Raw genomic sequence first — 72,089 nt, 5'->3', positions numbered from 1 at the left:
AGTCACAATTTATATCTCTACAAGTATAGGCAAAACATAAATTTATATATATTGAGATAGGATTTTTTGCTAGACTCTATAACCAGGCTTTGGCATTAGGAAGCTATACTAGACTTAATACCTATCTTCAAAACAGCTTCAACCTACTGGGAGGAAAAGATATACATAAATTGAAATAAATAATGATACTCCCGTAAGGGAACTTGATCATTTGGTATTTTTTCCAGATATAAGTATCACCAAATCCAAACCAAATAATTGAATAATCAAGTATATTTAAGCATATTTGTGAAGACATTCAGAGATGTACAGGCTTCAAGGGAAGTGAAAAAAATGATTTGACGTTTCTTCAGAATGCTAGGTTCCTTAGAGCTTTTTACTCTTAGAGTGGCTATTTAATTATTTGGCTGGTCTTCTCTCATGTTTATAACATGGTTATTAATAATAATAGGAGCCATGAGTTTCCCTGTACATGTGTGGTGCACACAGCAAGCCTGGATCCTAATGAATATTTTATTTATTTCAAAAGAGTCAGGAAGTTATTTTCCCTGCTCAGAAACTCCAGCATCTCTTATTTACTCATTTATCTGACTTGGCTTAACCCTGTCATCCTCAGAACCAATCTATAGAAAGATGTGAAGAGAGAGAGAAGTTATGAGGTTTGGACTCATCAACTGAAATAGAAGAAATAATTGGAAAGAAAAGCACAAGGCAATCACTTGAGCTGGGAGATAACAGAAAGGCATATCAAATTTAGACTGGAGGGATATCAGAAGACTTCTCAGAATGTAGGACTGCAGATAATAAGTGAAAAACATGAGTCAGCTAGTCGCAAAGTGGGATGGGATCACAAACTGCTTGCATGCTAGCACCAGAAGAATAAGGTTTAACAATAACTTATAAAGCATTTTGGAAGTAAAATAAAAAATACTTTGAATACGTGTAATTTTATTTAGCATGTAAAGTTCTCCTATCCATTTGAATAAAATAATCTTGAAATAGGGTGAATTCAGACAAGTAAAAATAATCTAAAGATGCATGCCACAATTCTTGGAGCATCAGCAGCAGCAACAGCAACAACAGTGGCAAGAGCAACAACAGTGGCACCAGCAACAACAGTGGCACAACACCAGATCTCTCATGATCATGGAGAACTTGCAAACTTTCAAGTAACCTGAAGATATAAACCCAGAAAGCACAGTTTTCTCAGGCATCCTCCCTATTTAGGACTCTCAGGAAATGAGGAGTCTTGTTTTCAATAAAACAGGTTTAAAGTGATGTGGATATAATATTCTAGTGAGAAAATTCTAGATGCCAAAACTGAGATTAATGTCTATAAAGATTAAGAGAATAGAATAAAGACTAGGAGGAGAGGAATAAACAGTCTCAGAGAAATATGGGACACCAAGTTAGAGTAGGTAGTTAGACATGAGCAGGGCAGGAGAGGACCCCCAGAAATGGCAGGCAGTCATAGGGTGATGGTCAGATCATAAAACTGTCCCTCTGAAATGACAAGCAGTCACAACTGGCTCCAAGACGAAGAGGTAGAAAACAAGTTCCCCAACAGGTGGAAAACATCTGGAGCCAGCAAACCTCAAGTCCCTGATAAGGTCTTAAGCATGCTCAGTAGGCAGCCAAGTGGCATAGTTTAACTCATATATAACCTTCCTCTCTGCCAGCGCTGGAACAGAAGGAAAAAATCGCCCCAAGTGAGCATGTGCAGAGCTTCAGTAAACACACTGTGCATGCGGCCCCTCCCAAGTGCTGGCTGACCATTGCCATGTGGCAACTGAGCAACAGCCCGGCCCAAGGCCCAAGGGAGGGAGCAAGTGAAGAGAAGCAAACCCCCATAAGAAAGCCAATGTATAAAAATCCCAAGCGGCTAAGGACAGTGACTCATGCCTGTAGTCCCAGCATTGCGGGAGGCCAAGGTTGATAGATCTCTTGAGCCCAGGAGTTTGAGACCAGGCAGGGCAACATGGCAAACCCCCAACCCCAACCCCCTTGCCCCGCCTCCCCTCTTCTGGTCCTGTCTCTACTAAAAATACAAAAATTTAACTGGGCCTGATGGGTCGTGCCTGTGGTCCCAGCTACCTAGGAGGCTGAGGTGGGAGTATGGGAGTATTGCTTGAGCACAGGAAATTGAGGCTGCAATGAGCTGTGATGGCACCGCTGCACTCCAGCCTGGGTGACTGAGCCAGACCCTGTGTCAGAAAAACCAACCAACCAACCAACCAAACAAGCAAAAAAAACATTCCAAACTATAAGCAGTGCACTCTCAAGTCCCCCACTTGGGCCTCTTCCAATTGCACTTCACTTCTTTTAAAAACTCTTTGCCTCTGATTTTAAAACTTGCCTAGGTCTGTCGGTCGAAATCTTTCTTGTGAGAAGACAAGGAAGAGGCTCGCTGGGACTTGCCGCTGTTTCTCCACTTGCCACCAGTAACAACCATAATGAAAATACTAGAAGGAGAGAAGATATAGAAAAAGGAAGAAAAATAGTCGAAGGAATATTGGCAGAAACGTCACAAATTTGATTTTTAAAAACATTAAAGTACATATCCTAGAAGCTCAACAAATTCTAGGTAGGATAGAGTGAAAGAGACCCACATGGGGAGACATCATATTCAATTAGTGAAGCTATAAAGACAAAGATAAAATCTTGAAAGCGGGAAAAACAAACAAACAATAAAAAACGTATCACGTACAAGGGGAACTCTATAAGATCATCAAAAACAATGGAGAGCAGAAAGTAGTGGGACAACATGTTCAAAGGGCTGAGAGTTAAAAAATAATCAACTAATAATCTTACATTGAGCAATAGAATTTGTCAAAAATGAATCAAAGCGTTATGGTTTCAGCTCCATATAAAGCCATTTCTATCATCCTTGCAAGGATACAAAAGCAGAATAAACTAACTCATCAAATAATTGAGTTAGGGCAAGCCACCCTCAGGAAATCTGGAGTGATAGGAAAATAGATATAATCACAACAAAGATATTCTTACCTTGTGCAGAAGCTACTGGAGCCATGAAATAATAAAAATATTTAAATGGTAATTTTCTAAAAACTTCCTGAAAGCTGAATGCAGACTAGCATAAGAATTACCAGCTCTTTAGGACCACAGTGGTCGAGGTCTCCACACTTTTTGTGCAGTGTATATCCCGAAAACACCATAGTTTCTCACAGCAAAGAGCCAAACAATGTCCGCTCATGGTTGTATCAGGGAGAGGTAAAAATATCCATTTTGAAATACCATGATATTCTCTGCAATAAAGTCTTAGTACCCAGAATAAAAGAATTTTCCAGATTCTTATCTTAACTAGAGTGAAAGGACATGTACCCAGCTTCAGTTCCCTCTAGCTTTCCTATGTCACCTAAGAGGCGAGGGAAAAGATGCTTATGAAGTGCGTTGCCAAGACACATGCCCACCAAAGACTGAGATTTAATTAAAGGCTATAGAATTCATCCCCTCTCTAAATCTTAGCACTGTATCATCAGGGATCCAGTATTATAATGGTGGATTATAGCTAGAAGGACTGAGAGGTCCTGAATCTGATTAAGAAGGAGGTAAAATTAAAAACACCAAACAAATTTGAAGCAATTGGTACCTACACCTACAGAAATCATTAAACATAGCTCAACCACAGCCAGATTAAAATGTAAAGGCCTTCATCTGTGTTCTTATTACCCTATAGATTACACCAGGTTTTCAACCAAACAGTTAAGACGATGAAAAGACAAGAAGAAATACAGTATAAAGAGACAAAGTGAATATCAATGTCACATTTAGAAATGATACAGATGTTGAAATAGCCTGTGGATAATATATTAAAGGCCATAAGGGAAATTAGGAAACATGTAAGAGCAGATGGGTAATGTGAACAAAGATCTGAAAAGTTTAAGAAAGGTCAAAAAGAAAGACTTCAAATTATACTGCAAGTTTATAGTAACCCAAATAACATGATACTGGTATAAAAATAGACAAATAGATAAATGGAACAGGATATATAACCAAGAAATAAAGCCACATATTTATAGTCAACTGATCTTTGACAAAGTTAACAAGAACATAGACTGGAGAAAGGACACCCTATTCAATAAATTATGCTGTAAAAATTTGATTGCCATATACAGAAGAATGAAACTGGACCCCTATTTCTCATTAAATAAAAAAAAACTACTTCAGATGTATGAAAAACTTAAAAATAACATGAAACTCTCAAAACGCTGGAAGAAAAGCTATGGAAAACTCTTCTGAATATTGGTCTAGGAAAATAATACTTGACTAAGATTTCAAAAGCACAGACAACAAAACCAAAAATAGACAAATAGGACTTAGTTAAACTAAAAAGCTTCTGCACAGCAAAATAAATTATCAGCAGAGTGAACAGACAACCTGCAAAATGGGAGAAAATACTTTCAAACTATGTATCCAACAGAGGACTAATAGCCTGAATTACAAGGAACTCATACAACTCAACAACAAAAAACACAAAAAAATCCCACTAAAAATGAGCAAATTATATGAATAGACATTTCTCATAAGAATACGTACAATTGGTCAATAAGCACATGAAAACATTCACAAGATCACTAACCATCAGAGAAATACAAATTAAAACCGCAATGAGATATTACCTTACACCAGTCAGAACAGCTATTATTAATATTAAAAAGTCAAAAAATAACAGATGTTGCCAAGAATGTGAGGAAAAGGGAACTCTTGGGAATATAAACCAATACCTCTGGAAAACAGTGGGGAGATTTCATGGAGAACCCAAAATAAAACTACCATCTGATCCAGTAATCCCAGTATTGAGTATATACCCAAAGGAAAGTAAACCATTATATATGTGTGTGTATATATACACACACACACACACACACACACATAAAATGGTTTGTATGTTTATGTGTATATATGTATATGTGTATATATGTATATATAATGGTTTGTATGTGTATATATATACACACATATATATACACACATAACACCTGTACCTGGATATTTATCACAGCACTATTCACAAAAGCAAAGCAAAGGTAAGGAATCAGCTTGTGTCTATTAACAAATGAATGGATTAAAAATTGGTAAATATTCACTATGGAATATTATTTAACTATAAAACAAATAAAGTTATGTGTTTTGCAGTGATGTGAATAGAACTGGAGGTCACCGTCTTAAGGGAAACAACTCAGACACAGAATAACAAATGCACGTTCTTATGTACAAGTGGGAGCTAAATAATATGTACCCATGGACACAGCGTGTGGAATGATAGACCATGAAGACAGGAGGATGGCGAGTAGGAAGGGCTGGATTATGAAAACTTAATAGAGGCTGGGTGCAGTGGCTCATGCCTGTAATCCCAGCACTTTGGGAGGTCGAGGCGGGCGGACCACCAGAGGTCAGGAGTTCGAGACCAGCCAGGCCAACATGGTGAAACCCCATCTCTACTAAAAATACAAAACTTAGCCAGGCATGGTGGCATGTGCCTGTAATTCCGGGAGGCATAGGCAGGAGAACCGCTGGAACCCGGGAGGCTACAGCTGCAGTGAACCAAGATGGCGCCATTACACTCCAGCCTGGGTGACAAAGCAAGACTCTGTCTCAAAAAAAAAAAAAAAAAAAAGAACTTGATAGGTACACTGAATGCTGTTTGAGTGACGACGAGTAATCTGAAAGCCCTGAATTCATCACTATGTAATTTATACATATAACAAAATTATATTGTACCCCATAACTTAAAGAAATAAAAAAGTAACCAAACTTTGAGAACACGTTATTAAAACATGTTTCTTTTTGCATCGGTCCATATTCAACCCGTTTGCATACCAAGTTTTAACAAGGAAAAAAATATTTGAAATAAAAAACACTGTAACAGAAACAAAAAATGGCTTTGAGCTCATCAGTAGACTGGACATAGCCAAGAAGAGAATCAGTATGCTTGAAGATATGTCAATAGAAACTTCCCAAATTGAAAAGCAAAAATAAAAAATAAATAAATAAATAAAATATCCAATAAGTGAAACAATTTCAAATGGTATTACACATACATAATTGAAACACCAGGAAAGAAAAGGAAAAAGCAAACAGAGCAGAACAAATATTTGAAGTAATAAGGGCTGCGAATTTTCCAAAATTAATGACAGACTGCAAACAACAGATTCAGGAAGCTTACAGAATACCAAGCATGTATGTATATATATACAAGCGTAAATATGTATGTGTGTGAGTGTATATATATATAAAATACATATTTGTATATATAATACAAATATGCATAAATACATATATGTATATATACATTTATATATAAGCATATATGTTATATAAAAAATCCTAGGCATATATATATTCATAAATGACTTATATGCATATAATTTTCAAACTGCAAAAATCTTAAAAACAAAAGGAAATTTTGAAAGATGCCAGAAAGAAAACACCATGTCTATTATAAAATGATGATTAAAAAATCACAGGATTTTCCTCATCAGAAACTATGTGAGCAGGAAAAGAGTGAAGTAAAACCTTTAAAGAATTGAAACAGAAAAACACTCTAAAATTCTGTGCCCAGTGAAATTATCCTTCACATGTGAAATGGAAATAAAGGCTTTTTCAAAAACTTAAAAGCATAGGCAATTCAACACCATTAGATCTTTCTTGCAAGGAATAGTAAAATAAATTCTTCAGGTAGAGGAAAAATGGTGTTCTACCCATTTAAATATTCATAAGATAAGAAGAGCAGCACTGGATAAGAAATAAAGACAAAATTAAATGTTTTATTTTTATTCTTCTTAACTGATCTAAAAGATAACCGTTTTTAAAACTAATAATAACAATGTAATGAATGATTATAGCTTATGGATAAGTTACATAAATGACAGCAGTGTCATAAGGAATGGGAAGGAAGGATATGGAATACTCTGTTAAAAGGCTACTGTCTTATGAGTAGAGTGTATAGTAGTATTTGAGGAAGACATAGATTACTTGAAAATGTATATTGCAAACACCGGTACAAAACCAAAATAAAAGAAATGAAAATAAACTATAACAAATTGCAACTGGAAAACATTTTTAAAAACCCTAAAAAAAAAGGGTCAGTTAAAATCAGACAAGACAAAAAAAGGAAAACAAGACAAAAGAACTGGTGTGGCAAAATAGAATATAGCTACACACATGGTATATATTAATCCAGAAACCGCAGTGCTAACTTTAAAAATGAGTAGTTGAAATATACCAATTGAAAGAGAAACATTGTCTCACATAGAGCATTCACTCAGACCGATCACAATGAGAACTATAAAATGCACCTTAACACATATTATGAAATACATGCAAGACAACATTTCTCAGACTAAAATAATGAAAATAAACTAAAATTTAAAAAACCTGGAAAAATCCCAAAGCATTTGGTGATGATCAACACAGTTCTAAGTAATGTATGGGTCAAAGTAGAAGACTAAAAAGAAATTAAAAACTACTTGGAACTAAAAGAAATAAAAACAGAACTTATCAAAATAAGTGGAGTACACTAAAAACTACTTAAAAATTATAGTATTAAATACCAATAATAGACAAAAAGAAGTATCTAAAATCAAAAATTCATTTTTCCCTATTAGGAAATTAGAAAAAAAAACATAAATATAAGGCTAAACAAATTGAATAAAAGGTATATTAAGACTCAAAACAAGAATCAATGATATCAATAATCCAGCTATAAAATTAAAAATTTTAAAAACAAAAGGCCTAGAATAGCTAACATAATACTGAAGAAGGAGGAAGAGGAGGGGAAGGAAAAGAAGAAGAGAAGGAGGAGGAGGAGGAGAAGAAGAGAGTTGGAGGATTCCCTTTTATGATTTCCAGGCTTACGATAAAGTGACTTTAATTAAGATAGCATGGTTTTGGTGAAATAATAGACCCATAAAATGACAGAATACATCAGGAGGCCAAGAAATAAACCCACAAAATTATAGTCAATTGATCTTTGACAATGAAGGAAAAGCAATTCAATGGACAAAGAATAGTCTTTCTAACAAATGGTGCTGGGACAATTGGATGTCATTCATATGCAGGTAAAGGAGGCTGGACCTCTACCTCACACCATACACAGATAGTAACTAGAAATGAATTGTACATCTAAATGTAAGAGTCAGAAGTATGAAACTCAAAGAAGGAAATATTGTAGTAAATCTTTGTGACTTTGGATTTAGCAAATTTTTTTTGAGATATGACACTAAATACAAACTACAAAATAAAAATTAGGTTACTTGAACTACATCAAAATTTACAAAATCTGCACTGTAAATGATACAATCAGAAAAGTAAAAAAAAAACAAATCCAAGAATAGAAGGAAATGTTTGCAAGTCATATTATGTATGATCAAAGACTTGTCATTCATTCATTGCTGTTGGGAATGTAAAATGTTGTAGACACTTTGGAAAAGAATTTGGCAGTTCCACAGATTGTTAAACACAGAGATATCACATGACTCAGCAATTGCTCTCCTTGTCATATATTTGAGAAGGTGAAAACATATTTCCAGACAAAAAAATTATACAGAAATGATCGCAGCAGCATTATTCACAAGAATCAACAAGTGGGAACAATTCAAATCCCCATCGATTAATGAATAGATAAACAAAATATTCTATTCAATGGAGTTTCCTGCCATAAAAAGGAAGGAAGTACTGATACAAGCTAACGTGTATGAACCCTGAATTCATTATGCTAAATGAAAGAAAACAAAAGGGTACATATTATACAATTCTATGTATATAAGTGTCTAGAATAGGAAAATTCATAGAGACAAAACATAGTTTTGTGTTTGACTAAGGCGTAGAGGGTCCAGGCATGATGGCTGATGGTATGGGATTTCTTTCTGAGGTGATGAAAATGTTCTAAATTTCGATTGTGATGATGGCACAATTCTGTGAATATACTAAATATATATTAATTTATGCACTTTGTACAGGGGAAGTGTATGATATATAAATAATATCTGAATAAAGATGTAAAAATAGGCCAGGCGTGGTATTTCATGCCTGTAATTACAGCACTTTGAGAGTCTCAGGCAGTCGGATCACCTGAGGTCAGGAGTTTGAGACCAGTCTGGCCAACTTGGTGAAACCCCGTCTCTACTGAAAATACAAAAATTAGCCGGGTGTGGTGGCACATGCCTGTAATCCCAGCTACTCGGGAGGCTGAGGCATGGGCATGAGAATCCCTTGTTCCCTGGAGGTAGAGGTTGCAGTGAGCTGAGATCACACCACTGCACTCCGGCCTGGGGACAGAGTAAGACTCTGCCTCAAAAAAAAAAAAAAAAAATGAGGTGTGAAAATAAGTATTCTTGATGAAAAATGCGATGAAAATCGAGCCCTGTTTATGAGGAGATATACCTAATGCTAAATGACGAGTTAATGGGTGCAGTACACCAACATGGCACATGGATACATATGTAACAAACCTGCACATTGTGCACATGTACCCTAAAACTCAAAGTATAATAATAATAGAAAAAGAAAAAAAAGACCATAATGACTAACATACTATGAGTTATTGCTGTTTACCAATGACTCAAATTAGCATTTTAAACATGTTACTGTATTAAATACTGCATTGGTATGATATCAGTTTAGCAATAAGAAGATGCCACCTTGGTATCATACCAGTGTATCAATAAGAAGCCTCAAAAGTGTAATGGTAAAAAATAAAAAAAAAAAAAAACCTAGTCAAATTTTTCACAAAACTAGGAAGTTAATGGTAGGCCACAATTCCTACCGGTATTTGAAACCTGCACCCTGGAACCACTGGGCTCTTCTGCCTGTATCTTTGGAACAGTACTAAGAGAAGACACCCTGATTAAACTTACCAAAAAACAAAAAGAATAATAAAGTAACAGTGAGTGACTCTAAGCAATAATAGCTGGGGAGAGGCAAGTCTCTGTGCAAGTCGACATAGAAAACGACAGGAAAAAGTGTGTTCTCTTAAATAGGTGTTTTCTGTTTCTTTCCCCACATGATAGGCACATTCTGGTCTAGCTGCCCTTATTGATATAGGAGCAAAACTTCTCATCTACCTTTATATTCCCTAATTTTTTTTTTCCTTCCACTCTTAGTTAACCCTAAGAGTCATCAAAGTGGTTCCATGCATGTGACATTCAACAAACCTGTCAAGTATATTGAAGATGGTGTTAATTCTATCTTTTAAAAATTACTTCTCTGTTTGCCAGTTGCCTACATTTGCTGGCTATAAAACCACTTGAGGAGCAATAACTGCTGATTGTGAGAGTGGCTCTGATCGGATCCGAATGAGATCTCTAGATGCTCCAAAATTTTGATAACCCTGGGAACTAGAAAGAAAAGAACTCCTCCCACTTCCATCCCACTGAGCCATATATTGAAAGTTGAGTTCCTCAACAATTTTTCTGCCAAAATCTTCAACATCCATGTTGATCAATTTAATATGCTTTGCCTCAAGACTCACTTCAACATATAAATCTAAATAAAACTTTCAGCTCTAAATTCTGATTCCTTTTTTCTAAGGTTCCTCTTCACTACAATTATTTTTCTCATCTTATTTAGAGCAAGCTAGGTAACAAGCAAAGTGATAACATGAATGAAGACAAAAACATATTGGTATTTGTTAGCGGAAAAGAGATGATGTTTGTGCTGGCAACAGGAAGCCAACAATAAATATATTTTAGTATAAGAATAAAATTTCATGAGTGTATATACATTAAGCTATTATTCTAAACTAGTCTTATGGTAGTTAACAAAATTAATAAGAGAGAATCTGGTTATAGAATATTGAAGATGCAATTATTAGGCAGTAAAACCTTGACCTGTTTTATTCTGGAATATTTCATGCTATAAACCAGTAAGTTGCCCTGTAATTCTTATTTTTGCATGTACTCATTAACTATTCTGGCATTAAAGCTATTCCAATGTTTTACTCTAGGAGTTTTATGGTTTCAGGACTTACGTTTAGGTCCTGATTCTATTTTGAGTTTATTTTGTGTATGGTGCAAATCAGAGGCCCAATTTTCTTTCTTTCTTCCTTTGCTTTCCTTTCCTTTCCTTTCCTTTCCTTTCCTTTCCTTTCCTTTCCTTTCCTTTCCTTTCCTTTCCTTTCCTTTCCTTCCTTTCTCTCTCTTTCTCATTCCTTCCTTCCTTCCTTCCATTCCATGCAGATATTCATTTTTTTAAACACATGAAGAAGAGATTAACCTTTCCCCATTGTCACCCTTTTTGGAGATCTGCTGACCATAGATGTGTAGATTTGTTTCTGGGGTCTATATTTTGTTTCAGTGACCTATATGTCTGTCTTTATGTTAGTGCCATACTATTTTAAACCAGTAATCTTTTGATTACTATAGCTTTGCAGTATATTTTAAAATCAGGAATGCTGTGCCTCAAGCTTTGTTCTCTTTCAAGATTGCTTCAACTATTCTAGGTCTTTTGGGATGCCATATAAATGTTAAGTTTTTTTTTATGTTGTAAAACAAAATCCATTGGGATTTTAAAGGAGATAGCATTGAATTTTTAGATTGTTTTGGTTGAAGTGGACATTTGAAAAATGCTAAATGTTTTAATTTATGAACCTAGGATATCTTTCCATGTGTCTTTAATTTATTTCATCAATGTTTTGTAGTTTTAACAGGACAATTTTTTTACCTTATTTGTTAAGTTTATTCCTAAATATTTCAGGGTTTTATTGATGCTCTTGTCATGGGATTGTTTTCTAAATTTTATTTTTAGATGGGCGTTGTTAGTGTATAAAATCATATTGGCAATTATTTATTGGATGTGACACCAAAAGCACAGGCAACAAAAGCAAAAGTAGACAAGTGGGAGTACATCAAACTAGAAAGCTTCTGAACAGCAGAGGAAACAATTAACAAAATGAAAAGGCAACCTGTGGAGTGGAAGAAAATATTTGCACGCCATGTGTTCGATAAGGGGTTAATTTTCAAAATACATAAGAAACTTCTGCAATTTCAGAACAAAGAAAAAAAAAGGTACAACATAAAATTCAATAGTGATTGCCAGGTGCTGAGGGCTGGGGACAAGGAAGGGTTTTTCAATGGATGTAAACTTTCAGTTATACTAGATGAATATGTTCTATAGATTTGTCATACACCATAGTTCTTAAATTTAACAATACAATATGCTGTGTTTAAAAATGGAGTAAGTGGGTACCTATTTTGTAAGTTTTCTGATCACAAATAATGGTGGGAAAGAGACCTGAGGAAACTTTGGAAGGTCTATTATGGCTTTGCTGGGGTTTGACTTGCTTATTTATCCTGTGTTGGAACCACTCTTGGGATGACTGGGATGGCTGCAGCCTGTCTTTGCATGATTTCTTCTCCGGCAGCAAGTCAGCCTGGGCTTGTGAACACAGTTGCAGAGAATTTCCATACAAAAGCCAGAGAGAGGAGAAGTTCCAATAAACAAACATTTTGGAAGTTTTTGCTTGCATTTTATTTGTAAATATTCCATTGGCCAGTGTAAGTCACACAGCAAAGAACAAATTCAGAAGTTAGAGAAATAGATTCCAACTCCACATGAAAGGAACAGCAGTGCTGCAAGGGACAGGAAGAAATATTTGGCCATTTGTTAAAAAACAATCTTTCACAGTGCTCCCATTGATAAAATCCCTTGTCACTTTAGATTACAATTTGAAAATATCTTCTCATTCTAAAAAGTCACAATCCAACACAAAACCATGGACCCTAAATAGAGGATTCTGGGTGCAACAAGTATTCAACCCAATGTGAGTTTTCAAAATTCTGTATTGATAGCTTTTTGTTATTGTTGTTCTCTAAACATGCTGATTTGTTTCCCCGTATTTCTGGATCAGCAGAAGAGGATAGATGCTCATATTGTTTATGTACAGGTATAATATCTTAATTATTCATCACAATATTTAAGATAAGACTATATTTTCCAAAATGTATTTAGCAAAGTGAATGGTTACATTCTTGTGGTTGTATAAGTATGTGGATTACTGAGTTAAAATTATGTAGGCTTCTTTATTGTAGAAATGCTTAAGAGATTTTAATATGCTGATGAGCATTATACTTTTCCAATGAGGAAATATAATATGCATTGTTTTCTAAACATGATTTCCATTTTGCAGATGAAGAAAATAAGGGCTAATAACTATCATTTGAAAAAGACTTTTGTTTTAGGGATGCAAGCAAAGGAAGCAGGGTACCTTAGACACTGAGATAATGTTTTCTGTATGTTCTGTTGTGCCTAGTACACTGTAAATGCTCAGTAAATATTGATGATGGGAGGCAGTAAGTCTTGATGATAAGGGTGAGAAACTGAAATCCCAAACACTGTTTTGTTGCTTGTTTTGTTATGACCTCAGATTAACTTGGGAAATATTGGCCCTTTTGAATAATTGTCCCAAATATGACATTCAAATAAAAGTGCAATGGAGAAAAAAAAAAAAGAAAAAGACTTTTGTTTTAGGTATTTGCATGTTCACAAACTAATTCAATATTTACAATTGAAACAGGTGTTATTATAGTCATTAGAAAACTGATGAAATGAAAGATAAGAAAAGCTAGTTAACCAACATGACACATGTATACATATGTAATAAACCTGCATGTTGTGCACATGTACCCTAGAACTTAAAGTGTAATAAAAAATTAAATTAAATTAAAAAAAAAAGAAAATGATAGATTTGGGTAAAAAAAAATGGTCTGACTCAGAACACAACTGAATCAAAGTATCTTGATTTCAGATGATGCTTCATCTAACTCCCATCTCTAGCAGCCAAGGGGGCCTTTGTTTGCTTCTCCCAAGTCTATAATTCTGTTCTGGCCCCAAGTAGGGCACTCATAGTGTGCATACTCGTGTGATGCTTTCTTGCCACGATGACTTGGAAGCATCACATCAAGCATACACTCTTCCCTCCAAGTCCAATTCCCAACATTGCCCTCTAAGAACACTCTACACAGCTAGGCAGCAAGGCTTCATATTAATCATGTTTTCTAATTATGTATTTATTAGGACAAGGGAGCTGAACACCTGGCAACATTTACATTTGCAATTAGGGAGGCAGCCTCACTTTAGAAGAAGTCTGATTTTATTACGTGCCTTTTCTTTGTAACAGCAAGTTGGCTTAGTGGTGGAAAATGTTATATTGACATAAACATAATTCATTAATTATGAAATACTGAGAATAGCCTTTTTCTTCTCTGAAATTGGTATATTTTGGACAAATTTTATATTTGAAACTTATGAGGCAATTATTAGTGAGAAATAAACAGTATACTATTATATTAATCCCATTCTTTCATGATTAAATACATTTTAGTTAATCACCTACTGTATCCAGGTGATTATGACTGGCACTGTGACATAATATTCAGATCATGTTAGGTTTGGGCCCTGTGTAAATATTAAGACTTGTATATCTGTATTCCTTAAAATAAACATGTAATAAACTACTTTCCAAAGGAGTGGGTTATCTGTAATCAATTTCTGACCCTCACTAAACACTCAGAGACTCCATGTTCTTACTATAAAATAGAGCTAGTAACTACATCATAGGTGTTTTTGAGACCTAAAATCTAATTCATATGTGAGTCATACCCAAAATCAGTCAGCTGCTTGCCCTCTACTAGTGTATGGTAATCATGGAGATGAAGAGAGATAACCCATGGCCACAGGCTTTGATGTGAGAGGGGAAGACAAGCTACAATTAAAATTTGAGAAATGTAAAGTATAAACTGATTAATATAACCAAAGCATGAAGTATCTATGAGTAAAAAGGTAATTTTGGATATGGACATAGGAGCGAACATAGTCAAATTTTCTAAATATACAGTATTTAGGAAAATAACAGAGGTAGGATTAGAAATTTAGATAATGAATGGCTTTAAAATGAGCCTTAGGTGGCTGAAATTTATACTGTAGCCAAAATTATTCTATCAAGAGCCAAGACTCATGCTTTACCAGATTTAATTTAGCCATTGTGTACCTCGTGGGAGGGCCATTGAGATGAGATGAGAAAGCCAATTGGAAGGTTGTACGAATGTAATTTCTTAGATAATGCCAGGTCCTTCAACTTCCTGGATTCACTCTAAGACACAAACTCCCCAAAACAGCATTTCTTTCCTTTGGAAGAAAATGTTAGACTTCTTAGAACCAGCAGTTCTCACTCCATCAGATGTTAAAATTAGAATATTTCTGTCCTGCTAGAAGGACTTCAGGGTAGAGATAATGAGAATCCAAACAAGGACAATGAAAATAAAATTAAAAAAAAAAATATGAAGACCCCATCTCCTATACAAGCTCTAGATACAGTCCTGTGTACAATTTAAGACCTGTACATCTGAAATCCTTAAAACAAACATCTGGTGAACTACCTTCCAAAGGAACAAATAACATTTAGGCTTATTTCTGAAACTACTCACAGATATATTGAGTAGAGGGCACATTGAAACAAAAAAGGACAATGACAAATCAGCTGTGTTACTTTGGACAAGCTGATTTACCCTTCATTTCTATGAGAAAAATGTTAACCTATGGACATTATATATCAATAAATATATGAGGTCATGAACATTGTATTAGACAGACAATACATTTTCTATAAAACTGTGTTCTTATGAAATGATATTGAATCTATGATTATATTAAATATATTTTATGGACCTCTGTTGACCAGAAAAATTTCAATAAAGTTTTTTCCACCATATAAAGAAAAAAATCAATGAAATAATGATGCGGAAATACTACATATTTATTAATCCATGTTATGCCTGAAAAATAAAAGACATAAATCCTACCTGTAGGGAATGGAAAACAAGCAAATTTATTTTTACAGCTCAAGATTTTAATAAAGATGCACTTAAGAGAGATACCAGACAGCTGAGTTGTTCACTTGGTGGGGATCCAATTGCCCTACATGGGAAGTGCTAGCTACCTGCATGGAGAACAGATGTTACCACTTCTACTTAATGTGGTAGCAGGAAGTTGGTAAAGATAAAAAGTCTATGCTATCTCTAATGGTGTAATTTCTGTGGTTTAGTACCTTCTCAAATCTGTGTATACCTGGAGGAGACAAGAACATTTATTCATTTCTTTCTTTGCTGTATCCGCATACCACATCAACTAGTAAACTCTGAGTATTCATTTGCATCAATACGTGAATGCCAGCAAAATATTGTCCTCCTTTAAAGCACTGACTGAATTTCTGTAGACCTGACCTTCTTTTGGCGAGGTTATTCTACCCAAAGCCAACACACCTGAAAACCTTCCCCAATGCTGCGTAGCTTCTATATGGACAAGTTCTATGACTGCCTTTAACTTTATCTAGAATAATAGATAGTACCTCTGTATTATCTAATTTTAACCTCTATTATGATCTCTAAGAACATTACTTCCTCTTTTACAATGATTGGAAAGACTCTCAGTTCTAAAATCCCTCCTAATAAAGTCAGACTGGTTATACATCAGCTTTATTATTTCCAAACTATCTTATCACAATAACAATAATAAAAGTAATAATAATGATTGTTATCATTTCTCAAGCACTTTATTTGTGCTAGGACATGTACTAAGTCTTTTACCTATATGATCTGCTGTAATGGTAACTGTTATTGTCTAAATTTAAAGGTGAGGAAACTGAAGAAAAAAGTAATCTGGTAAATACATCACATCCAGAAGGAGACTGGATTGCATCTAAAAGAGAAAAGACACAGAAGTGTTTCCAAGCAATATATAACCTGTCTCTCAGGAAGTAGCAAGCCTCAACCCTGAAGCCAGATTGCCTGTGTTTAAATTCTGGCTTCAAAAATAGAACCTCTCTAATACGTACCTGTCATACTTTTAAAAAATTTATAATAAGAGTTCCTACCTCATAGGGCACACCTTCGAGGATGAAATAACAAACATATGTAAAGTACTGAGAGCAAGTAGTAAGGGGTAAGTGTATTGGTTATTATTAATAATAATATCATAATTAGGAATCATAGCTAAGGTTCTTTGATTTCATAAGTTAATAGTATCGAAGAACCAATAAGCTGTGAAGCATGAGGCTTTCTTTTACTTTTTTAGCTTAAACTGTAGACTAGAGTGAAACAATTTTTCTTTCTTTTTTTTTTTTTTTGAGATGGAGTCTTGCCCTGTCGCCTAGGCTGGAGTGCAGTGGCATGATCTCGGCTCACTGCAACCTCCGCCTCCTGGGTTCATGCCATTCTCCTGCCTCAGCCTCCCTAGTAGCTGGGACTACAGGCCCCCGCCACCGTGCCCGGCTAATTTTTTTTTTATATCTTTAGTAGAGACAGGGTTTCTCCGTGTTAGCCAGGATGGTCTCGATCTTCTGACCTTGTGATCCGCCCGCCTCGGCCTCCCAAAGTGCTGGGATTACAGGCTTGAGCCACCGCGCCCGGCCGAGTGAAACAGTTTTTCATACAGTAGTCCCCCCTCATCTGCAGTTTTGCTTTGAGCAGTATCAGTTACCTGCATTCAACCATAGACTGAAAATGTTAAACTGAAATTTCAGAATAAATAATTTATGTTTTACATTGCATACCACGTACTATGTACATGTGCATCAATACATGTATGCACACCATGGTTTTACTCTTGGTTAAGCTAAGATAATCTCTTATTATCATTAAATCATGGCTTAAGCAGCTTCACTTTGACATTGGTTTAAATGAGGATAATTAATTCTAGCTGCCACTTATCTCAGTTGCTTAACACAGTGTGATTATTTCTCATTCAAAGTCCACGCAGTTACAAGGGAGGTGGGGAAACAGTTTCACATAGTTTTTTGGTGGGCGGTAACTTTTCTCTGCCACAACTGTCATCTTCCCTGCTTAGTTCTGAAACCTCCTCACTCTTTGTAAACCAACAGAAAATATGTTGCATTTGCAAACCTTTTTGGAAGCAATTCACAAAGGAAATGAGATAAATCACCAATGAGTACACGAAAGATATTTATTCTTGCACCTAATAAAATCATGTCGAGATGTATTTGAAATTATTGTCAATATCCAGTGGTTACTAGAATGCGGGAAATAGTTTTCAGATATGGTTGGTGAGAATGCAAATGAATACATCTTTTAGAAAAATAAATGGCTATATGAAACACAGTGTAAAGTTACAAATTTTGGAGTGAGCAAATCCAGTTTTAACCATTTCTCCTAAAGTAGTTATTAGATAGATACACCAGGATATGTGAGCATGCGTGTGTGAGAAAATGTTCACTCTAACAATGTTTAAAAAAAACCGAAAACCTAATTGATTAATTGAAAATTGACATTAATTATGGTGCATACATAAAATTTAACCGTTTTAAGTAACAATGGAATTTTACAGATAGGTATGTAGGTAGATACAGATCGGTAGGTAGATAGGTAGACAGGTTAGATAGATACACAGATTGATACATAGATAGATGATAGATATGTCTGAGATATATTATTAACAAACGTGGTGATTATAAAATGGCTTGCTCCAATCATTCAGCTTAACATTGGTTAAGAACGTAGTGGATCAGCTACTATTTACTGATCATCTATTATACACTAGGGACATATTTAGTCTATATAGCAACTCTATAATATGAATGTTAAAATCTACGATTTAGAGTTGAGGCAAAGAGTTCAATTCACAGAGCCTGAAAGTGGCAAATTTGGGATTTCAACCCAGGTCGGTCTGATTCCCAGTCTGATGCTCTTTCTACTGAATCAAGCTGCTTCCACAGCAGTTGGGACTTGTCTGCATCTGTTCTATACTTGTTTGCATTTTCCCATTTTGAAGCAGCAGCCACCCCCTGTCCCACCATGCTCAGCAACACTTTGATTCCCATTCTCATGGCTGAGGCAGATCTGCTCACCTCCCTGGCATTCATGAGCAGCTCTGCAGAGTGCTGGAGCATCTGGCAACCCACCCAGCCAGAGTGACTGGGAAGTGCAGAAAATTCCTCTGAGAGCAGGCAACATCTGTTTGATAGGCAATGAAAAATAAACCCGTAATAAACTCATTTTAGGAGCAAAAAATGGCTTCTCAAAGTGCTGATTATTCATTTTATGCAAGCGTAGTAATGTCGGTCTACTTGACAAGCAGAAAAACAGCATGTCCAGAAGCAAATGATCACAGCCAGAGGGTGAGACTGCTCACACCAGGAGCAAGCACAGGCGATGGCAGATAAGGAAGCATTTAGAAAGGTGATACAAGAAAGCCAGCACCACCTGTGGCTGGCTCTTGGCACAGAGATGTGACCCAGGTGGTTGGATAGGGTGCATACGTGTCAGGAATGAGTTTCGATTCAGCAGCAGTGACTTCCTCAGTATTTCTGACTGCCAAGTAAGCTGCTATTCATTCATTTAGACATCAATGCATTCTTTCCTTTATTCATTGTTCCTTTATTCATTTCCATTCATTGTTCCTTTATTCCAATATTTATTACTTGCTCTAATGAAAACATTGTTTTTATTACTTGATGATTTTCCTGGATGTTGTAGTTACTATTAGCTGGGTGTCTAATAGAAAGTTTGTGGTAAGAGATTTTCCATTGATTTATTGAATTTAAGTCTCATAAGATGAAATATAATGAAAAAGGAAAGAAAATAATTGAAGAGTAAAATCATCTTTGGTAATAATTACACTACATAGAAACTAGTCCACTCACTAAGTTGTGACTGCAGACTGAAAAAAATTGAAAAAACAACAACAACAACAAAAAATCCTCTTTTTTTGTGTGTTTGGTTGAAGAGGGACGCAGTGTTTTTCTCAGGCAAAGTCATTATATATAACTGAGAGGACAGAACAGAACCTTGGCTGAAAGCTGTCCATCATTCTTTTATTATCCTCTATGTTTCAGACAAATTTTACCTTTATGCTCTGATTTATCACATGTAACCTGTCTAAGTAGAAAGGTCTGGGTCAGAGACAAGAAAAGATGAGAGAGAAAGAGCAAAACGGAAACACAGAATCTCCCAGACATAATAGGTCATGATAGCAACAACCAGAACATGATTACAAGACAATGATTTTAGAGGCATGATAGTGTTGTCCAACCAGCCCCCCACACTTTGTACTCTTGACGTTGAAGACTTTAGCATAATTACTTTATTGAGGATGGAGAATTGTCCCTGTACTTTATATATGTGAGAACTGGCATTGATATAAAGACACGTGCAATCATGTTATCCACCCCTTTCTTCTTGCAGCATCAGGAAGGTACTAGTTTGTACTGGAAAAGGTATGGCTTTTGGAGTTAGAGAAACTTGGGTTGGATGCTGCCCTCCACTGTTTGCTAGCCCTACATCCCTACACAAGTTACATACTCAGCACTCGCATCTATAAAATAGATATAATAATATTTGCCTGATATGATTGTGGTAAGCATTAAGTGAGATGGTATTTATGAAGTACCCAGAAGAGTGAATGATATGTACTAATCATTCCGTAAACAGTAGCTGTTATTCCTATAATTATGACTGTGATTATTTTCTCTGAGCCTGTGCCTTCATTAGTTAAATTTGAATAATGACACATAAGGTTGGAGTAAACGATAAATGATGTGCATTTTATGCATTCTATGTTCAATCTAGCTTTGAAGAGATACAGATGAAAATATATTGCTTATCTAGATATGTTTACAAAATTGTATAATCAAATAGCAATGGGCATTTAGGTAAATTCTTGTGGCAAGAGAAATTCTCACATGAAGGCCCTGAGCTAGATTGAGGCATGTTCAAAATGAAAGAGAATCTATATCCCCCAGATTGAAGTAAGGTTTAATAAATAGAGAAACAAATGGAAACAATTTATAAGTCCCAGGTTTAGATGTTCAACAGTTTACATGTTCAGTGTAGGGCAGGTTACAACAAAATATCATAAAAACTAAGCCAATCCTTCCCCAAAATGATCATATCATTAATTTGCAGAGGCGATATACCTCATCTCATGAATAATGCTTTCTGATTAGGATTGTGCTGATATTGCTTTTCCGTGCAGAAGGATACTGCTAGGACCTTTCCTAGCCTAGTCTCACAGGCTGAGTGGCTCTCCTCTCTCATTTCTCCCAGTTTTACATTTTCACATCTTCATAAGCCAGCTAATCTCATTCATACACTTTTCACTCCGTAATTAGTCTGTAGTTCTTCTCATCTGCTATTTTGTATTATCCTATGGTTACTTTCCAATAACACTTGCCCTACTTCTTGGTATTTCATTTTATTAAATCTATCTATCCATTGGATTGTTGGATTGTGAGCTCTTTAAGAGATAAATACTGTTGCCTTACCTTTTTCATGTCTTCAGTGCATGTATTACCAGCTACTGTAATATTTTAATTTGGCTCATATGTTTTGTATCTACCTTTTGAAAATGTTTGCTTCATGTTAGCAGAGTGATTGTCTCTCTGTTCTCTGCCATGTTCCTAGAACCTAGAAGTTTTCCTGGCACATAGTAGGCACTAAATGTATATTTGTAGAATATATAAATGAAGGAGTCATAGCTATAGAAACTATCACAGCGCCTGGTTATGGTAGTTATTCAGAAAAGTTCTGTTGAATTCAACAACTGAAATAAACCGTGATGGAATAATATTAGCTATTCTTTAGATCTATGCAGTTTGCATTGATATGCAGTACTAGTTATCACAGTAGTTATACAAATGGTTTTCTAGACATGGTCATTATACATTATACAATGTTTTTTAAACATTGTCACAGTGAACGTTTTCTCACACACACACATGATCACATATCCTGGTGTATTTATCTAATAACTGCTTTAGGAGAAAGGTTTAAAACTGGATTTGCTCACTACAAAATTAGTAGCTATACTAGTTAAACAAAGGCAAATCTCAGAGATGGTGAAAGGCGGTAAAGGAAGTTCACATAGAAAGAACAACTTGCTGCAAAGGCACAGGGGCATGGAAGAGAGAGGCTTGCCAGGGATGTGTAGCAAATCATGCGAGGTGAAGATAGTTCTTAAAAAATTCCAAGGCAGTGAGAAAGTGCAAGCACTGCGGTGCTGTATTACCAAGTCTACATTTGAGACTTCAATAACTCAGCCATAGTAGTTTTCGATCAGTCAATTAGGAGACTTTGTTTATGCTCTGATCAGATGATTGACTATGGTCTGTTCTTCTCTTCTTCGGTAAGCAAAATCAGCTTCTCTGAACTTACAGACACCATAATGAGGTGCAAAGAGGAACTAGGGAATATTGGATGGCAAATGACAGAAAGCAGAGCTTTGGAATGACCTCGAAAGGAACCACATGTGTTGTTGCTTTCTGGGTGCTTGGGGTCACCTAAACATCATCTGATAATGCTGTTTATTCCCAGCAAGGAATAAATAATTTTCTTATATTCATACATTTCCTATGCCTCAAAGCCAAAAAGTCACAAATAAAGTCCCTCTTTGTAATTTCAATAAAGACTGATTAAAGATTATTAGAATCTTTAGTCTTGTGATGGTCTTAAAAAATAGGGTTTGGCAGCTGGGCGTGGTGGCTCACGCCTGTAACCTCAGCATTTGGGAGGCCAAGGCAGGCAGATTACCTGAGGTCAGGAGTTCAAGACCAACCTTGTCAACATGATGAAACCCCATCTCTACTAAAAATACAAAAAAATTAGCAGGGTGTGGTGGCAGGCGCCTGTAATCCCAGCTAATCGGGAGGCTGAGGCAGGAGAATCACTTGAACTTGGGAAGTGGAGTTTGCAGTGAGCTGAGATCGTGCCATTGCACTCCAGCCTGGGCAACAAAAGTGAGACTCTGTCTCAAAAAAAAGAAAAAAAAAAGGGGGTTGGCAAATAAGATTTTCTAGAGAAAATGAGTCTGAAATACTTGCTATTACTCTTCCCTAGTTGACTAAAATAGATAATTATTATTTTTTTTGAGTATAAATCTTTTATTTATTATTTTTATTATTATACTTTAAGTTTTCGGGTACATGTGCACAATGTGCAGGTTTGTTACATATGTATACGTGTGCCATGTTGGTGTGCTGCACCCATTAACTTGTCATTTAGCATCAGGTTTATCTCCTAATGCTGTCCCTCCCCCCTCCCCCCACCCCACAACAGTCCCCAGAGTGTGATGTTCCCCTTCCTGTGTCCATGTGTTCTCATTGTTCAATTCCCACCTATGAGTGAGAACATGCGGTGTTTGGTTTTTTGTCCTTGCGATAGTTTACTGAGAATGATGGTTTCCAGTTTCATCCATGTCCCTACAAAGGACATGAACTCATCATTTTTATGGCTGCATAGTATTCCATGGTGTATATGTGCCACATTTTCTTAATCCAGTCTATCATTGGTGGACATTTGGGTTGGTTCCAAGTCTTTGCTATTGTGAATAGTGCTGCAATAAACATACGTGTGCATGTGTCTTTATAGCAGCATGATCTATAGTCCTTTGGGTATGTACCCAGTAATGGGATGGCTGGGTCAAATGGTATTTCTAGTTCTAGATCCCTGAGGAATCGCCACACTGACTTCCACAATGGTTGAACTAGTTTACAGTCCCACCAACAGTGTAAAAGTGTTCCTATTTCTCCACATCCTCTCCAGCACCTGTTGTTTCCTGACTTTTTAATGATGGCCATTCTAACTGGTGTGAGATGGTATCTCATTGTGGTTTTGATTTGCATTTCTCTGATGGCCAGTGATGATGAGCATTTTTTCATGTGTTTTTTGGCTGCATAAATGTCTTCTTTTGAGAAGTGTCTGTTCATGTCCTTTGCCCACTTTTTGATGGGGTTGTTTGTTTTTTTCTTGTAAATTTGTTTGAGTTCATTGTAGATTCTGGATATTAGCCCTTTGTCAGATGAGTAGGTTGCAAAAATTTTCTCCCATTCTGTAGGTTGCCTGTTCACTCTGATGGTAGTTTCTTTTGCTGTGCAGAAGCTCTTTAGTTTAATTAGATCCCATTTGTCAATTTTGGCTTTTGTTGCCATTGCTTTTGGTGTTTTAGACATGAAGTCCTTGCCCATGCCTATGTCCTGAATGGTATTGCTTAGGTTTTCTTCTAGGGTTTTTATGATTTTAGGTCTAACATGTAAGTCTTTAATCCATCGTGAATTAATTTTTGTATAAGGTGTAAGGAAGGGAGCCAGTTTCAGTTTTCTACATATGGCTAGCCAGTTTTCCCAGCACCATTTATTAAATAGGGAATCCTTTTCCCATTTCTTGTTTTTGTCAGGTTTGTCAAAGATCAGATAGTTATAGATATGCGGCATTGTTTCTGAGGGCTCTGTTCTGATCCATTGGTCTATGTCTCAGTTGTGGTACCAGTACCATGCTGTTTTGGTTACTGTAGCCTTGTAGTATAGTTTGAAGTCAGGTAGCGTGATGCCCCCAGCTTTGTTCTTTTGGCTTAGGATTGACTTGGTGATGCGGGCTCTTTTTTGGTTCCATATGAACTTTAAAGTAGTTTTTTCCAATTCTGTGAAGAAAGTCATTGGTAGCTTGAGGGGGATATCATTGAATCTATAAATTACCTTGGGCAGTATGGCCATTTTCACGATATTGATTCTTCCAACCCATGAGCATGGAATGTTCTTCCATTTGTTTGTATCCTCTTTTATTTCATTGAGCAGTGGTTTGTAGTTCTCCTTGAAGAGATCCTTCACATCCCTTGTAAGTTGGATTCCTAGGTATTTTATTCTCTTTGAAGCAATTGTGAATGGGAGTTCACTCATGATTTGGCTCTCTGTCTGTGATTGGTGTACAAGAATGCTTGTGATTTTTATACATTGATTTTGTATCCTGAGACTTTGCTGAAGTTGCTTATCAGCTTAAGGAGATTTTGGGCTGAGACAATGGGGTTTTCTAGGTATACAATGATAATTATTATAAAAATTCCCAGTTAAATTCAGTTCCACATACTGTTCTGAACTATATTCTTTTATTTGCATATTATTGTGTAAGGTACACGAAGAGAAGGAATGGATATAGTTACATAAGTAATTTTTAGATTTATATAAGTATACATGTATATTTACATAAATAATATATTTATACTTATATAATTATATATTGTATATACATTATATATAAAGTTTTATGTAAACATTTTATATACAATTTATATATGTGATACAGCCATTCTGATAAGAATGTAACTTTTGCCCATTAAATAAACATGTATATATTGAATTAGGTTAATTCGAATATTATTATAATATGAATTTGGGTAAAAAAAAATTAAAATAACTGTTCAAACATCTTTTATCAGAATAGTATTCAGTTCCCCCTCAAAACAATTCTGATTCCAACCACAAATACTGGGCAATATACCAATAAAATACCTAAGGACTCTGAGAAAAATACAAAAGCAGGCAGATTAGTTGATGGTGGGGGGCGGGCAGCTGGAAAACTGAGTAGCAGGGTAGAGGTAAATGTAAAGTAAACCACGCTTACACACATCATAACAAAACTGCTGAAAACCAAACTATTAAGGGAAAAAGTATTGAAAACAGCCAGAGAAAAGAAAGATATTTTATATAAGGAAACAATGATTTGTATACTGTAGATTTCTCATCCAAAAACAATAGAGTAACGAATATGAAGGCTGGGCGTGGTGGCTCATGCCTGTAATCCCAGCACTTTGGGAGGCCGAGGAGGGTGGATCACCTGAGGTCAGGAGTTTGAGAGCAGCCTGGCCAAAATGATGAAACCCTGTCTCTACTAAAAATACAAAAATTAGCCGGGCATGCTGACATGCGCCTATAATCCCAGCTACTCAGGAGGCTGAGGCAGGAAAATCACTTGAACCCAGGAGGCTGAGGTTGCAGTGAACTGAGATCGTGCATTGCACTCCAGCCTGAGAGAGAGGGCAACTCTGTCTCAAAAAACATAAAATAAAATAAATAAAATAAAATAAAAAATAAAGAATATGAGAGAGTGCAACAAAATCACTTTTGCTATTACTATTAATCTTTTTATTTTGAGGTAATTTTATCACATGTCAAATATAATACACAAAGATCCTAAGGAAGCCACGTTGCTGTTATCCACTTTTCACCGATGGCAACAGGTTGCAAGTGTACAGTACAATAACACCACTAGCATATTGACACTGATAGAGTCAAGATATAGAATATTTCCATCAGCACAAGGATGTTCTATGTGTCCTCTTCCAGCCATACCCACTTCCCTCCTACCCTCCCTCCCCCATTAAACTCCAGCAACCATGAATCTGTTCTTTTATTCTGTATTTTTGTCATTTGTAGATGTTACCTAAATGGAATCACAGAGTAGGTTTGAGATTTGGCCTTTTCCTCTTAGCATAATTACTTGAGGTCATCCAGGCTGTTGAGTGTATCAATAGTGTTTATACCTTTTTATCACTGACTAGTGTTCTGTGGTATGATCAGAGTTTGTTTACTCATTCGCTTATTGAAGAACTTCAGTCATTTCCACGTCTATGCCATTATGAATAAAGCTGATAATGTATAAACATTCATATAAACACTTTGGTGTGAGCATACTTGTTTATTTCTCTGGCATAAATGCCCATTAGTGCAATTGTTGGGTCACATGGTAGGTGCATATTAACTGTTAAAAAGAAACTTTCGAACACTTACCCAGAGTGACTACATCATTTTACATTTCCACCAACAATATATGAATGGTCCAATTTCTCTTCACGTTCATCAACATTTTGGGTTGCCACTTAAAAATATTTTTGTTTTCATTTTAGCTATTCTGGTAAGAATGTAGTGATAACTTTTGTGATTTTGATTTTCATGTCCCAAATAGCTGATGATACTGAAAATATTTTCATTTGATTATTTCCTTTCTATGCCTCCTCTTTAGTGAAACATATTTTCATATCATTCACCCATTTTTTGAATTGAATTATTTATTTATTTTACTACCCATTTGGAGAATTCTTTGTATATTCTAGACATTAGACCTTTACCAGATATGTGGTTTGCTAATATATTATCCAACTCTGTAGCATGCTTTGAAAGCAAACATTGAGTAGGTCTTCTCATTTTTTTTTAAATATGGGAAAACTGAGGCCTAGGAGGTATAATATCTTCTCAACATACAAGATAAGGAAGTGACTGAGATGTGGTTTGAATTCAGTTTATTGTGCTATTCACCTCACAGTGCTTCCTTAACCAGAAGTCCTTTATTAAGCAATAGATGCAGAGAATCTACTTTCCACCATAATTTTGAGTAAATCAAGAATATTGAGTACCAACTCCTGCTTGTTTTGATTAAGTATATTCTTAATGGTTTCCATTGTTTTCAAAATATCTAAATCAAGAGATCCAATTAAACATTGTGCAAATAATTACTGATACTATCCAAACTATCCTGATGAAGAGAGTTATTTTCTAAGCATTTTATATCAAAAGTAAGATGCATAACAGTGTACATTATACATTGTTATTTATGTAAAGAAAATATACATGTATACACTGGACTGTGATTCTTTTTTGAAGGAGGATTTTCAAGAAACTTTTCAATGATGTTTGCTTTGGGTGAGAGAGACACCTTCACTTCTATTCTGGTTCATGCTTTTTAAACTTTTAAACCTGTACTCATTGGCAGGAGGATCATTTGAGCCCAGGAGTTCAAGACCAGCCTGGGCAACATAGGGAGATCCCACCTCTACAGAAACAAAACAAAACAAAATAAATCAATAAATAGAAACTACTGAACATGGTGGTGTGTACCTGTGGTTTCATCTACTTGGAAGGCTGAGGTGGGAGACTCTCTTGAGCCTGGGAGGTTGAGGCTGCAATGAGCCATAATCCTGTCACTGCACTCCAGCCTGGGAGACAGAGCAAGACCTTGTCTCCAAAATAAATTAATTAATAAAAATTTAAAAATAAAAATACTCATATATCACCATTACTTTAAAAAATATTAAACATATTAATAAAAAGATAAAACATTGCATATGTAACAGGCAATAAAGGTAAATTTTGGTTTTTAGCATCAAAATGTTTTAGCATAAGTCTTCGAAAATGTGATTTTTTGGATGAAAATTTTGATATGTCTTGGGACAGGAATTAATGATGACATCCATAGGATCTGGTATGTTTGATGAAAACTAGACTTTCAATTTATAAATGAAGACACAAGCTCAGAGTGATCAGTTGGATATCCAAACTCACACATTTAATCAACTACAGGGTCAGAATATGTGCAAAGGTTTGAATGATTCCAAAGCCCATGTTTTTTATATTTCCTCTCTTCCATGAGTATTTAACCTCAGATTATCCAGTTGTTTTCAGATAACTTTACCAAGTGGCCCCACTCCTCAGTTGTCCAAGTTGATGTAACTTGGAAGAGGTTAATAAGTTTATTTGAATATGCATCCAGGTTCTGTCGTTTACTTTGGCACCATTTTTTAACAAAAATTTTATATTGTAAGTGTATAATTTTACAATTTAATCTTCTTCAAAGTCACCTTATTCTGGTGAAGCTTCAGCAAATATCTCCTTTCTGTAGTCATGCAGATAGAGAATTTATATATTCCATTATATTACATGAAGCAATGCAAAACTTCTGGATTGGATTCTATTTGGGAAATGTACTCTGTTGCTAACAGACGATGGTTCTGGTCCCTATTCATTTTCAAACCTTTCTTAGGATATAGGATAAAACACTGTTGAACTACTGCCTTATTTTATTTCTATAGTTAACATGTTAATCCTAAAATTCTGTAGGAGACAGCTTTACAGCTTTTTATAAATTAGAAATTTACAATTGTTAAATTGATTTATATTATTTTCTTCATTATATAGAAGAGTCAATTCAGAAGGATTAGACGGTTTTGTCAAGACGTTTAGGTAGTGTCTAGGAATTTGTTCCAGCTCTGTTAATTCCACATTGAATTTTTTTCTCAAACATGCCATTCAGACTTTGTTGCTTATTAAACATTAAAAGTTGGTAATAAAGCAGTTCAATTTCTGGAATGCATGTTACATATGTGACATTATTTATTTAGGCTTCTTGGTGTAAACTTTATCTTTGGCTCAACAAGCAGATTACTTTATCAAATGGTTTCTATGTGGGAAGTCAGTGTGTCTGATTCAGCAGAGGTTTACCATTCACCTGTGTTTCAAGCTTAACCTAAAATACCTTTTGAAGCTAAACTCATTTTTTAACATCAAAGTAAATTTTAAATTTAAAAAGTATTGCCTTCACATTTCAAGCTCTCTGATATATCAGCATCCCAAATAAAAGAAATTGATTTCAGTTTATAATCTCTTTGACTTCAGTTTAAATTCTCTCTACTTTTACCAGATGAAAATGTCACCAGATAAAGATGCTAACCACACGTGATCTTAGTGTAAGAATGATAGGTTAATTATTGTCTTAAATCAAGTGCTCACATGCTAATGGATTATCAGCAATTACTGATATCATTAAAATATGCCACCAAGAAGAATGATTCATAAATCCCATACTACACTGGCTGGGATAAGATATGCAATGACTTCTAAAGATAAGACATGTTATTGACACTCTGGCCTCTTTGCATGTGAGCACAGGGAATGACACAAATCAAGGGAAGGTAAGAAATAACACCAACATTTGAAATGTCAGTATCTACATGCTGTGAGAACTGAACTGGAAAAAAATTTGATCAAGTACCCTCAGCTGTGTTTCCACTTACGTCTGAAACATGGCACTCCACATATTTAGAAACGTATCCCATATTGGATCCTGTATTGTTGTAGACAGATCATCCTATGAACTTCAGGACACAAAACTAGATTCACAGATATATGGCATTAGAATGAAATTTAAAGATATTCTCCTTCAACTCTGTCATTTGATGAATCACCCTGCACTACAGTTCCATCCTTTAAGCACTCTGAATTTATACTAGCGTATAACAGTTCCAGGAACCCAATCCTAAATTTATTGTTTTTAGGGCCGTGGGCAGGCCTTTCTCCCCAACTCTCCTTAGTCTATTTTATGCTGTTATAGGCTCTTCATTTTTGTCTTTTGTGACTAGATTTTTGTCAAATAGTCCTTTTCTGTTATCTCCTCACTAAGGAAGAGAATAACAAATCAGAGGGCATCAAATTTGATTTCACAATACTTATTAGGCCATACTTGCCAGCAGATTGGAACATTGATGATTTTTTTTTATATATCTGCTTCTTCTAGCAGTGAGAAATGCTTTAGGATCTATTGTTTGTATTTGGGAAACATTAGAAGGAGATTTGGATTAGGCTTTATAGTTTAATAATTGTGTCAAACATTTGTCAATTGTATATCTTTTTAAAATTGTTTTATTTTTAATTCTGTGGATGCATAGTAGGTATATATATATATATATATTTATCAGGTGCATAAGATGTTTTGATACAGTAATACAATATGTAATAATCACATCATAGATAATAATGTATACATGAAGAATTTTTCCTCTGTGTTACAAACAATCCAATTCTACTCTTTTAGTTATTTTAAAATGTACAATTAAGTTACAATTGATTATATTCACCCTGATGTACTACTATTAAATAGCAGGACTTACTCATTTTTTAAAATTACATTTTTGTACTCATTAACTATCCTTACCTACCTCCAAACCCCTACTACACTTTCTAGCCTCTGGTAACAATCCTTCCACTTACTATATCCATAGTAAGTGAGAACATGTGGGATTTGTCTTTACGTGCCTGGCTTTTTTCGCTTAACAGAATGACCTCCAGTTCCATCTATGTTGTTGCAAATGAGAGGATCTCATTCTTTTTTTTTCTGGCTGAATAACACTCCATTGTGTATATGTACCACATTTTCTTTATCCATTAATCTGTTGATAGACATTTAAATTGCTTCTGAATCCTAGCTATTGTGAACAGTGCTGCAACAAACATAGGAGTGCAGATATGTCTTCAATATACTGATTTCCTTTCTTTTGGGTATATACCCAGCAGTGCAATTGCTGGATAACATAGTAGCTCAATTTTTTTTTTTTTTTTTGAGAAACATCCGAACTGCTCTCCATAGTAGATGTACTAATTTACATTCCCACCAACAATGTACAAGGGTACCATTTTCTCCACATTTTCACCAGTATTTGTTATTGCCCATCTTTTGGATATAAGCCATTTTAACTGGGGTGAGGTAATACCTCATTGTAGTTTTGATTTGTATTTCTCTGATGATAACTGATGTTAAGCAAATTTACATGTCCCTGTTTGCCATGTGTATATCTTCTTTTGAGAAACAGCTATTCAAAATTTTGCCCATTTTTTGATGATATCATTATATATTCTTTCCTATAGAGTTATTTATGGTCCCTGTATATTCTGGTTATTAATCCCTTGCCAAATGGGTAGTTTGAAAATGTTTTCCCCCACTCTGTGGGTTGTCTTCACTTTGTTGATTGTTTCCTTTGCTGTGAATAAGCTTCTTAACTTGATATGATCCCATTTGTCCATTCTTGCATTGGTTGCCTATGCTTGTGGGGTATTGCTCAAGAAATTTTTGACCAGATCAATGTCTTAGAGATTTTCCCTAAAGTTTTCTTGTAGTAGTTTCATGGTTTGAGGGCTTAGATTTAAGTCTTCGTTCCACTTTGATTTGACTTTTGTATATGGTGAGAGGTAGGGGTTTAGTTTTACTCTTCTGCATGTGGATATCCAGTTTCCCCAGCACCATTTATTGAAGAAACTGCTTTTCATCCAATGCATGTTCTTGGAAACTTTGTTGAAAATGAGTTAACTGCAAGCATGTGGATTGGTTTCTAGGTTTTCTATATATTCCATTGGTCTATGTGTCTGTGTTTATATGAGTACCATGCTGTTTTTTTACTATAGCTCTGTAGTATAATTTGAAGTTAGGTAAATATGATTCTTCCAGTTTTGTTCTTTTGCTTAGCATAATTTTGACTACTCTGGGTCTTTTCTGGTTCCATATCAATTTTAGGATATGTTTTTCTATTTCTGAGAAGAATGTCATGGTATTTTAATAAAAATTGCATTGAATCTGTAGATTGCTTTGGATAGCATACACACTTTAACACTTTTGATTCTTCCAATCCATTAATGTGGAATATTCTTCCATTTGTGGTGTACTCTTCAATTTCTTTCATCAGCGTTTTACAGTTTTTATTATGGACGTCTTTCACTTCTTTGGTTCAGCTAATTTCTAGGTATTTAATTTTATGTGTGGCTATTGTAAATGGGATTCTGTTTTTTCTTTTTCATATTGTCCACTCTTGACACATAGTAATGCCACTGATTTTTGTATGTTGATTTTGTATCCTGAAGTTTAACTGAATTTATCAGTTCTAATAGTTTTGTGGAGTCGCTGTGTTATTCCAAATGTAAGACTATATCATCTGCAACAAGGATAATTTGACTTCTTCCATTCCAATTTGGATGCCTTTTATTTCTTTCTCTTGTCTGATTGTTCTAGCTAGGGCTTCCACTGCCATGTGGAATGACAGTGGTTAAAGTTGGCATCCTTGTGGTTCCAGATCTTGGAGGAAAGGCTTTCAGTTTTTCCCATTCAGTAGGACGCTGGCTGTGGGACTATTGTATATGGCTTTTATTATGTTGAGGTATGTTCATTCTATACCCAGTTTTTTGAAGATTTTTAAAATGAAGAGATTTGGAATTGTATCAAATGCTTTTCAGCATCAATTGAAATGATCATGTGATTTTTCCTTCATTTCGTGGATATGATGTATCACATTGATTGATTTGCGTATGTTGAACCATTCTTACATCCCTGGGATAAATCCCACTTGTTGGTGTTGAATAATTTTTCTAGTGCATTGTTGAATTCAGTTTGTTAATCTTTTGTGAGAGTTTTTGCATCAATATTAATCTGAGATATTGATCTACAGTTTTCTTTGTTGATGTTAATTGTGTATCTTCATGTGGACTTTTATTCTAAGAGACTATCCCTAGAAAGACATGGAATTGAAGTTTGTGCAAATATTATAATATGATAATGGAAATAGGATGTTGTTCTCCAAAAATAACCTCAAATAGAGGTGATTAAATTTTTTTTTATTCTTTTCATGGTTGCTGTGAGTTTGGAAATTGGCAAGGATATAATGTCAAATTTTCTGTTTCAGCAAATCTTTACATGACCCGAGCTGATTCATCCACTGGGGATTTGGAAGACTAGGGACTGTGAGTGCATTTTCATGGTGGTTTCTTTACTTATATGTCTGGTCACTGAGTTGTAATGGTTAAATGATGGACTCAGGCAATACTCTTGACCAGAACAAACCTGGTCTGCTGAAAAAATTTTCGACAACTATGGGTAGTTTTCAAAAAGTTTATGAAAATACTCATTATTAAAAATTAGATGCATATATTTAAAAATAATTGGAACCAAAATAAATTAATACTAACTTTTTATAACATGTCAAAACAAGGTCTAATTTGAGGCACTAAGAAAGATAAGACATCAGTTTGAAAAGGGCCTTTATCAAAGTAATATGAAATTCTGCTAATATTATAGCAAGAGCAAACAGCAAAATTATGGTGAAGCTTGTGTGGAAGATTGGTAAAAATCACTAATGCTTTATGAAAAGTTTATGGGAACGTCTCAAATAAATGAGCAGTTTACAAATTGATAACTCATTTTAAGAAGAAAAACAAGACAGTGTTGAAGATGAAACCCACAGTGGAAACCCATCCATATCAATTTGTGAACAAAAATATTTATCTCGTTCATGCCCTATTGAAGACGACTGATGAGTAATAGCACAAATAACAGCCAACACCGTAGACATCTCAACTGGTTCAGCTTGCACAATTCTGACTGAAAAATTAAAGTTGAGAGAAACCTTTCCACTCAGATGCCAAAACTATTGCACGCAGATCAGCTGCAGACAAGAGAAGAGCATTCAATGGACATTTTAAACAAGTGAGAACAAGACTCTGAAGCATTTCTTTGAATAACTGTAACAGGAAACAGAACATGGCATTACCAGTATGATCCTGAAGGCAAAGCACAATGAAAGCCATGACTACCAAGGGGCAGAAGTGGCCCAGTCAAAGCAAACCAGACCAGTCAGCAGCAAAGGTCATGGCAAGAGTTTCTTGGGATGCTCAAGGGATTTTACTTGTTAGCTTTCTGGAGGGCCTAAGAATGATAACATCTGTCCATAATAAGAGTATTTGGAGAAAGGCAAACATTTAGCAGAAAAGCTTAACCAGATGTTCCTTCTCTATGACAATGCCTCTGCTCACCTCTCACATCAACAAAGATAATTTTGTGAGAGTTTTGATGGTAAATCATGAGGCATCCATCTGACAGTCCTGATTTGGCTCCTGCTGATTTCTTTTCATTTACTAATCTTTACAAAAATCTGTAAAGGGCACCCATTTTTCTTTTTTTTTTTTTTTTTACAGTATTTAAATTTTTTTATTTTTTTTATTTAGATTTTGTCAAGCCAGCCAGATAGTCCCCTATATATTTTGCATGGAATTATGTGAAAATTGTTAATTTGGGCAAAAGTAACATCATATTATTTTACAGTACTCCCTTTCAAGCATGCAATATACATTTCCATTTAGTCAAATATTCTTTTATATTGCTCAATAAAATTTTGTGGTTTTCTTCATATAGGTGTCACACATTCTTTGATAATTCATAGTTGTTGTTGCTACTATATATTTTACAATGTTTATTGCTGTTGTATAGAAATGTCATTGGTTCTTGTAAAAAAAAAAAAAAAGAAAATAGAAACTAAGAGTCAACATCACATTTCATTGTGAAGGTATTTCCATTTAAAGCAGAGAAAAGAAATGAAATCTCACTGTCATCATTGTTATTTAGTATTGTCTGAAAGTTCCAGTAAATACAATAAACCATGAAAATAAGAATATAAAAAAGGGAAATAAAATTATGTTTCTGTGATGACAGTATGATTAGACATACCTTGGCAATCCAGGACCACAGTTAAATAATGTTTTGAATTAATAAGCAAGTTCATCAAAAGTACAATGGCTGCAGGATAAATATACAAGAACCATTTTTCTTAGTTAATAATGTAAAACAAACAAACAAACAAACAAAAAAACTGCACGGTTAAATTCCCAGACCTTCAGTTCTTTGGTGGTGGATGAAATGGCTGGTATCTTTGCTTACAAAAGTGTTGTGAACTTGATGGAGCCTATGTTGAGAAATAAAGTTTATGTTTTTTAAAGTTTACATTTTAATTTCATTTTCCACAAAGTTGTTGCCTCTCTAACACGGCAGTCTCAAAGTAGTTGGACTTCCTGCATGGCAGCTTGTCAAATCTCCAAGACCAAATGTTAAAGTAAATAAGGTTAAAGCTGCATGACATTATATAACCTATGAGTGGAACTCATTTAACTCTACTTTTTTTTGGCTGAAGCAGTGACATGCCCGCCCAGATTCAAGGAGAGACAACATACATCTCATCATTAAATAGAAAAATATCTAAGAATCTGCTTAGGTTTCCTGAATTTTTATAGACATATAAATCTTACTGATGAAAAAGAAATGCAAAAGTGTCTGAGTGTGTGTGTGTGTGTGTGTGTGTGTGTGTGTGAGAGAGAGAGAGAGAGAGTATTAGGATGGCTTCTGATTTAGCCATTCTAGTCCTTATAATGCAAAATAAAGCAGTGGTAATAAACTGTATTTGTACATGTATGATTATAGTAAAAACTATGGGAGGATAAATGACAGTTAATATGGTTACCTCAGGGAGAAGAGGGTAGAAAATGCTATAAACACAAATGAAATAGTAGATTTTATTTATTAAATTAGTAGTTTCAAACTGGTACTACTTAATGAAGTTTAGTGTATTAGGGTTCTCTTAAAGGGACAGAACTAACAGGCTATATCTATCTACCTCTCTATATCTATCTATCTATCTATCTATCTATCTATCTATCTATCTATCTATCTATCTATCTATCTATCTATCTATCTATCTATCTATCTATCTATCTATCTATCATCTATCTATCTATCATCTATCTAGAGGAGTTTATTAAGTATTAACTCACAAGGTCCCACAATAGGCTGTCTGCAAGCTGAGAAGCAAGGAGAGCCAGTCCATGTTCCTAAACTGAAGAACTTAGAGTCTGATGTTTGAGGGCAGGAAACATCCAGCGCGGGAGAAAGATACAGCCTGGGAGGCTAGGCCTTTTACTCCTTTTCACATTTCACTGCCTGCTTTATATTCACTGGAAGCTGAGTAGATTGTGCCCACCAGATTAAGGATGGTTCTGCCTTCCCCAGCCCACCGGCTCAAATGTTAATCTATTTAGGCAACACTCACGCAGACACACCCAGGATTAGTACTTTGTATCTCTCAGTCCAATCAAGTCGACACTCAGTGTTAGCCACTGCAATAGAAACTCAAGAAAGAAAGAATGTGGAACATATTTACCTTAAAAATACAGGCCATGTCTTATTTGAAACACCAGAATTGCCAGTGTTTCCTAATGATCATTTATCCATGTGGACTCCAATCTTATTTTAAAGGAATAAACAAGCAATGATCTTTATGGAGAGCACAGAGATGATGTAACTAATGTAGAGCAAAAGAAATATTCTACCAAGGTACATAAGTTCTCAATAAGAGATAAAAGCCATATTTTTGATAGAACAAATTGATCTATATGAGAAACTTAAAAAAATAGTGTTGCATTAGCTGGACATGGTGGCAGGTACCTATAGTCCCAGCTACTCGAAAGGCTGAGGCACAAGAATTGCTTTAACCCAGGAGGCAGAGGTTGCAGTGAGCCGAGTTGGCTCAACTGCACTCCAGCCTGGGAGACATAGTGAGACTTCGTCTCAAAAAAAAAAAAAAACATTGTTGGGCCAAGGACCTTAACAGACAGCTGACCAAGACCAAAGAAAGTATACAGGTAAAAAATTAGCATATGGAAAGCAGCTTTACATCATCTGTATGTAGGGAAATGTAAACGTAAGTCACATGAATTTTCACCACACACCTATTCGAATGGCCCAAATCCAGAACACCGACACAAAATGCTAAAGATGCACAAAATGCTAAAGATGTGGAGGAAGAGGAACTCTCACTCATTGCTGGTGGGAATGCAAAATGTTACAACACATCTTTTACTTTGGAAGACAGTTTGGCAGTTTCATAGAGACCTAAACGTACTATTACCATGCAATCCAGAAACTGCATTCCTTGATATTGACCCAGAGGAGTTGAAAACAGGTCCGCACTAAAACCTGCACACAGATGTTTGTAAAAGCTCAGTTCATCATTACCAAAACTTAGAAAAAAGACAAGATGTGCTTCCGTAGGTTCATGGATAAATAAATTGTGGTACATCCAGACAATGGAATATTATTCAGAGCCAAAAAGAAGTGAGTTATCAAGCCATGAAAAGATCCTCAGAAACCTTAAATGCATATTACTAAGTGAAAAAAGCCAGTCTGGAAAGGTTAGATACCATATTCCAACTAGACGACATTCTGGAAAAGGCAGAACTAAGATCAGTCGTTGCCAGGGATTGGGGGAGGGAGGGATAAACAGGAGGAACACAGAAATTTTACAGCAGTGAAAACTACTCTGTATGTGACTATAATGGTGGATACACATCATTATAAATTTGTCCAGACTCATAGTAGGTACAACACTAGGAATGATCCTTAATATTTGCTATGGACTTAAGGTGATAACGATGTGTCAGTGAGTTCATTTGTAACAAATGTACCCCTTTGCTGAGAGATGTTGATAGTGGGGAAGGAAATGTCTGGCGGGGTTGGGGGGTGTGGAGTCAGTATATGGGTCATCTCTTACTTTCTGCCCAATTTTTCTGTGAATTTAAAACAACTCTAAACAATAAATTCCATAAAATCTTAAAAAGTAATTGTAGCAATTTTATGAACTAGTCTTTATTAGTTAATCCTTAGGAAACTGCACCAGATAGATAATATTTTAATCATAGGAAGAGTTTTTTTTTTTTCTTCTGGGCGTGGTCCAAGGTAAAACAATGTCAGTTTAACTTTCCACACAGAATTGAACTCTTCAACTGTAGAAATACATTTTCAGGCCGGGAGCGATGGCTCACGCCTGTAATCCCAGCACTTTGGGAGGCCGAGGCGGGTGGATCACGAGGTCAGAAGATCGAGACCATCCTGGCTAACACGGTGAAACCCCGTCTCTACTAAAACTACAAAAAATTAGCCTGGCGAGGTGGCAGGTGCCTGTAGTCCCAGCTACTCGGGAGGCTGAGGCAGGAGAATGATGCGAACCCGGGAGGCGGAGCCTGCAGTGAGCTGAGATCCGAGATCGCGCCACTGCACTCCAGCCTAGGGAGGATCCGTCTCAAAAATCAGCAAGAGAAACCAGAACGTGACTCTGTAGACATTTTGTGGGATTTAAATTTTTTGAAATTTCCTTTTGGTTTATTTCTGCTTTTTAAATGATACTGGTAAGTGTGCTCCTTTGATGGGATATATTCCCACCGATTTCCTATTGCAAGAGGTTCACCATGAATTAAATCTCATGCTGAAATGTTCCTTCCCACCACTACACAGAGTGTCTTTTGTGTCACCATAGCTTAAATATCCTGAAATCCCAAAAGTTAACTATGCACTCAACTATGTCTGTTCTTTTCCTGACAGTGTCTGAGAGATAGATCCTATGTTGAATACACTTTAGATTCGGCTCCAGCTTTCTAGATCGTCTCCTCCACCTCATTCTCCCTGAGCGGCTACTTCCTCTAATCCCCAAAGTAAAGACCATTCTTTCTTCTCCACCTCACTCTCTGAATATTCTCTGTGGTCCCCTAGGAAAGAAAGGCTTCCTTAGGGGACCACAGATAATATTATATATTACACAGATAATATTATAATCATATAGTTATATTTCAACCTGAAATAACCCATTCCCAATTGAATAATATATCTCCCCCATTCCTTTGGGTAAGAAAAAGACTCATTTAAAATAGTAGTCTCAGTACTAAAGAAGAACATAAACATATTCAAGAACTGGAAATATACAAATTCAAAAGCCCAACAATCCCACTCTTACATAAGCACTCAATGCAAGCTCATACATGTGTTTACCAAAACAGATACACTAGAATGTTCATAGTAGCACTATTTATAATTATCAAAATTGGAAACTACTCATATATAATCATCAACAGTAGAATGTACACAAAAATCACGTTTTATGTGCACAGTGGAATACTATACAGCAAGGACGATGAAAAAAAACCAACTGCATTTTAATGGATTGGTATTAAAGGTACTGTTTGGATTGGTGCTCGAGTAAAGTAAGGGAAGGAAGCAGGACTGGACAGAAAGGGAAGCCCACTTAGTTGAGGCAGTCCCAACAGATTATTCTATCAACACTGCAAAGAGTTTTGAAGAGCATATGGCTGTTAGAGGTTTCTGGAAATGGGGCAAGAGGGCTGATTCTGTCTACCCCTAAGTTCATCAGTCATGATGCTGGCCACCCTGAAGAGTGGCCAAGACCTTAGGTGAGGTTGCATTCCTCAACTGAATCAATTTCAGAAGGGAGCTGACAGCTGAGGGCTGTCTCCTGGCAACACTCCCAGCAGCAGGGGTAATAAGTCCTTTACTCATAGAAGGGCTTATATGAATGAACCTCAAAAATATAATCCTGAATGAAAGGCTTCGGGTGCAAATGGAGAAGTGCTAGACAACTTCACATATACGAAATACAAAAACAGGCAAAAATCATCGTAGAGTGCCAGAATTCAGGATAGTGGTCACTGTTGAAGGTTAGTGCACAGAAGGAATTGTCTGTAGTATTCCCTTTCTTGGTCTGGATGCTAGGTACTAGGGTGTTTGCAGTCAGTGTGGGCACTATTTGAACTGCATACTTGGTATTAGTGAACCTTTCCATGTTCATTTGATAGGGCAAAGATGGGGACACTCTGAGTAGGAAGGCAGAAATGTCTGCTTTTTAAAATCTGTGTATGAAACTATCAACCTATCTGTCTATCACTTAATGTGCTATCTATAATATGTTTATGACTGTATTGGGGATGTGAAGCATAGTATTTATTTCATTTCTGCTTTTCAGTGACACGTTTTTAAAAATGAATACTTGCAACAGTTTCTGCACTTTCTGCCGTTTCCATTCTTAGATGCAGCCAAACCAGGATTTTCTGCCCTGTATGTTGTTTTTATAATCTAAAGTAGGTCAATATAGCAACTGAAAAAAAATTATGTAAAATTAGAAGTTCTGGTTCAAATTGAAAAGTTTATCTCCAAAACTCAGAAAGACATTTATCATGTAAGTCCTATCTAGAAGTAAATATGTAAAAGGGAGACTTCTGGATCTTAGAGATATAAATAATATTTTATATTCACTTTCATGAATTCAGAAAATCTTTACATACATGCCTAAATTTATACATACATTCACACACAAACACACACGTTATAGAATCTCTGTGTATGCTAGAGAAACAAAGATGAATATGATTTATCATTTCTGATCTTGAACAGCTCCTATTCCAAAAGGAGAGACAGATAAATAAAGAGATAATTATCATATCACAGGGAATCTTAATCTAAAGTTGACTGACCCTTAAGTGGAAAGGGGGGCTTTGGCTGACATCAGTGTTTACATCAAAATATCATATTAGTTTTCCAAAAGGTCATATCATACTGCAAGCAATTCATCTCTCTAGAGCGTAAATACTTTGCCTCATCTTCTCACTGTCGCAACTGGAACACATACACACACAATGGTGAAATTCATTTGAGAAAAATTGGCTCAAATAGGAGAACATCGTTATATATAACTCACAGTAGGCCCACATGTTCACTCATAATTTTGGGTTGTTTTCTCTCTGTTGCTGGCCTACTTCTAAAAGGCTTGCCTAGCTGCTATCTGCACACCTCAGCTAACTAAATCCTGTTTCTATTCCAGTAACTAGTTCGGTTTAACGAGCACAAAATCTGTTTACTGGCAATCGTCGTACCAGTACCCATGTTGGATATTCCTAATAATCAAGACACTCTTAGCCACCGCAAATATACTTTCAAAATTCCTATCAACCCAATACTTTAGCTAGGCATAACCAATCGATCAGTGCTGGCTGATAATATGACACACTGTAGCCAATCCCACCTTCTGGAATTGAGTATGGATTATTTGAGAAAAAATTAGAAGTGGATTGTTTGGTAGACATATTATTTCCATAGTAGAAATTACAGTTTTTGAGTCCATGATGTTTGGGAACATTTTTATCTTTGAGGAATCAGTGTCGTTGACTATTTTCCAAAACTGTGCTGTGTGTCAGGCATGGTGTCAGCTCCTGGAGAGATAAAAATGAATAAGGACATTCCCATGACCTTGAAGAACTAACATTCTCACAAGTGAGACAAATAAGCTAATTGTGAGATGATGATATAGATACTAGGGTATTGATAAGTGTGTGGTACACAACTAACCTTGTCAACAGGCAAAGATTTTATTGAAGTAATTATGGGATACTTTACAGAAGTGGCCCCTAAACTGTCTTGAAAGACATTTGGATTAGAAAATAACAAAAAAAAAAAAGAAAAAAGAAAAAGAAGGGAGTCTAGGATACATGTGGAGGCCAAGGGTGAGTAAGGTCAGTCAAAAATTCAGGGAAACCTGAATGCAAAAGACTCATTTGAGCTCATGGGTTTATATTCAACATAAGACTCGAGAAAAGTCACTCTGTATGAAGCTCTGATTCCACGTCAAAATCGTATTCCAACTTCCTTCTCCTGGACAAGTGGTATTTTTTTCCAGTTGCTGAAAAATTACATTCTACAGCTTTCTTTCTCCAATATTGACAAATGGTTAAATGGAAAGGGAGGTCAAAAAAGAAAATCGATGCAATTTTACACAGTCCTCATTACTAGGTCAACCATGTCTTCTCTGTGCATACTCAAGTTGGTTTCCTTGCTCTGAGTAAGGCTTTTAAAAGGTTACTTGCTGGCTGAACTGTCAGCCCAGGGAAAGAAAAATTAGTTTTCAAAATCTATCTACAGTATGAAAAAAAAAGAGAGTAAAACCACACGTACCACATCTATGGTTCTATTTTTAATTATCATCATTAATGCTAAACCAAACAGGAAACGCTTACTGTCTGGTCATTTCCATTTGAAATAAAAAACTGTACAGATTTATAGCTGGAAGGGTCTTTAGGGATTATCCATGTCAAACATCCTTTCTCCCTTTATTTTGTAAAAATGGAAATTGGTGCACAGAGAAGTCAAGTGGCTTGCGCAAGGTGACAAATTAAGCTAATGGCTGAACCTGAGCTTGGTCCCAGTAGAATGTGCTTAGACGCCCAGGCAGTTGAATCTGCAGAGCAAGGGAGGGTAGTCTATTTTCAATTACAATTTGTTATTCTGTTAAAAAGAAAGCCTTTTAAATTTTAAATAAAGTGTTTATATGGCTATATCATTGTGCCTATTTATTTGTGGCTATCTCTGTGTTTGAGTGTATGCTGGAGTGAAAACGTCTACTTTTTATTATTATTATTATTTTTTAATCAGCATTCTCCAACCCAGTGGTTCTCTAAACTGGCTGCACAGTAAAATGACTTGGGGAACTTTACAAAAATCAATGTCCAGGCTCCACTCCTTAGAAATTCTAATTTAATTGGTCTAGGATAGGATCCTAGCTTCTATATATTTAAAATTCCTAAGGTGATTCTGATGCCAATTCAGGACAGAAAACAACTGCTCTGACCTGGCATCATAATCGGGATTCAGTTGTTCATAAACCTCCCCATATGCATGAGCTATCTATACTGCTAATTATTATTATTATTTTATTTATTTATTTTGAAACAAAGTCTCACTCTTTTGCCCAGGCTGGAATGTGGTGACATGATCTCGGCTCACTGCAACCTCTGCCTGCCTGGTTCCATCAATCCTCCCACGTCATCAGCCTCCAGGGTAGCTGGGACTGCAGGTGTGAGCCACCAGGCCTGGCTAATTTTTCTTTTTTTTTCCTTTTTTTTTTTTTTTTTTTTTTTTTAGAGATAGGGTTTCGCCAGGTTGCCCAGGCTAGTCTCAAACTCCTGAGCTCAAGCAATCTGCCCTCCTTGGCCTCCCAAAGTGCTGGGATTACAGGCATGAGACATTGTGCCAGCCATAAGCTGCTAATTATTTAATGTGTTCCTCCCTTTGGCTAATATTTAACCTAAATAAATTTATCTTCAAATAAAATTTATATGATTACTATAAACTATAAACAATCAACCCTTGCTATAAAATCTGAAATATAAACTAACCAAGACAATATTATTAAAGATTGGCTAAATACTACTGTTAGTCTGAGATTTTGAGCCTGAAGCCAATTTCTTTGTCAAATTTATGAATTAGCACATATTAGGGAAATGGTAAAAAAATAGCCACATAAGACCAAGACATTCCTCTTGAAATAAATGGATAGGTGAGTATAAGAAAATGCTTTCCTAAAAATCTCTGGTATTTTAAAATTGAAAATTACCAGTGATAAATATCCCATACTTTGAGAATCTATGCTTTAACCTGAAGGAAGGAGCAGAGAATTTTGTCTTCGTTTCTAAATCTACAAGCTGACCAGAGCATCCCCTTGTGTCTTGGTCTTTCCTGCTGCTCTCAGCTGGGATACAGGTCACCCTTCACGGCCTCAGGAGGGTGACTCCTCCAAACTTAGTTCCCAGGTTTGATGGCTCCCTCTTTTATGAGGAACCCCATACAAAATAGGGCATGGGGTATCCACTCACCTTACTTCTTTATTTCTCCAGAGTTCATAAAAGTAGCCCACTAGACTAGTCAGGTCTATGCAAATTGCTCTACAGTTGAATTTGAAGAATTCCAAGGAGGATTTGAAGGTCGAATATGAGAAGTCAAGTCTCTAGCAGGTGGCAATATTCTTCAATCTCATAATTGAAGACATTCAATAAAGTAGGTCCTGAATGAGAAGGAGGTGCCACGGATGTCTGTCCTTACTAAAACAGGGACCCCAATAAATCACTCACTATATCCTGAAGTGAGAAATGGCCAAGACATGGCTTATGCCTGTATGTGGATGTGTTAAAGGGAAGAACAATGTGATCTGCTATGCAGAAGGGTGTGTCATGTACATACACATCACAGTCACATTCCTAAAGCTTTTCAGAGGATACATTAATGATTAACTTTTGTACATGAGGAACCCTAGTCAGCTTCATCAATGTAAAATGATCAGACTTGCCTCTTTGTGGCTAAGGCTAATTCGTTTATAACATTAACTATTTTTGTACTGTCTGTGGCTTTTCTTTCCTTTTTGTCTGTGTTGTATTGTTTTATTTTACCTTTCTTTTCTCTTTCTTCTTTGTTTTCACTTTGTTACCTGTCCGGACTTCATGGCTACCTCTCTCATATGCAAGCAAACAATTAACATATGAAATATCTCTATTTATATTTGAAAACAAAAATATATATCCTCACCCCAAAGCCTCTCCTTTCCCTCAACCCCCACTCTGCAAGAAAAATAATCAAACTTCCCAAATCCTTTCCTGTTTACTCCCTTGGAAGCAGGTCTGCAGTGTGAATTCTGCTCAGATAGTCTGCAAGTTTGCCTGTGTCTATGGGACTAATGTTCTCTCGGATTGCAGAAAGAAAGGTGGACAAGGGGAAGCTAGTGGCAGGTCCCACTTATCATGGTGTCTTATCATGTGACCTCATAGCTATATTTCCTTTCAAGCTTCCCACAGGATGAACTAGAGGCCTGCCAGTTCCTCTAAATATTGAACTTAATTAAGTAAATATACTTCACAAGGACACACAGGCTGAACTAATTTTTAAAAAGGGACTAGTCCCACAGTTAGCAATGTATATGCCTCCTCCTTGGTACCATGTTTCTCAATCTTAATTGCACATTATAATCATCTGAAAACAAACACGAATAACTTAGAAGCACTAGAGGTACACAATATTAAATCTGCATATTTAAGACAGCTTAACATGATATGTTTTTAAACCATCATGTGATTTAAATGTGTAACAGGTTTTATACCCACTGTAATTTTAAATTTGTGTGTTAACATTATTATTTAGAGAAGATTTTGTTTTCCTTATTTTTCTATTTTAGTGTTTGGGAGTAATGTATTGATTACCCTTTAATTGGCATTTAGTATTCTCATAGATTCTCAATGAAGAACAGGAGGCAATCTATAATATACATATACATAAAAATATACATATATTTTAAGATCCAACAGTCTCCTCTGTTGTTAAAATGTATGATCTTATGTGATGTGCTTATCCAAATTCAACAAGTATTCTTTTCTCCTTTCCTCTTGGGCTTCAAACACTTAATCCTATTTCATTTTGTGGAAGAAACAAAGTTCCATACATATTTAAAGACTTCACCTATATTGTCCCGCAGTCCTGAACAGCCACACCATCTCCCCCGTCCCCACCATGATCCCTCCACCTACCCCACCGCTGAATGTTCAAAGAGTCATTCTCCAAGTCTCAATCTGAATAGTACCTTTTCGAAGAGTCACCACACATCCTAGTTCTTGATACCATGAAATTTTAAAGCAAGTTTAATATGAGTAACAACAATGTCCCTCTATCACAAGCACCTCACAAAGTGGTTTTATAGATACTTTTTAAGAAAAAGAGGAAAAGAGACAGACAGAGAGACAGAATGAGGAAGAGAGAGAGAGAGAAAAGGAAAGAAGAAAAGAAGAAAGGAAGAGAAAAAATTAAAAGACAGGAAAGAAAAGAAAAAAAAGAAAAGGAAAACAAGCAAGGGTATCAGTGAAATAAGCTATTCTCCTTCGAAACAGAACAATTAAAATGTCTCCTTAATACACATTAAAAACATACTCTAATCTCCAAAAAGTCATCCATCCTGAGAACAGAATGTTTTGGGGAGACAATATTATGCATACATAAATATCCAGATTCTCACACATTTTAAAAATGCAGAAATAGAATCTTTTTTTATACCAACAATGAACTTAGAAGTACATTTGAATGGTAATTAAACATTTTTTAAAATTTCTTCAATCTTTTATTATTCTTGGTCACCTCACCATAACTATTGCTTCTCTTCCCATCCACCCACCCATTCCATAAAAAAATTTTACACTGTACCACATGCCACTCCGTTTATCAGATATTTTGATAACTTTAGCTAACAGTAGCACAATCTATTAGCAAATCTGAGGAAAATAAGAACAGAGAGCAGAAATGTTTGGATTCCCTTTAGGTGGTTAAATGAAGGTGGTAGCATGCTTGTCTAAAACGTGGACAAAGACAAGCCATTTATGAAATATTCGATATATTGCATGGTTCAAATAAAAAATAGAATTCTGATCTTGATGCTGATTCCTAGGCTGGCCAACATACCACTACTGACACATTACTGTAGATGAATGAAAAATGTTTATGGGTTTACGGCAGAGAAATGTCTTTAGCGGATAAAACTCTAAACTAAAATGGGATTATCCTTACCAGTAAATGTAAAACAAAACAGACACCGCTTTCAAGTATTTGTATGTGGGAAAGGAGGGCGATGGTGATTGCCCTGTAAGGACCTGCCTTTGCTAAGGGATGCACAGCTATTAAATGTAGGGCTGCAATTGTGTGAAATATTTTCACTTGGAGAAAGGGCAGGTTTGTGGTGTACAGAAAAGCAGCTCTATTTCTTGTTTCTTATAAAGAAATTGTACCACTAATGCTCTTTCCTCTTTCCCTTTGCCGTCTGCCTCTGAAATCTCCTTATCCTTTTCTGATAGACAGTCACAAATTGAATTACCAAACCAAAAAAAAAGTATTTTTTTTAAACCAAGACACCAAGAACCTGCTATTATCAAACACTGTCTTGCTATTGCCATCTAGTGGCCAGGATACTAACATGCAGTTCTCTGGCCAAATCAAAGACACAAGGTGTCTTCCAAGGAGTTAAGAGTTAGAAAACGAGAAACTACAGAGATTCAATGAAACTGATGTCTTCAAGGAGTTAAGAGTTAGAAAATGAGAAACTGCAGAGATTCAAAGAAACTATGTAGGTCTCTGTTGCCCTCCTTCTACTGAATGGCATCACTTGATCTGGAATATATATATATATATATGTTTTAATCTAGAAAAATCATATATATGTATATATGTGTATACGTATGTATATGTATATATATGAAACAGTATTTGTAGACTTACAAAATAGCACATAGTAGGGTCCCCTGCCTAATAAATTCATGATATGCACTATAATATAATATACAGTGATACAGTGTCATAAATTATTTTAAAAATTCTAGGAGGCCATATGCCCAAACATTGCTTATGATAGCAGTAATAAGACTATCTGAGCCTGTTATTTTTTCATACGTATAACTGCCTCACCACCTCTCACTTTAGCCTCATCTTGACTTTTCCCTCCTTTCATCCTACCCCTGCATCCACCTATGTATTTATAAATTTGTCAATTCAAGTTTAACGACCAGTATCTTGCCTAGGTAAAAAAAATCCTGATTCTCTCTTGACAACTGAAAAATATGCATTATTTTTCTTAAAATTCTAAATCCTCCATATAACCTTAACCATGATCCCAAGACTGGCATGCCCTTACACACAGGAGGCTATAGAGCGAGGCTTCTCAACAGTGCCACTATTGGCATATCAAGAGAGGTAAGCCTCCACAGTGATGACAGTGGTGATGATGGTGGGGCTAGCCTTTGCACTACAAGTGCTAGGGATGGTTGGCAGCATCCATAGCATCAAACCACTAGATGCCAGTAACATGCTTGCTCTCACACCAGTGAGACAACCACATCATGTCACCAGGTGTTACCACATGCCTTTGGGAAGACAGAGTGGGGAGATCACTCATCACTGTTTTAGAACCATTGCTGTTAAGAACCAATCTTCTGGCTATGTTCATAATACATCCCGTTCTGTCTCTTATTTTCCAAACTCTCCTTGACTTTTTGCTCATGTCTTTCTCTCATATTAATTGCAGAAACACTTCAAATTTCTGAAGATCCATAAATGCCCATAGCTCTTTAATAATGTTTAATCTTTGATTTTATATTCTTGGAATAATTTAATCTCCCTTATTAGACAATCGCTACCATGTGACCCAAAACAAAGCATCCCCCCTTTTTTTCTATAAATCTGCATTTCCCAAATTTATTCCATGGAGCTCTGGCACTAGCTGTTTGATATTTGTAAATGTGGTGCTTGTGCATGTGTGCACACGTGTGTGCATGTATTTGTGTGTGTGTAAAGATTTTTACAGTGGCTCATGCCTGTAATTCCAGCACTTTGGGAGGCCAAGGCAGGTGGATCACCTGAGGTCAGGGGTTCGAGACCAGCCTGACAAACACGGTGAAACCCCTTCTCTACTAAAAATACAAACATTAGCTGGGCATGGTGGCAGGCACCTATAATCCCAGCTACTGGGCAGGCTGAGGCAGAAGAATCACTTGAACCCGGGAGTCAGAGATTGAGGTGAGGTGAACTGATATCAAGCCATTGCATTCCAGCATAGGCGACAGAGTAAGACTCTAAGAGATTTTTAGTCAAAGTTGAAAAAGTAGCAAACAATATCCCCAACATGGATTTTCACAATTTACAATAATTAGCATAACAAAGACTATAGAAGTTCTTTAGTAAAGATGGGGTTTCACCATATTGGCCAGGCTGGTCTTGAACTCCTGACCTTGTGATCCTCCTGCCTCAGCCTCCCAAAGTGCTGCAATTACAGGCGTGAGCCACCGTGCCTGGCCTGATATTTAACTATTTTAATAAATAAAAAAAATGATTGAAGAACTTAGCTATGTCAAAGTGTCCTTCAGGCCGATCCTTCTCCTCTTGGCTTTTGAAGGGTCATTATAGGGCCTTTTCATTTAGGCTCATGTTAATTTCTGTTTGATGACAGTAAGGTGTTACTCAACAAGAAACTACCGACCTACTTTGGAACGGTGTCTGCAGCGTGCAAGGGGGATTCTGGAGTTAGAAGTGAACTGGAAAAAGAGAATAAATGGAATATGAAAGGATAGAGGGCCCCTCACAGAGGGCTCCTCACATTGTATGGTGGTTAAAAAGGACTGGGAACGGTATCCAGATAAATTGTTGATGATTAAACTCTGACTAAGTATGAGTTAACATTGGAAAAACACTTTACTTTTCCAGAAAAGTTGCATCAAGTATATACTGAATGGTTTGGAATGGTTTAATTACTCAACTTTTCTGTGGTCTGACCGTAAATTAGATGCTGAGAGGGTTGAGATGGGAGTCTAGCTTGCGCGAGTGATTTTGGACTTCTTCTTGGTTATATTTTCATGCTTTTGGCCTTTATGAAGCACCAAATGGGTATATTCTGTGCTTGCAATAGGCAACTACTTAAATGAAATTAAATATTTCTTGTGGGCCTATATTAGATTTAGGGGTTGTGGATAGGGGGAGTCACACAGGATAATTCTTAACTGGAAGAAGAATACCAGAAAAACAGCTACTTTTATCTTCTGTTATTTACATCACTCCATTTAGATGTGCAACCTCCATTTCTTATCAATGCTTATTCTAAAAAGACTGTGTTTAGCTAATAATATTAAAATCGAAGATACTAATGCTAGCTTAAAGGAAGACTTTTTCTTAAGTCAAATTAAGGCTAAAATTTTAAGCTGCAGGGGAATATTACTTTATGGTGAATTCTCAAAATAAATAGGGAAAACATTTTTCCAAGGTAGGAACATTATAATTTACCTTGTCAGACTAGGAGTTGTAACACAGGAAGGAAATCGCTCTCTATTTTGTGTTTGTTTAAGATCCAACCCTTGTTTTTATTTCCACCCAAGGATTTAGAAAATAGGACACAATACGTTTGTGGTGTCACATGCAATTATTACCCTAGTGAATTGCTAATGAGGCAACTCCAGCTCCAAAGCAGCGTTTTAAATAAAACCCAAGAATACATCACATCTTCACAAATTGCTTTTATAAATTAACAAATACATACACATGCATACAAAAATGGGAATGTATTCTGCAAACAAGCCCTGAGCACGCACCACACGTAAACTAAGTTAAGCACTAAAGATGAGGCAAACAGAAAGTTTTATGGTCTTAGTAGTCACAGAGCTCATTAGTGCAGGGATAGACATAGGACATCACACTAGATTATTGAAGTAAGGAGAAAAATTCTGTTTTAAAGGGATAAGCATAGAGGTGGGGGCAAGACAGGTAGAGTCAGAAGAGTAAGTGATCAGTTCCCACAGATGGGTCATGCTGGTATTTGAAGGAGTACCAGGATTTTCATAGGCAAAAGAGGAAAAAGAATATCTCAGATAAAGGAAATAGAACAAAAGCAGGCAGTTGGAAAAGAGATCGGGAAGAAGGAGACCCTCTCTGTGAGGCCACAGGTTGCCAGAGGTTATTATGAAAGGTAGAGCTAGAGAGTAAGTTTTGCCATTGAAATTACCTGAAGAAATGTTCACAATTTTAGTTAAAGGTGGTCCATATACTTTTGTAACTGAGTATTAATAGAAGTCCCTGTCTGAACCAGTTATAAAATAATAAAAGGAGAAATTACAACAGATTATATCTCAAAATTTTTAATGTTAAGAATCCGTTTGATCACATCTCATTTAACAGATACAAAAAATTAGGTGGACAAGCAAAATTCAGATCAGGGATCTAGCACAAACTCTTGATAAGACTCTACAGCAGTGCTGGCCAATAGAAATAAAATGCAAGACAATAACCTGAGCCATATATACAATTTTAATTTTTCTATTAGCAACATTAGAAGTTTAAAAGGAAGGAAAATTAATTTAACAGTATAATTTACTCACAAAGATACCTAAAACACTATCTTTATACATTAAATCAATATAAAATTGAGATAGTTCACATTATTTTTTCAATTTCAGCTACATTACTTAGATCTAGAAATTTAGTATTTTACACTAAAAGAATGTCTAGATTTGAACTGGTCACATTTCATATATTTAATAACCACATGTGGCTATTGACAAACACATGTGGCTATTGACTACCACATTGAACAGCACAGCTTTAGAGCAATGATTCTCAAAGTTGGTTCTTATTCCAAGAGGACCAACAACACCTGAGAACTTTCTAGACGTGAACATCCTTGAGTCATACTCCAAAATTATTCAATCAGAAGTAGTTGGTGATGCGAATACGGTTTGGCAATTTCATGTTCAAAAAGCTCTCCTGGACGTTCTGATGCACACTTAATGTGATACGATGGCAGACCTGGGAACAGAAAGTGTGTTCTGTTTTGGACACACCAGATGGACAGGGCCACCTGGTCCATCAATATCTACATCACTTAGGAGCTTGTGAGCAGCAAGCCACCCAGGTGCCAAGGCAAGAGACCGAAGGCAAAAGCTGTTCCAGTATAATAAAGAAAATATATACAATAAGAATAGTTATACTAGAAATAGATTATAGATATGATTACATATGAATATTATTAATCATTAGTTTGTAGCATTACTCTTTATTCCAAATTATAATAATCTTTGTTCTACAATTATAACCTAGGAAAAAACAGGCCATACAGAGATAGGAGCTGAAGGGACATGGTGAAAAGTGACCAGAAGACAAGAGTGTGAACCCTCTTGTCATGCCCGGACAGGGCCACTGGAGGCTCCTTGGTCTAGCGGTAATGCCAGTGCCTGGGAAGGCACCAGTTACTTAGCAGACCGGGAAAGGCAGTCTCCCTTTGACGTGGAGAGTTAGAGAAGACTCTGCTCCACCACCTCTTGTGGAAGGCCTGACATGAGTCAGGCCCGCCCGCAGCCATCTGGAGGCCTAAACGTTGCCCTGTGATGCTGTGCTTCAGCGGTCACACTCCTGGTCCACTTTCATGTTCCGCCCTGTACACCTGGCTCCACCTTCTAGATAGCAGTAGCAGAATTAGTGAAAGTATTAAAGTCTTTGATCTGTCTGAGAAATACATAGAAGAAATACATAGAAGAAATAATGACGTAAGCTGTCCCCTCTCTCTCTCCGCCTCGGCTACCAAATAGGGAAGGGCCCCCTGTCCGGTGGACACGTGACTTGCGTGACCTTACCCATCATTGGAGAAGACTCACACTCCTTACCCTGCCCTCTTGCCTGCAGCCAGGCATACAGGACCACTACGGGTCTCCGCGTCTTGGTGGCAGTGGTCCTCCGGGCCCAGCTATCTTTTCTTCCATCTCTTTGTCTTGTGTCTTTATTTCTACCATCTATCGTCTCCGCACATGAAGAGAAAAACTCACAGGCCCTGTATGGCTGGACCTTACAGAAGCTTATTGAAAATGTACAATTTCAAAACCTGGACTTACTAAATCAGAATGTGCATTTACAACAAGTCCAGGTGAATTATTTGTGTACAAAGCCTTACATCAGTAGTTCCAAAATCTGAAGGTACATTTTAATAACCTGAGAAGGTTCTAAAAATATAAATGACTATTACACCAATCAGATTAGAATCGAAGTAGAGCCAATACCTTCTGTTTTGTTGCATTGTTTGTTGTTGTTGCAGTTGTTTGTAACTCACAAATCATATTTATGTGCAGTAAAATTGGAGAACCTTTGCTCTAGAAACACTATTTACCAAAATGAAGTACTTCAATTGTAAATGGACAGCTCAATATTTTTAGTTAATTATTATTACTATAAACAATTCTAATATATGACAAAATTGAAAGAATGTTGATATGAGAATGTGTGTACCCAACACCCATTTTCTACTAATTGTACCATATTTGCTTTATCATACACTCATTTTTAAGCCTTTCCTCTGTGTTTAAGTTGTATCTTTTAATCATTTTTAAATTGGGCTGTTTGTGTACCTATCATTGAGTTGTAAAAGTACTTTATAATTCAATATCCAATTCTGTTTTATATTTTCAAGTCAAGTTCTTCCATTTCTGTTTTCTAAGTTTTGCTTTTTCTGAGAGCAAATCTTACTAATTTTGTTAAAGTCAAATTTTTCCTTTTATAAAATATTTATGTACAGTGATTTCTGTGTTCAACATAAGAAAGCATTCTTTACTCCAAGGTTGCAAACACATTATGTGTTCTAAAATGTTACATTTAGATATTGATATCTCAGATAAGCTGCTGTTTGATATAAGTAAATACTCAAAATTGTTTATAACTTTACTCACTATTCATTGATTGTATGTGTTAAAATATTTCTGGACACTATTCTGCAACTCTAAATTATATGTCTTTAGTTGCATCAATACCACATTGTTTTGATTACAGTAGCTTTATTTCAGCCTTGAGACAAGATAATTTAAGGCCTTTTAATTTGATTATTTTTTACAAAATTATTTTGGCTAATCTGGATTATTTGAATTTCCATACAAGTCTTAGAATTGAGTTGTCAATTTTCACAAAACAAACTTCTGGAAACTTAATTGGGGTGGTGTTCAGTATATCATTTAAATTTGGGGAGAATTGGCATCTTAATATTAAGACTTTTAAAACACAAACATGGTCTGTAACTCAGTTTATGTAGGTCTCCAATTTCTTTCTGTAAAAAATGTTAATTTATTTAATTATTTATTAAAAATGTGTGCTTTATTTGCATATTTTAAATAAAACCTATTGTTCAGTGTTTTCATTTGATGCTATTATGAATATATTTTAAGTTTAATGTTATTTCCCTGTGTTGTTGAATACCTATATATACATACATGTATTTATATACACATATTTTTACATATATATCTCATACTTTTCTATATTGGTATCACAACCTAGAATTTTGCTAAATTCATTTCCTATTCATGGCTTTGTATTTTTATTAGATTTTTAGATTACTAGATTTTCAATGTAAATTACTAGATACTTGGCAAATAAATAATGTTTTACTTCTTTTTACGAAGGCCTTCTTCTTTCTCTTGCATTTTTGAAATGGCTATAAACATTACTGCAATGTTGAATAGAAATGAAGAAAAATACCCTTGCCTTGCTTCTGGTAATAGAAAGAAAGTGATCAAAATTAACTAAATTATTGTTGTTGGCTGCAATCATAGTTGCCTTTATATGTTCTGAGAAAGTTTCATTCTATTCTATATCTAGTTTGCTGAAAATTTTATCATAAATTGGTGTTGAATTTTTTCAAATGCTTTTTCTATCTGTTGACTTTTCTCTTTTATTCTCTCTTTTTCTCCCCTGAATGTTTGTTAGAATTTAGCAGTGTGTTATGAAAAATGTGGGCAAGAAATTATACTCTCCTTTTCTTTATTACAAAAGTATTTGGGTAAATTAAGTATTATTTCTTCCATAAATATTTGACATAAATCCCAAATAAATTCAATGTTGGACAGAAACTTTCTTTGTGAAGTTTGTAATAAAAATTTAAGTTATTTAATCTATTATTATCCATTTCATCTTACATTCCTTTTGTTAAATTGGATTTTCAAAGAATACATAAATTTAATGTACCTTATCAAATGTAGTACATATTTTTACATAACATTTTCTTTCTATTCTTTTGCTCTACATAGCACATGTAGTGATATCCCCTGTATTGTTTTTATATAGATAATTCATTTCTCTTTTATTGTTTCTTGATTATTCTAAGTATATATTTATCACTTTATTTGACCTTTTCAAATAATCAACTTGCAGCTTTGTTGATTTTTCTTTATTGTGTTTTTTTCCTGTTACATGAAATTTTTCTTTATCCAAACTATTATCTTTCTTATTCTTATTTTGGAATGTGCATATTATCTTCTGATAGTTTCCAAATATAAAAGCTTAGATTATTATTTTGAACTTTTATCTTTCATGTATAAATATATAGCTAAAACTTTTCCCCTAAGGACTGCTTTACCTGGACCATGTTATTTAATACGTTGCATACGTTATTTAATACGTTCATTTACTTCAGAATATATTCTTAATATTTTTTGTAGTATTTATAACTCTAAAAATTTATTGATTTCCAATTTATTTATTAGTATCACATTATATTTCCTGTATTGGTTATATACACATGCATAAAACATGTACATAGAAACATACAAACCATACATTAATATATGCAGATAAAATGCATTTATATTTTATATATTGCATATAGTATACAAATATAAATATTACAAGCTTATGAATATATAACATATTATATAATTATAATTATATTATACTAATTATTTATGTATACACTTTTACATAGAACTACACATTCCAATTTAGAGTGATTGGATTAAATAAGGCTATATATTGAACTCTTCAGAAGAGCAACAATTGTTACTACTACTGTATTTATTCACACATGTACGTATTTATTCCAACCTACTTACAGGGATATAATTTTTTTAGTATAATTGGGTACCCTTATAACAGAATTATTCTATTATTGTTTTATGTAGTCTAATATTCTGTATATGTTAGGCTAATATATGTAGTCTAATATTCTGTATATGTTAGCTTTGTTCTAAACTGCTAAAAATTAAGATACAAAATATAATTTTATATTATCTACATATTTGTCATTTTTGTGATCTTTCCTTTCAGTAGATATCATTTTGATATCATACTCTTTCAAACCAGAGATTTCCCTTCCATATTTCTTTTGTGCAGGTAGGCCTATGATTTTTTTCCTTTTACTGTGCTTGTAAACGCTTTTATTGGAGCTAGTTTGTCCCCTGTTCCTGTCTGAAGTCTCACATAAGTCTCGCTCTTCTCTGTTCAATCTTAGTTAATAAGTTAGCTTGTCATTTCCAAACCTCCAAGCAATAGTTTAACAATTAAAATGTTGACACGAGTGTAATAACCAGCACTCTGGTCTTAATTTGTAGTGGTATCTTCACTACTCTCCCAACTCTGGCTCACAGTAGGTAGAATGTCTGCATTGTGACCTGGGGTTGGGTTTACATTATCTACTTCCTTTGCATTCTTTCCCCATTGCCATTTTCGAAGTTTTTAGCTGTGCCTTTGTTTTAATTTCACCAGGTTCTGAGTACGTATTCGTGTATTGGGAGTAGAGAGGTCATGCATGGTAGTTAAGAGGGCAAAAAAAAAGATCTAACTTGATTGACACTGCTGTAGTTTTTGTCACCGAAATCTTCCTGGAGACAAATTTAACATTGACTACATTTTTCATGGAGTGATTTTTGAAGTGTGTTTTAAACTACCATCACTATGACTCTCTCACTTCCCTATCAATGTGTCAGATGAGAATACACTCTTGGGAGGCTTCTGATTCTTGGTCTCTGGTTCTTAGAGGCCCATATGAAACAGAATTCCCCTTTTCAGGCCCTCATAGCCTCTCTCAACAGCCATTGATCTTTGTAACATTTTCCCTAGCCTCTTCTTTCTAGCATTAAAACTGGAAATATGATGTAGATGGTCAGTGGGCAAAAGATTACTTCCTACAGTGTAGTTTGTTATGCTCTTGCTATGGACTTGCCTTGTAACTCTAGAATTTGGGAGCATAAATTAGAAATCATACAGTTGTGTTCCCCCACTCCAGGCTATCATTCTAGGTTTGAGTGAGGAAGCGTCTACTCTCTCTGTTCCAAAGCCAACTAATTTCTCATTTAAAAATTACCCTTTAACTCTTCCTGCCGTCTTTCTGCACCACAATGGCGCACATGAATATCCTGGCTGATGCTCTCAAGGGCATCAGCGATGCTGAAAAGAGAGGAAAACGCCAGTTTCTCATTAGGCTGTGCTCCAGAGTCATCATTCGGTTTCTAACTCCGATGATGAAGCATGGCTACACTGGCAAATCTGAAATCATTGATGGTCACAGAGCTGGGAAAATTGTCGTGACCCTCACAGGCAGGCTAAACAAGTGTGGGATGATTAGCCCCAGAGTTGATGTAAAACTCAAAGGTCTAGAAAAATGACAGAATAATGTGCTCCCAGTCCGCCAGTTTGGTTTCATTGTACAAACCTCAAGGGGCATCATGGACCATGAAGAAGTAAGATGAAAACACACAGGAGGAAAAGTCCTGGGATTATTTTTCTAGAGATGTAATAATACATGTTTACAAATAAAATGCCTTGTGGACTCTGAAAAAAAATTACTTTAAATTAAATTAAATTAAATTACTACCTCAGCCTTTCTATACCGTGACATTTACATTGAGATAAGGATAACAAAACTGGTTTCTGATAAAGTTTTAATGATATCTGTGTCTTTGAAATAAGAGTCTAGGCTTTCAAGGGACTATTTCAAATGGAACAATATTCAATTGTATACATGAGCTTACAGATTTTAGATAATTTACTCACAATAGTTATTAGTTATCAACTAATATTAACTATTTAAGTTATCTTTTTAAATCAGTTTGTAAGATCAAAAATATTCCAAAATTGATTATCAGTATTTTGATGTTCTCCTTAAGACTTATTTCATTAACGAGAAGGATTTTCATCTCAGGCAACTGTAGCCCTGGTGTGTTCATTGTTACAGACACCAGATGCTCCCCCTTTACTTCTCATAGTTATTTCCCTTCTTTTAAGATTGTCTATCCATCAATATCGTCAGACTAAATCACCTTGGACCAGGCCCATCAAAAGCTCCGTTGGCAATGTCACTGGGACCATTTGCAACCTAATTAATCTATCTTTGTGGTGCCCCAAAACAGCACACACACTGCCTTAATTGCTACAACCTCATACCCACTGGGGACCACAAACAGAGAATAAGCAGACTCTGTTACACCCTGCAACTCCTGCATTAGCATCATTTACTGCAAGATTAATGAGAGAAGCTGAGAAAGCCAGAAGTGTGGAGCAAAGCCATGGGTTTGGGCTTTAGAAAACTTCCCATGCCACTTAAATAGAGCAACAACTTGACTATTAATGCAAGAGTTAAACAATTTACACACTTCAGACACATTACTTACTGTCAGTGAACTTTACAAAGCTTTAAACTTGATATTACTATTATTCTAAAAACGTTCAAAATTAAAGCTCTTTTTCCTTAAATGTTTAAATTGTACTTTTATGTGAAGTAATCACATTTTATACATATATATTAATTTTGTTGAGGACATAATTTATTATGATTAATGTGTTGGATGTAGTGATTCTGAAAGGAAAACATGTTTAGACTGTAAACATTTCTAAAAATAACTATATTAAAAATGATATAGTGAACAACAAAAATTTTAACTACCCAGTACATTCAACCAAAAGCAAAAGTAAAAAAATATCAACAGCAACAAAAACACAACAGCAAAAATTCTTGAGTGCTTGATTTCGAATCATGGTTCTTTGAATTTGAAGTCTTCTCATGTTAAGATTTTAGACTTGTTATGTAAGCTGTATATATAAAATCTTCTATACCCCCAAAACAACATTAATATATGTTTTAATTTTTCTAATTATCAAAAAAGAAATATTTGTATTACGTAAGAAAGTACCAACTCATTTCTTGAAATGAAAGAGTCCCTTATTGAAGCATGGTTCAATTTTATGTGCCAAAATTTCATTGACTTGTTAAAAAGTACATATGTTTAATAAAGTCAAATTCACATTTAGATTGTGGTTTCCTAATGGAGTGGAAAAAACAGAGGATGTGATGCTTGGAGCCATGGGCTTGAGCCTGTAAGTCATCTTCACTTATGATCACTTCCCCAATATTCAGGGGTAGGGTAGAGAAGGACATTTTGCCTCACTCAATCCCCATATCTTCCTAAGAATCATTGGGAGAATGGATGCCAATGTAATTAGAAACCATGGAGTCATTCCCAAGTGGTCATTTATTTTAAAAACCATTTGTTTTCTCAAATATACAAAGAAATAGATTATCCCTATCTATTTTCCAAAGTACGAGATAACGTGGGTGGAATGATCCTAACATATAAATAAGCTAAGATAGTTCCAGTGGTAAATTTCAAGATAATAATTATTTTTTTATTTGCCATCATAATTATGTGATATCTATCTATTATCTATCTATCATCTATCTATCTATCTATCTATCTATCTATCCATCCATCTTTCTATCTATATGCATCTATACCTATCTAGCTATCTAGCTAAGATAGACAGCAAATAATGTGAGAAATACAGAAAGTAATCAGATACATAGAATGTGAAAACCTTGGTGATCAAAAAGAAAGCAAGGTGTATTCGAAGCCAAGATAAAGAAAAAATACCAGCTAGTAGAAAAGAGTTTATGCTATTTAAAGTGCGTATCTGTGTGCACACACATAGCCACAAACACACACACACACATATTACTGGTGAACCAAAGAAGTATGGTGTTAGACTTAATAGAGATTATATACTAGTGAGCAAGAAGAGAAAACAAACAAGTGATATAACTATAAGTGCTCTAAAAACATATTAAGATTAAAAAGGGTAAAGTCATCTACATTTTATTAATCTTAAAAAAGAGGCACCATACAAAAGGAAGCGCATGTTATCATAAGCAGGGTAGTAATAATGATATATTTTGGGAAATTTATGGTATGTTCTGCAATAGACAAGGGCTTTGATGTATCAGGAAGGAAGCGCCAAGAGGAAGGATAAAGCCTATATGAGTAGCTTAAATTGAAGATGCAGAAGGTCTTGTGTGACAGCCTATAAGGTTAGTATTCAGAGTGTGGGCAAAGGAAACCAGTAAATGATTTCAGGCAGTGACATTCCAACCTCATGTGTGCTAAGATCATTTTTGCCCACCAGGTGGGAAATGATTTGCGGTAATTAAGTTGAGATATAAGAGACCATTAGATGACTATTTCCGTAGTTTGGATAATAAATGATGTTCCTAAAACTGATTTCATATAGTGGGATAGAGGGTGACAAAGATATGTGAAGCAGAATGATGCAGGTGACTTAAATAACTGGACATATGGTAGGAGAGTGATAAATTATTAAATATAACCCCTCTACTCCACTGCTAAAAAGAGTAATTGAAAATCCCATATGATTTAAAGATGCACATTAGATTTGGTGGTATCCTAACATATAATTCCTGCTAAACAAAGACATTCTCGTTCAATTACACCACTAATTCTGCAAAAGTCCTATGAAAAACTGTATTCTCATGCTGGCTTAAGAAGGTAATTTCCCATCTTGTAACTGCAACATTCAAGGCATTTTTCACTGAAATTACTGACCTTTGCCATAATATGTTATAGGAACTAATCAGTATTTTAAACATAAACAGTTATATTTTTAAAAGTTTTGTTTTGGTCTTTAATGCACCAACTTCTAAGCAAGTACAAGCACAAAAAAATATTGTATGTCCTACATAATGTGGGTGTTCTGACACTTCAGTAAAGTTAAATTAATTGTAATAAACAAAAATTGTCACTAAAGTTCTCAGTTTATACCATCTAATACTGTGTGAATACATTTTATTTCCAAACATTATAAAACAGCCAAGAGTATAATAAATTACTTACCTAAGCCCTTTGAGCATTTTTGCATAATTTACCAAAACAAATTGATTTTAGTGGAAAAGCTGCTAATTTACATGGGTAGGAAGTGTTTTCCTTGGTGTGATGAATTTAATTTCAATTTCCCTGTTTGCATGAATTCACTCCAGTAATTCATCACTGTTACATTAAACTACAACTATGTTTTGCCTGAGTAGGCCCCCAACATTCAATATATATGAATGAAAATAAATTGTCCTCAGAGTTTGGTTATATATTTTATATAGTACATGAGTGTTAAGGTATCTTTTTAAAAGAATCAATAATTTTTTTAAATAGAAAAACAATGACATGCATTCATTTAAAATTTGAGAAAAGCAGTTTTGTACCTTTACTAAACTTGATTTCAGGGTTTTGTTTTGTTCTGTTTTATGTTTTTAAAAAGAAGGAGACACAGATTTATAAGACACTAAATATGCACCAGCTTTTGCCGAGGGTAATTTACATTTGTCAAAATTTTTTTTCCTTTTGACATTGTTGCTAAATAAATAAATAAAATATAAAATCTTTATGGCTTAAAACAACCAACATGGGCCTGGCGCGGTGGTCACACCTGTAATCCCAGCACTTTGGGAAGCCGAGGCGGGTGGATCACGAGGTCAGGAGACTGAGACCATCCTGGCTAGCACGGTGAAACCCCATCTCTACTAAAAACACAAAAAATTAGCCAGGCGTGGTGGCAGGCACCTGTAGTCCCAGCTACTCGGGGAGGCTGAGGCAAGAGAATGGCGTGAACCCGGGAGGCGAAGCTTGCAGTGAGCGGAGATCGCACCACTGCACTCCAGCCTGGGCGACAGAGAGAGACTCCGTCTCAAAAAAAACCAAACAAACAAACAAACAAACAAACCAACGTGTATATATCACACAGTTTCTAGGGTTGAGAATCTGGGAGGAGCCTGGTCTAGGGTCTTACAAGGTCACAGTTAAGCTGTTGGCTGAGGCTTCAGTCATCTCCGGATTTGACAGACGCTGGATAATTATCTGCTAAGCTCACTCATATGGTTGTTGGCAGGTGTCAGTTTCTCACCGATTTTTGGCCATAGACCTCTCTTCCTTGCCATGTGAACCTCTCCATAGGCAGCCTAAGTGTGCTCAAGGCATGGCAATTTGCTTTGCCAAGAATGTATGATCTGAGAGAGAGAACTAGCTAGCAAGACAACATCCGAGACAGAAACTACTGTCTTTTATGACCTAATCTCGAAAGTGGCATACTATCACTTTTGCTGTATGCTACTGGTCACACAGCCCAACATCTTGTACAATGTGAGAGGAAATTGTACAAAGGCATGGATACTGTGAGGTATTCATAATCTTGATGGCTGGCTCCCATGAGTATTAAGTTTATACATTTCAACAGCAAAACTAAAATGTCACAGGTAGTATAAAAGAGTCTATAAGAAAAAAAAAACTTGTCTCTAAACTTGGCAATATCATCAGTGGTTCAGAATGAAGTTGATCTCTTGACATATAAGAACTGGACAATTACCATAATGTTATAGTCAAAATGTATGATAATACATAAATGTTATCTGTGGAACAAACTCCTTTTTTAAAAATAGAAAAACAATGACATGCATACATTTAAAATTTGAGAAAAGATTGAGAAAAGATCTCAAAAGATTTATAAGATTCCCAGAAGCTATATTTGAAACTTTTTAGTGACACTAGAAAAATGTGTCACCAATCACCTCTGCTGCATACAGGGTGGGGGTACATGTATGAAATTTCTCCACCCTTTTAAGTGGAGATAGACACAGGATAAGGTGTTTGGAAAATGGGAATTGAGTCTCCCCGACTCCCAGTTGGTCCATCCCTTGAGCAATGGTAACTAGAGCACATTTTGATAATTGTGGTGGTAATAAGTCTTGGCTCTCGGACCCCTTCACCTGCATGTCAGTAAAGAATTCTTTCAATTTTAGCTAACGTATAAGTTGATTACAGTGTCTTAAACACGTAATGGGTTTGGGTTCAGTAAGAACTTGATGTCAAATGCTTCTTCTTTTCAACTTTCTTGAACTTCACTGCAATGTTTACATTTTTGTAAGAAGTCCATCCTGTGTGTTCCAGCTACAGGTGTCCATTCCAGATTCACTGTAGCTATTAGAAAGGTGGTGTAGTACCAACCACAACTTTTGATTTTATTAGCAAAGTAAAAGCTGTCTTAATATTAAAGTTGACTTCAAATTCCATCTTCTTTGCCAACATTCACAACAACAACAAAAGTAATGATACAGGCTTTTCCCTTTATAGCATGTGTTACGTGCCAGGTATTTTTCTAAGTACTTCACATATAATAACTCATTTACATATCTAAGAGGTAGCTATTCAGATTATTCCTATTCAACAGGAGAAGGAACTGAGATACAGTGAAGTCATTCTGTGCCCCAAATCACATAGCTGGTGGATAGAAGAGACAAGAGTTAAACTCAAGCATTTGCCTTCAAAATCCATACTGGTAACCATAATACTAGTAAAATATGTCACCAGTCACCTCTGCTGCAGACAGGGTGGGACTATGTGTATAAAATTTCTCCATCCTTTTAAGTGAACACAGACACAGGATAACATGTTTAGAAAATGAAAGTTGGGTCTGCCAAACTTTTGTCTACTACTGTATATTAACCACCATGTATTTTTCTATTAACCTTGTGTAAAGTTAGCTTTCTCCATATATAAAATGGTGAAAAAATGCATCCTTTTTTCTTTACTTATTTTAGGTCACACAGCTATTGCTTACTTTTAGGTCAACTGGGAACTGCAAGCTCTTTTTGTTAATTGTAATAATAGATATAAATTATTCTAAAGTGTTATTATATTAAGAAGATATAGTAAAAATAATAAGTGAGAGATGATTGTATCTCCTTAGTTGATTGCAAAATGCATGAGCTTATAGTTGTATCAGCTTTAAAATTTTCAGTCCTACAAAAAAAAAAATGTTGTCATGTCTTGTAGTTTCTTATGTATGCGTCTTCTCTCTAATGTCAAGCATTTTGATAGAGACTGAACCAGTGAGGCATAAGGACTTCTTTTCCTCCAGAATGTTTTTATCTCATGTGCTGGTAACAGGCCAATCACATGTTTGCTGAGCTCTCATTATAACTGGCAGATAAACATCCCCATCAAAACAAACATAGCATCACCTTTGCCCATTAAGTATGTATTGGGAGGCATCATGAACATCTTTCAAACATTGAATGAATGGCTTTTGATAATCTTATTATTAATTACTGGGGCAAGAGAGAAATCATGGGGATGTGTGTTGAAAACATGAACCAAGATATTGGAAGCTGCAGTTATATATGATGTTCCCAGATCCATATTGTCCATGTTAGTGACTATGCCTTGACACTGAACAGAGAACCTTACATTCACAGACCTGATGTCATTAGAGCTAAGGTGTGATTACATACTCAATCGACTATACCCAGTAAACAGAAACATTGACACATAACCACTTTATCTTACTATTAGACTCATTCATATGTATGATGGCATAGGGGTGAATCCGTAGCGGCCTTCAACTAATCAAAGAACATTTAGTGAGCTCCAATTTTATGCAGAACGCTGCATTGCAAGAACACTTAAAATATATTTCCAACTCTACCAAGATAATTGAATAGTTTACTAATGATTTACTGGTCAGTTGATTGAGAATTAGACTAAACAAATGCAAAGTTCTTTGGGTAACCAGTCAGTCAAAACTTCACTGAGTACCACTTTCCCCAGCCCTAAATGCTCAGATATGCAGCTGCTGTCCCAGATGAGTATTCAGAATCTAATAGAGAGACAAACACATATGCATTTAATATGTCTGAAATGTCTGATGCAGGAGCAATTCTTAAACCAGACTCAACTCTAGAAGGAAAAACATCATGGGTATTACTACTTTCAATTATACCCTCAGTTCCAAATATAAAGGAGGTGTTCAGTGAACAATTATTGAGTGGAAGGATTAATAAATGCGTGAAAAGAAGGAGTAAAGAGTGTATTATTGGAGCATAGATGAGGCTGTTTATTTAATAATAGGGACGGTCAGAGACGACATGTAAGAGAAGGGTGACGGTGATGTTGCCTTGACAGAGAAGGAAAGGTGCAATGAAGAAGTGTGGAGAAAATAACTGGTACAGTTATGCTCTGTGTCCACATGCCGTTCTCCTGGTGACTTATAATCCCTATAATCTTCATAATCCCCAGGTGTCAAGGTCAGACCAGGTGGAGGTAATTGGATCATGGGCGAGGTTTCCCCCATGTTGTTCTGATGATAGTGAGTTCTCATGAGATCTGATGGTTTTATAAGGGGCTCTTTAACCCTCGCTCTGGACTCTTCTCTTTCCTGTCACCACGTAAGAAGGTCCAAGTTTTCTTCCCCTGTGAAGATGTGCCTTCTGCCACGGTTGTAAGTTTTCTGAGGACTCCCCAGCCATGCGGAACTATGAGTCAGTTACACCTCTTTTCTTAAATCACCCAGTCTCAGGCAGTTCTTTATAGCTGTGTGAGAATGCACTAATACAATAACCGAGGCTGAGAAAATGCATGTACTGGTACACACAGGTGAGCAAGCCCACGCCAGATTGAAGAAACTGGATGCATTCCAGAAACGAGCGTTTCTGTCCCAGGATGAAAATAATGGACTAGGTATACCTAATGAAGACAAGCAGAAATAAATAAAAATCCATACATAATGACTAACATTCACTATTAATGAAAGGGTTCATTTTACATGAGGTTATAAACAGACAGCCATATCATTTTATAATCAGAGGGTAAATAGCTTCTATTTCTCTTTCAGTTAACCCTCATTAAATTCACATAGGATGCAGCATTTCACTGATGAGAAAAAGTCTGGGCAAGTATGGTAATGCTTAAACTTGTCATCAACAATTTTAAAAATGTAAGGTCAAAAACACATTTCTTTAGTCATTTGCGTAATTACAGAATCACTTTAATCCTGCTGAATATGTTGTCCAATGAATATTTAAATATTTCCCCAAAACAATACCTAACGCAGTCTTTATCAATAATATGTCTTAGACACTTAGCAATAAAGGTGTCACACAAAGGAACTTTAAATTGCTAACGTCTATAGTATGCCTATTAAGTTTCAAAGGGATTGGGAAAATGGGCCATAAAAGATGAAAAACAATAGGTTTAGAGTGATAAAGAAATCACAATTTGGGGGCAGATGTGGAGAGGTCGAGGGCAACACTATGAATTATTGGCAGTGTAGTATAATAACTGATACCACCAATAAATGTGTAAAGAGCTAAGGTCATAAAGAGTGAGCAACAAATGATCCCTAAAAATAGTAGGGAAGACTTCACAGAAAAATATTTAAATTAGTGAAAAAGATGATTAAAATTTCAAGATACAGAGGAGGAAAAGGGCACCTCCATAAAAGACCATCCCTTGTACATAAGATAAAGTCAGAGAAATACGGATATTCAAGAGGAGTTAGTAATGAGGCTCAGGTGAACTATTGGGTGTTAAGATGTCTGAGAAAAGCAGAAAAAGACATTAGTGTTTGTGATATGTATCTATCTGCCTGTGATGACTTAGATACAGTAACCATAAGGAGTGGTTTAAGCAGGTTCTTCCTAGTCCTCAGAGTTTCTCAGTATCTCACATGTCTGCTTGTTGTTAATATCTAGACAGTATGGTACATTCACTCTTGCAAGATTAAATCAGAATGCTTGGATTGGCACTGAAGGAGAGATGGTAGAGCAGCCTGATCTAGTCTTCACAGACAAAAGTACCTACACCACAGACAGGGAACATGCTGGCCATTGGTATTAGTCATATTAGTTTTATTTAAGAAGGGCACTGCATTTCCCCAAGAGATATTACATGCTGATATTGAAAAAAATCAAATTTGCTAGTATTTTTATACAGATAACTAACATGAAAATGTTTGGAACAAATTTCTAGGTAAAAAGAAGTGCCTGCAATAACTTAATCTGCACAAGACTTCTGCTTCGATACATAATGAGATGGGTACTTGCAGAATGCTGTGTTTATTTAGCTTTAGCCTTATAAAGAAACAATAATTTGCATATTTCTCTCAATTAAGTATTATACTGACATACTTAATTAAAACTATAAAGGGCACTGAAAATATTTCATTCTCTTAATGAAAGAGGAGACATATTACGCAGTTCAGAATGTCTCTGTATTTAATTTTCCCAGCCTTTTTTTTACTGCTCAAACTGTGCTCTTCCTACAAATGTTGTCAATTAGGATGAAAAGAAGGAAAATCAAAGTCGCTCTTGAAAATGCACTTGTGTTTGTTTGTGAAATCTGTGTACGTTCACCAAATTGTGATTTGCATATTTCATGTGTAATTAAACCAGGAAAAGTAAACACTGGAAAAGCTAGGGCAGTTTCACCCTCTTGCCAGTGTCTTCTTTGTTATTACTGGGGATTCATGTCTAAAGACCTCATCTCTTATCCAAAAACCTTATACTTATTTTTTTTCTCAGAGAAATACTTTAAGGATTCCTTTAAATTTCCACTATGTATATTTGAATATATTTAAGGGCATATGTAATGTGGCTCTGCTGGGACCATGAGTGCTGAGATAAACACGGTCTAACAAAACATACACTGGATTAGTTTCTGGAAAAATGAGTGTGAATCACAACCCTTCCAGTGTATTTATGAAAGGTTCACATGAGCCACACTTATACCATTAATAAAATGAAAATAGCCACACATATTCCACTTACTGTATTATGAAACGGAGAATGCCAAACACTTCATGTACATGTAAGCACTTTGTAAGCTGTTACACATCAAACAAATAGAATAAAAATATTTTTCTCTTACTGAATTTTCCTGAAATGCAAGAAGAAAGAAAAAAATTAATGGTCCCTGGCCAAAAGAGACTTACAAGTCTAGTGAGAAAGATAAGTGTGTAAGCCACCCCACTTCAAGTTGAATCAAATGTATAATATATTAGAGAAATAAAGCAAATACATAAATATGACAAATCTGCCTACAGTTCATTTTGCTTCTGTGAGAGGACTTCTGATAGTAAGACTACTGGGAGTAGATCAAGACTGGAAGAATAAAAATACATTTCCAACAACGAACCAGGAACATTTTAAAGGAATTAACCTTTGATCCCAGCATTGAAGGAAACACGAGATTTTAATATTTCCAGAGAAATACATTGGCTAAGTCACCTGCCAGTGATCCAAGTTTCATTAACAGTGAGTTTCCGTATATATTCCGTATATAGCTAGGCTACTTCTGGTTCTTCGTCAGCTTCTGTTTGAACTGCCATGAGTGGCCAACTATAAAACATTTTCAATGAGCTTCACCAAGAAAGAGGGATATTCTTAGATTATCTCTTTCTCACTCTTTTTTTTCTCTCTCTTTCCTTCATCCCTCCCTCCTGTCAACCTCTGACAACCACAAATGTTTTTACTGTCTTTATATTTGTCTTTTACAAAATGTCATATGGTTGGAATCATACAGTATATAGGCTTTTCAGATTGGCTTCTTTTACTTAGTAATATACATTTAAATTTCCTCCATGTATTTTTATGGGTTGATAACTCATTTTTTTAGCAGAGAGTAATATTCCATTGTCTAGATATACCAGAGCTTATTAATCCAGTCAACTACTGAAACACATCTTACTTGCTTTCAGGTTTTGGAAATTATGAATAAACCTTCTATAGATATATTTTCATATTTTTGTATAGACATGTTTTCAATTTCTTTGGGTAAATATCAAGGAGCTCAGTTGCTGGATCACCTGGTACGACTATGTTTGGTTTTCTAAGGAACTCTCAAAGTGTCTCCAAAGTGTCTGTAATATTTTGCATTCACACCATCAATAAACGAAAGTTCCTGTTGCTCTACATCCTCATCAGCATTTGTTGTTATCAAATATGTAGTGAAATCTCAGTGTTGTTTAGATTTGCATTTCCCTGGTGATGTATGATGTGAATTATCTTTTTATATGTTTATTTATCATGACCATATCTTCTGTGCTAAGGTGTTTGTTCAGGTTTTGACCTACTCTTTATTTGGGTTGTTTCCTCACTGTTGAATTTTAAGAGTTCTTTGTATTCATCTAAGATACTTTGTTTTCACAATAGTCTGTTATCAGATGTATCTTTTGCAAATATATTCTCCCTGTATTGAACTTGTCTTTTTATTCTCTTCCTGGTGTCTTACAAAGCAGAAACTTTTAATTTTAATAAAGTTCAGCTTATCAATTACTGCTTTCATCAATCACGAAAGAACCTAAAAGAGAAGTAGCATTCGACCCAGGAATCCCATTACTGGGTATATATCCAAAAGAAAATAAATCATTCCATCAAAAAGACAAATGTACTCATATGTTGATTGCAGCATTATTCACAATAACAAAGACATGGAATCAACCCAGGTGCCCATCAACCATGGATTGGATAAATAAAATGTGGTACATATATACCATGGAATACTTCAAAGCCATAAAAAGAAAGAAACCATATTCTTTGCAGCAACAACAATTCAGCTGCAGACCATTATCCAGAGTGAATTAATGCAGGAACAGAAAACCAAATACTGCATATGATTACTGATAAATGAGAGCTAAACATTGGGTACTCATAGACATAAAGATGGCAAAAATAGACACTGGGGAATACAAAGGAGTGAAGGGAGAGAGGTGGGCAAATGTTGAAGAACTAAATATTGGGTTCTATGCTCACTATTTGTTACATGTAACAAACCTGCACATATATACCCTGAATCTAAAATAAAAGTTCTAATTATATTTTTAAAGTCATCATCAAGCCCAAAGGCATCTGGATTTTCTCCTGTTATCTCCTAGAACTTTTGCAGTTTTGCATTCTACAATTATATTTGTAATGCATCTTGAGATGTGTTTGAGTATGTTTATGAAGGGTGTTAGTTCTAGGTCTAGATACATTTTTTAAGGTAGATGTCTAGGTGTTCTAGCAGCATCTGTTGAAAAGATTATCTTGTCTCCATTGTATCACATTTGTTCCTTTGTCACAGATCAGCTGACAATATTTATGTGGGTCTATTTCTGGTCTCTATTATGTTCCCTTTATCTATGCGTCTATTCTTCTTCCAGTACCACACCATTTTGATTATTGTAGATTTAAAGTAAATCTTAAAATCTAGCTGTGTCAATTCTCTGATTTTGCTCTTATCCTTCAGTATCTTTTTGGCTTTACGTTTTTTGCTTCCCTGTGAAAATGTCATGATCACTCTAATGTCCAAAAAATAGTTGCTGCAATGTTGATTGGGATTCCATTGTACCTAAAAATCAAGTTTGAAAAAACCGATGTATTAACAATGTTGCATTTTCCTATTCATGAATATTGAATATATAGATTCTGTAGAACTATTTTAAGGTCTCAGTCTTCTACTGAGCCTTTTTTTTTTTTTTCTGTACCGTGACTCTTTTATGTGTTTCTCATTCTCCACTTCTGCCCCTTAGGTGGTGTGCTAGTTCATTTGCATTGTTACAAAGAAAATCCTGAGACTGGGTAATCTATAAAGAAAAAGGTTTATTTTGGCTCACAGTTCTACAGGCTGTACAGGGAATATGGTGCTGGCATTGCCTTCTGGTGAGGGCCTTAGGAAGCTTCCAATCATGGTAGAACATGAGAGAAAACCAATGTGTCACACAGCGAGAGTGGGAGCAAGAGAGAGAGGCAGAGGTGTCAGGCTGTTTAAAACAATCACCTCTCACATGACCTCAATACTGCAGGGAAGGCACCAAACCATTCAAGAGACATTCTCTCCCGTTGCCCAAACACCTTGCACTGGGCCTGACCTCTAACATTGGGGATTACATTTCAACATGAGATTTGGAAGGACAAACATCCAAACACTGTCAGTTGGACATGATGACTAGTGTGAGTTGGAGTTGGGAGTTTCCCTTCCACCAAGCCAGTTAGAATCTGATAAAACCCCAGCACTGTGGACTCTAATAAAATAGTTTCTCTTGAGGGCAGACCTTATTAAGAAGAACAGAGTGATCTGGCTTATTTCAAAATCGTTTATTTTCTTCTTCCTTGGCCAGAAGCACAAGGGAAGTTTTCTTCAATATTTATTATGAGAGCCTGGTTGAGCTCCTGGGCGTACATTTCACAAAAGTGTGGAGATTCCTCTGAAGATTTTAATGCTCAGAATTTTCCACACCAAGCCCCCAGCAATTCATCAATTACAGGTTAGTCTTTCCTACACTGACATTGGTTCCCTTGGAAGTTTTAGCTCTTGGGTTGCTGCACCAGTAACTTGAAATTTTCCTTATCTGTCTATCTGTCTCTTTCATTTTTGGGGGAGTGGTTTTCCACTTGACCTGAATTCTCTTACAAATCTGAGAAGAGCTGTTGATTTTTCAGTTTGTTCAGCTGTTTACTTATTTTGGGGAGGGAGTGGTGACTTTCAAGCTCCTTACATGAAAACCAGGACCCAGAATTCCATCAATCATCTTTTAAGGTCAAGCTTGACATGGTTTGCATTTCTGTTCCTACACAAATCTCATGTTGAATTGTAATCCCCATTGTGGGAGGAGGGGCCTGGCGGGAGATGATTGGATCATGGGGGTGGATTTCCTCCTTGCTGTTCTCATGATAGTAAGTTCTCAAAAGATCTGGTTGTTTAAAAGTGTGTGGCACTTCCCCCCTCTCTGTTCCTCCTACTCCAACCATGTAAGATACGCCTGCTTCCCCTTCACCTTCTGCCATTATTGTAAGTTCCCTGAGGCCTCTCCAGAAGCAGAAGCCTGTACAGCCTGGAAAACTGGAAGTCAATGAAACCTCTTTTCTTTATAAATTACCCAGTTTCAGGTATGTCTTTATAGCAATGCAAGAAGACACTAATACAAAGTTCTTATTTTGGAAGAGTGAGATGAGGCAATTTTTGATTTAGTGATGAATATAAAGCAACTTCTTAATGCAAGAGATTCTGAGTATTTTATGTTTCAATTAATTAATAACTGCAAATCACTTATTTTAATTGATTAGCATCCATTCTTATTTTCCCTTATTGGGCATATCTGAGCATTTGACAGGCTTGTTGAATTGAAATGAACTTTGAACTGTTGGTCTATATTTTTTTTTCATATGAAATTATATGATGATATCTATCACCTTTGGCCCATCACTGTGCATTTAATGTAAGTGTGGAATGTTGTCATATCTTTCAAATGAACAATTCTAATTGGAGCAGGATGGTGTAAGACTGGGACACTAGACAAAAGAAAAAGAAGAGAGTGCCCTAGTTTATAATCTGCAGGTTAAAACTGACAGTGTATGACCCATGCAAGGAGACAAGAAGCAGCAACACTAACAATCCAAGGGTGAAGGTTTATCTAACATATAGGATCAAAAGCATGGAAGTGGCTGATACTTATGTAAAAAGAGTGAAGCAAACATGGGAGACAAACTTGATAGGCACATATCGTGAAGATTCTGATTTACCTGTAGCTTTCAACTACATGAGGAATAGCAGCTTGAGGGTCACTGGACCATGTCTGTTCTTTGCTGCACCTTGTCCATTATGTATAATTTGAAACAACTGGGTATTTTTAGAAAACTTAAAATTGATTTTCAAAACACTGTGGTCAAATTGCTTTAGATGTTGGGAAAACTTCTCTTAAACCCCAAGAATATGTTCTTATCTTCTTACCTAGGAAAACCTTGCTCTCTATTCCGAGGTAAGAGTAACACAAGATCAAAGGAGAGATTCTAAGAAATGATTATATTGG

General features: G+C 35.7%; 1 pseudogene; it reads left to right on the top strand.

Moving 5' to 3' along the window:
* The first annotated feature begins 56,533 nt into the window (after positions 1-56,533).
* LOC116470446 (small ribosomal subunit protein uS8-like) lies at positions 56,534-56,923 on the top strand (annotated as a pseudogene).
* Positions 56,924-72,089: the final 15,166 nt, after the last annotated feature.

This window comes from Hylobates moloch, unplaced genomic scaffold (genome assembly GCF_009828535.3).
Source record: "Hylobates moloch isolate HMO894 unplaced genomic scaffold, HMol_V3 SCAFFOLD_6, whole genome shotgun sequence".
NCBI lineage: Eukaryota > Metazoa > Chordata > Mammalia > Primates > Hylobatidae > Hylobates > Hylobates moloch.
The sequence above is the reverse complement of the archived record's forward strand: the minus strand, read 5'-3'. Positions and strand labels throughout refer to the sequence as shown.